This window comes from Delphinapterus leucas, chromosome 13 (assembly GCF_059928025.1).
Source record: "Delphinapterus leucas isolate spDelLeu-1000000601 "Yukka" chromosome 13, BTC_Dleu_Yukka2, whole genome shotgun sequence".
NCBI lineage: Eukaryota > Metazoa > Chordata > Mammalia > Artiodactyla > Monodontidae > Delphinapterus > Delphinapterus leucas.
This window is the reverse complement of record NC_143141.1, coordinates 28,899,208-28,971,296: the sequence shown is the minus strand read 5'-3', so window position 1 is coordinate 28,971,296 and position 72,089 is coordinate 28,899,208. Positions and strand designations below refer to the sequence as shown.

At 34.1% G+C, this 72,089-nt stretch overlaps 1 long non-coding RNA gene across 1 annotated transcript; it reads left to right on the top strand.

The window, feature by feature from the left end:
• Positions 1-19,993: 19,993 nt before the first annotated feature.
• On the top strand, positions 19,994-55,343 carry LOC149747714 (uncharacterized). The gene is made up of 2 exons (XR_016395387.1): positions 19,994-35,100; positions 35,524-55,343. It is a non-coding gene; the product is annotated as an uncharacterized LOC149747714 (long non-coding RNA).
• The last annotated feature ends 16,746 nt before the right edge of the window (positions 55,344-72,089 follow it).

Below are 72,089 nucleotides of genomic sequence, written 5' to 3'. Positions count from 1 at the left end.
ATATAAGATTTTTTGATAGTTGCTGATTTTAAGAATTTCTTTTTCTCTTTCATTTCATGTATACCTATTTCTTACATCTTATAGTTGCAGTTATTTTAACTTTCTCTTGAGATTAACTTAGAAATAAATAACTATATTTCAAATTTTTAAAAATCCTATAAGATTTTTTAAGATAAAATCATTAAAAAACATTTGTGTATGAGAGTCTCTTCCACTGAATATCAGAATGTATGAAAAACCCACTCTGGTACAATTATTTGGAAAAACAGAAAGTAACTTCTTAAAAATAAAATAAAGAGAAAAGGCATAAAAGGCAAAATTTTTCAGCCCCAAAGTAACATATTTGTTAACAAAATTATTGCACAAAACAAAAAAGTATAAGGAGAAATAATCACATGTAATAGCACTAGAAATAGTCAGTGTTAAGCTTTTGTTTGCCGTCAAATAGATGCATTAGTAAAGTTCTTAAATTGTGTGATAAATAGTAGGAACTATAGGAATGTTTGTCTTTGCTATTGTTTTTGTTATTATGTATTTTATCTAAATTATAAGGTTTTTTAGATTTATCTTGTGTTTAAGGCCCAAAGGTTTAGAATATATCATATAGTTATATAATTAGAGAGGTCTTACTAGTTTGTATGACATTTTTATTATTCACTATTATCCATTTTCAGAAGGTTTGTAAATTATTCAAATAGAAAACTAATTGGACAGTATACTTCTTGAAATATATTCTTGTTAAACTAAGTTACAGCAACTTAGTCATTTTAATGCAATACCCAATGTTTGTAATATTATGGATGAGCACTATGTGAGAAAAATACATTTTAAAATATTGTAAAACCACTAGTAAATACAGAGGAAAAGTACTACCTTTTCTTAAAGTTAAAATTAGAAAACAGAGCAAAGGCAAATGTTTATATAGATACCCACAAATAAAAGCATTTGGAAAATAATTGAATCTTAATTCTAACTATACATTACATAAGGTATTACATATACATATAAAGTATTAAGTTACATTGAATATTCTAAAGTCATTACTTTTATAACTTAAAAATTACCTATGAAATAACAAAGAAAAAGCTCAAGTTATACATGTGATGGAGAATGATTCAACTCAAAGCTCATAGATAAGTTATTTAAGATCTGGATGAGGATGAAAAAACGTCAAAGCAGAATACAATCTTTGCTACAACCGAGGTGATAATAATTATGGGACTTAAGGTGGAGAGATGATCATTTATATCAGGGGATTTAGTTGGGCTTTAGGATGAAGGAGGGAATGTCTGAAATGAAATTTGAGAGGACAATATCATCAGGGAGAAATTTCGGTAAAGTAGGTTAAACAACTATAGAATGTAGATCAATCAAGGGGGAAACACATACATACGGAAAGCATGTTGCGGAAGTGAAAATAATTGTGTTGAGAACTTTTTTGTTTTTATTGTGGTTTCTAGTTGTTATAAAATGCCCCTAGGAAATTAAATGTGAAATGAAAATTTTTATCACTGGATAGGAAAATAGACTAAATATAATCACTAACACACAGTACTTTAATGTAGATAAGGCTGCATTTGAAGTGTTTCTCGTGTATTTATTTATTCTTGACAACAGATATGAATATATTATCTCCATTTTACAGATGAAGAACAAAGACCCAGAGACATTAAATAGCTTGCTCAAGTAAACACAGCCAATAAAAGGCAGATGTATTTATTTTACCCAAATAGTCTGACCTCAAATCTGTGCTCTTAACAATTACACTAAATACTGTTTCTCAAATTTTTAAGAGTAATGTCCTTGAACAAATATAACAACACTTCAAATTCTCATTGTTCTTCCACTTATGAATTCAAGCTATGCCATTTGGTATAAAAATTTATTTTTCCAAGAGTATCAAACTTACTAGAAATCTTATAAATATTCTTAAATATTTATTCTCAGTACCCTCTCTGTTGTGTTCTTAAACCTGAATACGTAACATGAGTGGAAAAATGACAAACTCCTTTATTTGAAGAGTAGGGAACTTGCAGATAAATAAGATTATATTTAGAAATTCATCATTCCTTCTTCTATTGAATGGAAAATAATTATTGATAAAGAGCAGAGTGGTTGTTGCAAGAATTCAGTGAAATAAAATAAAACAAAATATATGAGTAAGAATAAACAATCTGAACTATATATACTATACATGCCAGGTACTAAAGAATATATGGATTTGATTCAAATCATGCTTTATTCTTTCTATTTTTATCTTGGACTATTTTTGTTCATTTACATTGAAAATAAATAATTTTCCAATTATTTATTGAAAAAGTACATGAGTGTACTCAGCAGACAAATTCAGAAAACTTGACAAAATCTGTAAACATTGATTTAAATAAAAATATCACCCAAGAGTTCTTTGAAGAGAGTCACAACAAATGTTTGGGCTCTGAGTCAGCCTTTGGTATTTGTTTTCTTTGACCACCCTGAGATCACTGATTTTAACTATCTTCTGAGGTCTGGAGAGTGAATATTTCTCAGCTGCCCAATTTGTTCTGAAAAAGTTAGCTCTCAGGAGAAAGCTTCATCTTTCAGACCTCTTTTTCACATTACCCTCTAGCTGCCAATGCCACGGTATATATACTCCTAAGAGATGACCCAAAGTTTCTAAGATGTCTTCTAAGTAGCTAGAAGGGAATATCAGAGATAGTCTCTCTCTCTCTCAATCACACACACACACACACACACACACACACACACACACACACACACACACACGCTTCCACAAACACAGAGCTTGTAGTCAGTAAATTGTAGATTGGTGTGGTATTTGCAACACTGCTTATCTGATTTCTTCCTAAAGATGTTAACTTTTACAGAGTATCAATCCTATGCAAAGTTGTGAAATAATCAAACCATGCCTTTAGTGCCTTTGGTCTGACACAGAGTATTGTTCCTTTTTGAAAGGCAGCTTATTCTAACTCTTCTGTTACTCCATGTCCTTCATGTGCTTCTCCTCCTACGAATCCCTCCAGCCTGCCGCATTGACACCTACATAAAGGTCTGAAAAGCTCACTCCCGAAAATGTATGTTAATATCTTACCAGCTTCAAAGTAGTTCCTATTTTATGTGTGTTTTGCATTTTCCTATCTTCCATCATCACATGTGCTAGAGCATCATCTTTTGCTCCCTGAACAATCTCAGCATTTTTGACCATATATGTATGAGTTTATATCTAGACTCCCTATTCTGTTTGTTTATCCTTATGCTAATACTACACTATTTTAATTATAGTAGCTTTATAATAAATCTTGAAATTATGTAGGGTATGTTCTTTTCCAAAATGGTTTTAGCTAACTTAGATCTTTTGTATTTATATATAAATTTTAGAATCAGTTTGATTATTTCTTTGTAAAAAGACTACATTAAGTCTATAGAGCAACTTGGAGATAACTTCATAATATTGTTTCTCCATTTATTTTAGTTTTCTCTAGTTTATCTCAGCAATGTTTTATAATTTCTAGTCCTCAGCACTTACATATATTTTATCAAATGTATCACAAAGTATTCATGTTTGTTGATGCTACTCTAAATGGTATTTTTAAAATGTTCAATCTCTAATTTTTCCTTGCTAGTATATAGAAAAACAATTGACTTTTGTATATTAATATTGTACTCTGTTTCCTTGCTAAACAAATTTGCAAGCTCTAGTAGCTTTTTAAATCGATTCCTTAAGGTATTCAATGTACACAAACAGGTCAGCTGTGAATGAAGAGTTGTATTTCTTTCTATCCAATCTACACAGTCTTTATTTCTTTCCCTTGCCTAATTCCACCAACTAGTATTTCTAGTTTATTTTTGAATAGAATTAGTGAGAGTGGAAAAACCTTCCTGTGCCCAAACATAAGAGTAAATTTTATAATTTCACCATTACATAAAATATTAGCAGTAGCTTATCCAGTTTAGAAAGTTACTTGTTATTCCTAGTGTTTACTGTTTAGGTCTATGATCCCTTCTGAACTAATTTTCTGTTTGATTAAGGTAAAAGTTGAGGTTATTTACCTATTGTTTCATATGGATATCTACTTGTTCCAAAAGGATTTGTTCTAAAAGCATCCCTTTCTCCACTGGCATTTTTGTTGAAATTAATTAACCATGTATGAGTGTATCTATTTCTTGATATTCTGTTACATTAATCTATGTTTCTATACTTACACCAATACCATACCAATGTGATAAAGTATGTTTAGAGTAAATCTCTGAATCAGGTAGTACATGTGTTCCAACTTTTTTTTTCTCTTTGAAAGTCATTTGGGCTTTTCCAGGTCCTCTGCATTTTCATAAAATATATAAAATCACTTGTCAATTGCTACAAAAATAATAAATATTTTTCTGCAGTATTAATTTAGATTGTGTTAAATCTAGATTGATTTATTAATGATGACATTTGGAAAAGTCCATTTAATAAAAAAATTATCATGCCTTCTTATAATCATTATCATACTTCACATAATGTATATAACAAATAAAACATATACAACAAAAGAGCCTATAGTCATTGGTATAAAATATTATGATCCATCAAATGACAGTGAGGTGTTTCTAGAATTTGGATCAGATGATGACTCAAGGGTTTGTTTGCTGGCCTTAGAAATTATGTGGATAATTGAGGACATACACACACACACACACACACACACACAATTTGGAAATGTAACATAAAATATCGTCTTTTAGAGCAATCTAATAAGGAAAGATACATTCATATCAAATTAAACAAACTAAAAGATTAGGCCAGCAGAAGAAGTCATCACTTTCATAGGGAAAAAATAAGCATGTATAGATGACAAGGGATAAGTAAGAGGAATATTGCAATTGTAGTTCTCATTATAATGTGGGAGCTGTAGGCAAGAAGTATTTCATAGAAACAATGAGCTTCCTGGATTACATACTATGAGTTAACTTTGTCATAGCACAATAGTTTAAAAATCCTAATTCAAACTCATAGTCTTTTGATAGTGTTGAAAATTCATTTGGTGGGAGTATGGATAAATTGACTTTCAATTAATGAAATTACTATAACAATTCCTTTATAAATACTTAAGAGATTTAAGTGTATCCTAGCATTTTTGCTTATTTGGTACTGCTTATAATTTTGCACTTATCCATTATTAATACATGGAACGCATGAGTCAGAAAACACCCATACTCATTAAAGTTAGAGGTAACGTACATAGGCAAGGTTCCAAATTTTATTCTACTGGTAAGTTTGAAACTTTGCTTTTGCCATTTTTCTTTTCTTTTGTAATTGTAATTGGACTTACCTCAGTAGGAAAATGTTTTAAACTTGACTGCAGTTTCCATATTCTCTTAATTTTTCTTTGCATTTTATTTGATATATTTTTCTCAAAAAACATAGTAATGGTTTAAATGTAAATAATTAAATATACCATTCATTCTTGTTAAACATGTTTGGGAATTAAAAATGACTGTGCCCATTGGCTCCTCTTTTCTGTTAGTGGCTGGTGTAGGAATCAGGCTCTGCATGACTATGCAGATTGAGACTGGGAAATGTGAAAGGCCAACAGAAGAAATAGGAGTTAGCAAAGAACATTAATTGTTTTTAATGACGTGCTCTGTTTAGGTTAGAGTGGGCCTAAATTACAGTTTGTCATTTTTATAAGAGTAAAGCAGTTCACTGATATCACATTAGATTATTTTATTTATATTACAGGGCTCCTTACTAGTTGGTAACCCCTGAATGTCATCTGGCTCATCTATTTCCGTATCACACTCTAACATGGCCAAGAGTTCAAACTGAGTTGCCCCTACCTACCTTTCCATCCAGAAAAGACTTAACACCACATATCTCATTGATTCCAGGTCTTTTACCCCAAAGTCTATAAGGCTATTTCTTAAAAATTCCCTGACTCATTGGTTAAAATATCTATGAATTGAGTCAACTATGCTAGAGACAGGACTGTGGGTTGGAACAAGGCTTTAATTCTGAAATTGGGGACTTCCCTGGTTGTCTAGTGGTTGAGACTCCACACTTCTACTACAGGGGGCACAAGTTTGATCCCTGGTTGGGGAAGATCCCATATGCTATGCGGTGTGGCAAAAAAAAAAAAAAAAAAAAAAAATTCTGAAGTTTAAGAGGCTGGGAGCAGAAAGGTATAAGCACCCTTTACATCGTTGCACAATTCCTTTACCTTCCAGAAGTAACTGGCTACTTGATCAAGAGCCTTGAACCTGGTGCGACATAAAGGAGGTTTAGTAGCTCAAACAGGTGGCTTTGGAGCCTCTAACCTTGTCAGAGAACTTGAGGGAAACATGTCTGGAGCTTTAGCATAGATATACAGGTATCCAGTTGCTGACTATGTGTAATGCAGGTATTCTCTTGAAAGAGAGATCATTTTGGTGATCCTCTGCTAAAGCATTAACAAGAAAGAGTCTCTGATATACATCTACTCTTTAATTTAGCATAAAAGAACCTCTTTTATTGCCCCTTTTCATTAGTACTGGTACATAAACTTCAATGTAATATAAGGTTGCCTTTAAGTAGGCATGAACTTTTCACTGTTTCATATATTTTTCATTTTAACACTGTCTTCTTCGCATTCATTCTAACAGTAGTACAGGCCTCTTGAACTTAGGTCTGCATGTTGCCGAACATTGTGTAAAAACCTAGTTTATATACAGACGAGAGCAGCAAGATTCTCACACACATGTTTCTTTTCTGGATGTGAAAAATAATTAATTGTCCATTAAACACTCTCAGTGTCCATTACTCCTGGCATGTGATTGTACTGAACAACTCTGTATTTTTCTGCTTATTGTTTTATCAATTCTCACGGGTGGGTAGGGTTGAAATACAATTTATGTGCAGCTATACTTTATCACTTTTTCACCATTATGAGATTAAAAGGTCAATACCATTCTAAAGGTCATAACTGACAGGTTATTTGCAATATTTTTATAGATTTACAAGAAGAAAAATTAATTTGTTGCATCTGTTCACACTAGAAAAACTGTTTTTGGAAAAGTCTTTCCTGTAGTAAAGATTCATAGTTCTGCTGTTTTAGGTATGGCCTATAGTTTCAATAATATTGTGGGGCTTGGAATGTAAGTGTAACTAAAGGCACAAATTCTGTGCCTCAGATAATCATAGGATTATAAAATAGTTTCTACTTTGCCCTCAATTTTATCTTACCTACCTGTCTGATAAGCATCATGTTTTAGCCTTGGTTTCCTAGAAATCAGGACATGAGGAAAATCTTACATATTCAATTATTGTTGGAGGAGTGGTGATCAACTGAAAGCAAAAGTGTAGAAAAAGAGGGATAGGGAATAAAATGTCATGTTTTATCAAACTGAACATAGTTTCAAAAAAAAGTACGATTGCTCAGTTATGGAACATCTCCATGAGATTACACAGCACCACATAGAGCAGTTCCTTGAAGGAAGAAAGGAAAGACATTTCTGTTAGTTGCTTTCCACCTCCTGTCTCTTGTAATCAAAATCTTTGTGAGGCATTAATTCACCTAAACTGGGCCACTAGGAAGGCAGGAATTTTCAGTTGGACATGAGTCCAGCTCAGGTGGACTGGATGCTGGAGCTGCTGGAGCTCATGCCTTGGAGGGCACACAGGTGGTCATGTCTAATATCCATCCCTGGTCCTTTGGCACCCTGGGACAACTTACGGTGTTCAGAGATGAGAGGCAGTCACTGGAGCCAGGATTTTAAAATCATTGCCTTCACTCTGGAAGTGAGGGAAATGAATGAGACCCAAGTAACTATGAGTGGTGTATTGACTCGGTCTCTAACAGTTTACCCTTCATGCCAATTAAATAGCATACACTCTTATGATATACAAATCTGTTACTAGTAAAAGAGGCCCTGAATTCTATCTCAAGAAAGAAGGAGCAACTACAATCCCTCAGAGTAGAGGTCAATGTCAATATCCTTCAATATAGTCCTTGATGTTACAGGTGATCCTAGAATCAAAGTTGATATTTATCTTATACTTCCTTTACCATTCATTCTAGATTTCAGTCACCTTTGGACAACATTTTTATTCTCACTCATTTGTCTGATGGAGTGATGAGAATTTCATCTCTTGAGGCATAAGACTGTTGATAAGAATTTTCCTACTTCTACCACTCAGTTTTCAAACCTTTAACTTTCACCAGACCCTGTTAAGTCTCTTGCTCTGTAGTTCACTAGGACCTAGACCATTTTGATGTTCCAGAAAACAACATGCTGATTCACTATATTAGTGATATACTCATTAGACCAGGGAAGCAGTAAGTAGCATGTGGTCTTATCTACTAAGACACAGGCAAACCAGAGGGTGAGAGATAAAGTTTCAAAGATTCATCCATCTGCAGTTATTTGTGACGTTTTTGTGAGTCTAGGGCTCTGTGACATTAGAGGAAATTCTCCTAATTTATAATACTTGTTACACTTTGAACTTCCAGCCTATAAAAAATGAGGTGTGGTTTTTAGTGGACCACTTGAATTTTAGAGGGCTTGTGGTTACTGTTCTGGTGTTTTTATGTGGTATTTTAGAAGATAACTTGATTTGAGTGAAGCATAGAGAGGGTGCTACATGATATTGCAGCCTACCACTTAGGTATATAATCCAGCAGATCTGATGGTAATAAATATATCTGAGGTAGGTAAGGATGCTAGGCAGAGTTTTAAGGGATTCTCTACAACCAGAAGTTGTATAGATAGAGGTGGAAAAGACAAAGGCCTGGTTGAAAGTTTGGCATGGTGTAGCGCCACTATGGAAAATTAACTACTATCTCATTGCAGTGCCCCCTCTCTCCCTGGGATGACCAGGGTTTTGGTGATGGGAAATATTCCGAATAGGCAAAGATACAAGCAATACACTTAGTTATCCAATATGTATGTCTGATGTGTGGAAATACTCTAAATTCTGTGCTGTGGTAGAGAACTCTGCCATGAGGTCGATGGCCTGAAAAGAATAATGCAAGAAGCTTAGGGCTAAGGAGTTCTAGGGAAAATACATATGGATTATTTAGAACACTTTAGTAAGGGCTGGGTTGGAGACTACAGAAAGAGTAAATCATGATTATTCTCCCTACCATGGGAAAGAGGAAGCCATGGAGATGGATGGTTATTCTTACTGATTCAAGCAGCCAGCATTATAGTAGAGAAAGATAGAATCTTCCATTCTAAGCAATTCTGAATATTAAATTTGCTCTGGATATAGATTTGGGCTCTCCTGTTCTCAATTCACACTTTTTTCCAAGAACTAAGTAAACTATACCACCTATACACTGAAGACCCCCAAATTCAGTATTTGGGATCATTGGAAAGGCGGCCATATTTTCATAGAAGATAGTGATGGAGCAGACAAGGATGTAGGAGGACTGTGAAAAAAATGTACAAACTTGGAGGCCAGTCAAGAAATGTGAGTATTTTAAAAAGGAAAAAGAGTTCAACTGTATTGAATGTTGTTGCTAGATCAAATAAATTTAGATATCAGATCTTAACAAAGCAAAGTCATTTGAAGTGTTAGGTGCAAAGCACACATAGAGGTTGGTTAAAAAGTGAGTAGGTATGTAGGTGAAGGCATCCTGAATCCACTAAGAATTTTACAAACAATTTTCCATTTTCTAGCAATTTTTTTTTTACATTTTACACATTGACATCAAGCATAATTTTGCCATATCTTAAATGATGACTGCTAATCTACTTCTTTTTTGTTTTACTAAAACCATTTACCCTTTTATCTCCTTCACTCCTTACTTCACTGACTTTTGATCTAAAAAAATAAAAGTGAATATATCATGAGGCTTGACCTATTGCCATTTTCCTACTCTATTAATCTCTCTACTTTCTTATCCTGTCACTATAGATCCACTGACTAACCAAAAAAAAAAAAAAAAAATGCAAGTAACTAATTAAGATAGTGTGTCTATCATTTTACCTCTTATTATTTCTTTGTATCTTCATAGTAATCCTATAGGAATATCATTTCTTTTACTCTCATTTTACAGATGAATAACCTGACACTCAAAGTCACAAAATACGGAAGTGGTAGAAGTGGGTTTGAAACCCATTCATTCTGATTCGATACTTGTTTTTTGATCACAGCTCTCTATTAAACCCTCACCAATCATTTGAACTACCCTTCTGTTCAAATTCCTCATACCTTAAAGCTTCCCATGAATTAGCTATTGAAAGATGTCATTAATATAGAGTAACCTCTATGTCACTTCTATCCTCTTTCTCAGCTCTTGACCTTGCCTTGTACTTCACTAGAATTATTAGGGTCAGAAGACACAAGATAGGTATTTTCTTTGTCAATCACATAGTATTTTTTATTCAGAAACTCAACTACATGCTTCCTTTTCCTCAGTTCCAAAGGCTGGGTGCTCATTTCTTTTGCAAGGTTATATCAACTGTCTCTGCATTGGATTCTATCTTCTTCCATCTGTTTCAGTACTGAAATATTGCCCTATATTTAGGACTTTCTCTCTTCTACATTTTTAGTTCTCTTATCAGTTGCTCTTTTCTCTGTATGTATAAAAATACTTAAGTATTTCCCATAGTGGTTAAAAAATAAATCAACAACAACAACAAAAATATTCTCAAACCTGTGTACTCCTGTAACTATTTATTGAAATAAAGAAATATCTAAAGCTGCCTAGTAAATGTAGTCATAATCAATGCCAAGATATATCCAAAGTGAAATTATTAGACCTTTTGAATAAAGAAAGAGTCTTAGCATACTCAAGACAAAATAATAATAATAATTTATTGAACTACTATGTGTGTGTACCCAGTTTATTCCTTATCATTCCATTGTGTGACTGTAGCAAAATCTGTATATTCATTCTATTACTGATGGACATTAGGGTTGTTTCCATTTTTTGGCTACATTATATGTAGTGTTGATACCAATAGTTTTGTTCAAAGTTTTAGGTAAATATGTATAGTAATTTCTATAAATAGGTTACTTATCTAACAGTGGAATTGTTGGGTAATATGGAATAATATTGTTCAGTTTTAGTACAATACTGACAGTTTTCCAAAATAGTTGGGTCAATGAACACTAGATGTTCAGTTGTTCCATAAAATTGCCAACACTTGATACTGTTTTTCTTTTCATTTTACCTGTTCTGTTGAGTGTGAAAGATTTCTTAAATTCAGAAACCAGTAAGCATAGAGGAAAAAAATATACAAGTTTACCTACATAAAATAAATATGTTCTACTTATCAAGAGACACCTTTAAGAGTCTAAAAAGGCAAGCTTCAGCATGGGAAAATATATTTGCAATTCATATATTTGTAAGATACACATAAATATTTACTAAGAAATTGAATAAATTTGAATTTATTCAAATAAATTTCTATGAATAAATCATAGAAAAAAATGAACAAAACACTTGAACAGGGCTTTTACAAACAAAGGTATCCAAATAACCAATACATATATGAAAAGGTGCTTAACTTCCCTAGATGTTGGGGAAAAGGCAAAATAACACTTTATACCAATCAGAATGGCTAATCTGGAATATATTTTCTTTTGTTTCTACTAAGTTTCTGGAGTGATACCAATTAGTCATATCTTTAACTTTTTGAGTTTGTATTTCCTTGACTCTATGAGTAACGTAAATTTAAAACCCAAATCCTACAAAAGAGCAGAATTACCGTATATGATTTTTCACGAGAGCTTGCCTTGCATTCTCCATCTAGCATTCAGGCCATTTTGGAAGATTTCTGTCATGTAAACACATGTACTTTTTATTTCCTGCTGATTTTTCCATAAAGGTATAACCCTTTCAAAGTCCCAGTTTCATCCAAAATATCGATTCCAGCTGACCATCTTGTGTCAGTACAAAATATTGTCTCCTATTCCCTCTAAGGCTATCCAACCTTGGGATCTGGGATAAATATACCATCATAGGCCTTCAGGGAAGCCTTGGTTTCAGGGGCAGTTTACTTGTCTGACTTTCCACTTATTTTCACTGTCAGCCTCCTACCTCCTGGTTTGGAACTAAAAATGTTAGCAGTTGGATTTGAGCCTGAGCTGAACGTTTCTGCATATCATACAGACTGAAAACATGTCTGAAGATCAAATTGCTGCATGAGAATATGTAGAATGAGGAGAGACTATAAGCTAGAAAAAAAAAATCTACTGGAATGTTCACATTTAAGAGGCAAATGGAGAAAAATTAACAAAGGTGAAAAAGAAAGAGTAGAAGAAATTTAAAGTAGGAAGTTTTCCCAAGATGTTTGTTAATGAAGAAAAGGAGAGAAACAGTATGATAATTCATGTGAGGTTTGCTAATAAGCAGGATTTTGGTTAATTTGATGAGACAAACATGAGCAACTGCTGACGAGGAGGATTCTTTTTGAAGGAGAAATATGGAGGAATTTCTGAAATATGGAGGAATAAATATTCCAAGATTGAGTCATTGTAAAATGTCTCTCTTTAAGGAATGATGTCGGATCTATATGATTGATATCTGACTGACATTTTACAACATTTCCATGTATGGAACAGTATGGATCATTGACCAAATAAGTTGTTCCAACTTTAAACAGAAAGTTTTCTTAGTCCTACCAGTTCATAGAGATCATATTACTCATCTCTACTCCACTGAAGAAAGCCATTGCCAATATTTGCATATCTAAAGGATTATTTGACCATATGCCTCTCTTATAACCCTAAGCTTGCTCTCCTCCAAAAAATGGCAAGATTATTTCTCCAATTAATTAATTGATAAATTTGTCAGCTTCTCTCTTTTTCTTCTCCTTTTGTTCTCTTCAATTCCCAAAACTGTGCCATCTGCTATGCACAAAAAATTGTGCTAATATTAGCTATCTACTACTGGTGGCTACTTATGCATAGCTACTCTCCAAAAATTTCATGCTAAGCCATGCCAAGGATACATTTATATATTTTTTTAATTTGCTTTGCAAGTGTATTCAATATGTCCTTATTGTTAAATAAAGTGGACATTTTTCAACCCTCATTTTCTTTGGACTCTGAAAATTTTTCATATCTATCGCATAACATTTTCATAGTTATATATGTACTTCCAATGCTGCCCATATTACTCAGTTTTGTGTTCTGGATTCTCCTTCCCTGACTGTATTCCAATGCTGAGGTTGCTCATCTAACCTTGAGACATCTCTTCTTAAGAAAGTCATACATTCCCAGATGTTTAAATGGTGATGATAGTGACGGCAATAATAGCTAACATTCGTGAATATGTATAAAACTCTAGACGTATGACAAGTGTCTTGCATATAATATCTCATTGAATTTCCACAATAATCCTCTAAGATCAATGTCAAGAGGTGCCACTGCAATCCCGCTTTTGCAGGTGAAGAAACTGAGGTATAATCCTTTGATTAGGAAAATTGTTTGTAAATGGTCAAGCTTTTAAACCCAATTTATCTAGTACCTCTGCTTGTCTATAAGCCCATTGTACTCAGATACTTTCTTTATAGCCCAGAAATCTTATTTTTTCTACTTGGTAATATCTTGCAGACAATTGGACAGCTCCACTCAAATCTTACTTGTCCCAAACTTAACTTGTGATATTATTCCATCAAAATCTCTCTTATTCCTGAATCTCTTTCTTAGTAAATGGATTGACATTCCATTAATACAGTTATCGCGCAAGACACCTTTGCCCACCTGTCACAAAGCACCAAAAATTCTTTATTCTCCCTCCTACATTATTTATTTTCTCCATTTCTACTGTCACCTCTTTCCAGCTGCCACTGTCTTTCTGTTAACTGCTGAAATGACCCTTAACTTGTTGATCTGAATTCCTTTTTTTTTTCTTGCTTTCCAATCCAGTATTCAGACTGCAAAGGAAACAGTTTACAGAAACACGAACTCATCCTACTGTTATCACATGTAAGGTATCTCCACAATTTCTCTTTTCTACTTAATAAAACTGCAAACTAAGAATAATTTCAGGTTTTTTTTTTTTCTTGATATGATCCCTTCCTACTCTTTTAAGCTCATTCCATAGCAGTCTCTTCCTCTCTTTATATTCATGTTGAACTTTCTTTTTCAGGAGGCCTGGGCTCTAGAAAGTTTTTCATCTGTTAGGAAAGTCTTTGCTTGCTTCCAAATGCACCTTACCCTGTGTTGTGTTATACCTCCATGTGGTATATTTTCTTGGCATATTTTGACTTTGCTTAGAAGAGAGTAGGAAATTTGCCACGTGTTCAAGACACAACTTGTTTCAGCCCAATCCTAGAAAATGTGCAATTTCCATGCGTATGTAAAGTAGGGAGGAAATACATGGCTAGCCTAAGGTAAATTGGACAAAACAATTACAAAGTAAACTGACAGAAAGAGGGCCGAACACTGATCTCCCCAGTTCTTTGTAGGGGGAGTGTATTTTTCTCTTGACCATATGTTTTCATAGATGTTAATGATGTGCTTTCCCTTGTTCTTCTTCTCTTCATCCTTCACCTCCTCTGTCTTCTCTTTCTTCTCCATTTCTTCTTATTTTCCATTTGAACTAATTTCTTTAAAAAATTCACGACATTTCTCTTCAATATATGTAGAGGAAATCTGAAATTCATTGAGAAAGAATTTAGGGACATTGAAATAGCTCCCACCACTCACACTGGAGGTCTCAATACAAAGAACTTATCTGATATCAATGGATTTTTAATGTTTTGTATGAAAATTAAAAACTTGATTCTCTCCATGCCCTTTTCCCTTTATCTGTCTTCAATTTCTACAGAAGAGTGAATCTATGAAGATTTCTCTTTAGTCTCTGATATTAGTTCCATTTCACTCACATTTGTGTTTGGCTATGCTCATCACTTTACAAATTATTGTCATTAATTAAATTTTATTTCATGTAAAATAATATACAATGATATTTTTATTTCTTTTACTTTAACTTTCCCACCTCCTCTTGCCGTACACTGTAAGATACTCTCTCATTCTACCCATTATGCCAACAATATATTCTTCCAAAGTCTTAATGGAAAAATGTATCATTAAAACACTTTATTACCGTTATGCAAAAAACATTGTAGGACCTTAAGCAACAAGCCACTATACATAGTCTTCATACTGAATTAAGCTGCATTTTGACAGGAAAAAATAAAAGAAAAAGAATTTCCTTAAGATAGCGAGAGATGTCGTTCCCTTCAGACCTGCTCTACAGTTTTCAGTGGGGAAGGATTTTATTCTCCAGCATGGACTTTGACATTCTTTCTACACCAGCTTTTCAGTTGAGATGATAGTACTAGATGTTTGGGGAAGTAAGTTTACTGATGGGAAATACATTTATATGCAAACCTATGCCTCCCCCCAGCCCCGCCTCATTACATTAAAGAAAATCTCACTAAAAGGGGCTTTTTGGCAAAGAGTGAGGAAAATTCTGGTTTTTGATCATCAAACTTGATATATTGATCAATATTTGAAAAGACAGCTTAAATGATTCAAAATTTGCATATGTTTATACAGGATACGTACCTCACCTTTGGCACTCAAAGTGACAGTTAAGGAGATTAGCAAAGAATAAGTGCTTGGAATGCAGTTAAATGCAGCATAAATGGATCCTTTTCTATAACAGTTTTAATGGTTACTTAACCTACATATGACTCCATTTCTCCTACAGAAAAATAGGGATAATATTGATCATTCATAAAACTTTTTAATATGTTACCCCATTAATCTCATATTGTTTTGTATAACCCTGAGAGAGAAAAGCTCTAGACAAAATACAGAGGCTGTGATGCTGGCACTCAATTTTAGATACAGAAACTGATATACCCAAAGGCTTGAGCTATTGCAATTTAAAGCTGTTACAGGAGTTGCAATCTTTCACAACAAGCTGAAACTAAATAACCTGGACTTTTGCCTCACTAAGTTACTTAAAAATATAATACATTAGTATATAAGGACACACCAAAGCAATCAATATTTTATGAAATTGCTGGACTGTAATATGGATTTTGAACAGTATTAATGTTAAATGCATTAACTTTAATGAGGAACTTAGAAATGGTCTCTTAATAACCTTATTGGGATATGACTACTTTTAAATGGCTTTTACTTTGTCCTTGGAATTCATATGATGCATGTGACAGTGGCTTGTTTAGTGTTAACAGAGGATTAGATGAAGGAAATTAATTAAAGCTTCCTAGCAACGTTTTCCCCTTGAGCTATTCAGTATGCTAAAGTGGTGTGACAGGGTACCATCCTTTCTCTAAATCTACTCATTAAATAACTCAATTGAGTTTAAACACACATCCTTTTTTTAAAAAATTAGACCGTAATTTTTCTCCTTGTCTTTCTAACCTGACCCCTTCGAGCCGCTGCCACCTCTGTGATTTGTAATTACCTTTTAGCTTCTAATAATAGGATGGTCACAAAGTGTGTCCATGTGTTTCAGAGTCCACCAATTCACTTCTTGAGACCTGTCTTCAATTGAGATGACAAATTTAAATAGGTTAGGGACATTTGTTTAACTAATCCCCTGGACAAATAAGTATCTAGAATGATTTCCTATATTAGATGAAATACAAGTCTATAAATCTTTTTAAACACTGCTCATGCCGCACTTGAATACTTGGAATAATAATCATTTTTCAATTTTATGTTTTAGAAATAAATAGATCTATTTCGGCTTTAAATTCTCACAAATTGTGATTTTCTCTGTTTTTAAGACATTGTTATAAATGTATTAATTCTTAGCTATTAAAAACTATTACTTATAATACAAAATAAAAATAATATTTACCAGTATTTATTGTTTGTGGATTTTTTTTGTGTGTGTGGATTTTTTGATGATAGCTATTTTGACTGGTGTGAGGTAATATCTCATTGTATCGATAGTTTTGATCTGCATTTCTCTAATAATTAGCAATGTTGAATATCTTTTCATGTGCCTCTTGGCCATCTGTATATCTTCTTTGGGGAAATATCTATTTAGGTCTTCTGTGCATTTTTTGTTTGGGTTGTTTGTTTTGATGATATTAAACCACATGAGTTGCTTGTAAATTTTGCAGACTAATCCCTTGTTGGTCACATCATTTGCAAATATTTTCTCCCATTCTGTGGGTTGTCTTTTCATTTTGTTTATGGTTTCCTTTGCTGTGCAAAAACTTTTGAATTTAATTAGGTCCCATTTCTTTATTTTTGTTTTTATTTCCATTACTCTGGGAGACGGATCGAAAAAGATATTGCTGCAATTTATGTCAGAGAGTGTTCTGCCTATGTTTTCCTTTAAGAGTTTTATAGTTTATGGTCTCACATTTAGGTCTTTAATCTATTTTTACCTTATTTTTGTGTATGGCATTAAAGAATGTTCTAATTTCATTTTTTTACATGTAGCTGTCCAGTTTTCCTAGCACCATTTATTGAAGACACTGTCTTTCCCCCATTGTATAGTCTTGCCTCCTTTGTCGTAGATTAATTGACCATAGGTGTGTGGGTTTATTTCTGGGCTTTCTATCCTATTCCATTGTCCTATATTTCTATTTTTGTGCCAGTACCATACTGTTTTGATGACTATAGATTTGTAGTATAATCTGAAGTCAGGGAGCCTGATTCCTCCAGCACCGTTTTTCTTTCTCTAGATTGCTTTGGCTATTCAGGGTCTTTTGTGTCTCCATACAAATTTTAAAATCCACAAACAATAAATGCTGGAGAGGGTGTGGAGAGAAGGGAACCCTCCTACACTTTTGGTGGGAATGTGAATTGGTACAGCCACTATGGAAAACAGTATGAAGTTTCCTTAAAAAACTAAAAATAGAGCTACCATATGATCTTGCAATCTCACTCCTGGGCATACATCCAGAGAAGAACATGGTCTGAAAGGATATATGCACCCTAATGTTCATTGCAGCACTGTTTGCAATAGCCAAGACATGGAAACAACCTAAATGTCCATCAACAGAGGAATGGATAAAGAAGATGTTGTACGTATATACAATGGAATATTACTCAGCCATTAAAAAGAATGAAATCATGCCATTTGCAACAACATGGATGGACCTAGAGATTGTCATACTGAGTGAAGTAAGTCAGACAGAGAAAGAGAAATATTGTATTATATACCTTATATGCGAAATCTAAAAACAAATGAGACAAATGAACTTATTTACAAAATAGAAACAGACTCACAGACTTAGAGAACAAACTTATGGCTACCAGGGGGAAGGGTGGGGGGAAGGAATGGTTAGGGAGTGTGGGATTGACATGTACACACTGCTGTATTTAAAATGGATAACCAACAAGGACCTACTGTATATCACAGGGAAATCTGCTCAATATTATGTAACAACCTAAAAGGGAAAAGAATTTGAAAAAGAATAGATACATGTATATGTATAACTGAACCACTTTGCTGTACACCTGAAACTAACACAACATTGTTAATCAACTATACTCCAGGGAATTCTCTCATGGCCCAGTGGTTAGGGCTCTGCACTTTCACTGACTAGGGCCTGGGTTCAATCCCTTGTCAGGGAACTAAAATCCCACAAGCCGCATGGTGTGGCAAAAAAACAAAACAAAACAAAAAACTATACTCCAATATTAAATGAAAAGTTAAAAAAATATATTCACAAAGGAAAACTTTATCTTCTTGGAAAAAAGGGAACATTTGACTATAACAATGACATATGAAAAGTAAAGTAGAATATAATATATCTTTTGAGTTGTATTAAATTTGATGTTTTCAGGTAAACAAGTACAAAATCCAGAGTTCCTTATTTTCTAATCTCGGTCAAATAAAAAGCTCAAGCTTTAAAATGTTATGATACCTCCTCTTTTGATGTCAGGGATGAAGATAAAAAGCTATCCCTCTAAAATTAGGGTTAGACTGTGCAGTCTTTCTTCTTTTTCTCATCAAGATATTATTCTTCTACACACAATTTCGATGAGGAAAACCAACCTGGATAAAGGAACATGACTTCTGTTTAAAATAATTATTTAGGAAATCAGAAATAGATGGTCAATAGCATGGTTGAATTAATAACACTCTGTTCAAAATAGAAATAAAATGTGTTCACACAGATAAATATAACTGTATTTTAAATATCAATATTATAATTAAACATGTACTCTATGTGCACACAGGCATATGTGCACTTTCATACACACACACACACACACACACACACACACAAGGACTGTTTATCCAAATTGTTAACGTACTTTGCTGATTGCATTGTGGTAATAACTCTGAGAAAGCCAGTGTTATTATTCCTCATTAAATTGGACTATATCATCTGAAAGTAAAAAACATAAAGCTGATCACATTGACAAATTTTACTAATTTAAAACACTGATACACCAATATAAAAAGCCACTGTTTATATGGTTAGCACATTTGTTAATCCATTATTTTAATCATTATAGGATTGACAGTTTCATTCTTCTGCAAGCCAGACACATTCGATTTTTGAATCAACCCTTCTAATTACTCAGATGTCTAAGATTAAACATTTAAAATAAGTTACAATGCAAATTTGACCAAGTGAAATGCATTTGGTGTGTTTCAGGATCATAACAATTAAGAGATGATAGCTATTGTTCTAAAATAAAATTCTATGAATGTAATATTTAATGAGATTCAGAAATATTATAACACATTCACGTAAAATTTTACTCCATCATTAGTGAGAAGCATAGTAATTCAACTGTCTTAAAGCATGTACATAACATTTTATTGCAGAAAGGATCAGAAACTTTTAAATTCTCACTGTGCATTGTAATGAAAGTTGTATTTACCTAACTAAAAATGTGAACTGCAAAATTGCAAGATTTCCTGTAGGAAAATATAATACCAGTTTCTTTGTGGAGTTTTTGATACATTGGTAAAGAGTATAATTACAATTGCAAACAATTATTTTGCTTGGACATTAAAAATAAAATAGTTTACCTAAATAGCAAATAATAGGAGTTTTGTCTTAATTAAATCACCTAGAAGTTCTGTCCTTGTAGTGTCTTTTTTTTTTTTTTTTTTTTGTGGTACACGGGCCTCTCACCGTTGTGGCCTCTCCCGTTGCGGAGCACAGGCTCCGGACGCGCAGGCTCAGCGGCCACGGCTCACGGGCCTAGCCGCCCCGCGGCATGTGAGATCTTCCCGCACCGGGGCACGAGCTCGTGTCCCCTGCATTGGCAAGCGGACTCTCAACCACTGCGCCACCAGGGAAGCCCTCCTTGTAGTGTCTTTTAAATAGAATGAATCTCAAAATAATTCCAATGAATAAAGATAATGTCTTATGACATTCAAGTGCACCATTTCTAGTAAAATTCAGGTAATACGTTGGCAGCTGGTAGGAAGCTCCAAACACAGAAGTATTTCCACAGGGTTTGTTTAGATTTAGGTGGATTTCCTACAGTCACTGCGATTTTAATTCATCAGTCCTCTACAGTGGGATTTCTGAATATATAATCTGTACAGCATTTTCATCAGAATCAGCAGGAGTGCTTATTTCAAATGTGAATTCCTAGGTCCCATCAGAGACCAAATGAATCAAAATCTAGGTGGCAGAGCATGCATTTGCATTTTAATGATTTGTCCAAGTGATCCTCATGCACATTAAGTTTGAGAACGCATGTGCACCCTTAAATCCAAGTAAAGAATGTATGAAATATATATCAAGTAGTTCACAGAGTTGTTAGGTGAGCAAATGCTGTAAAATAAAACAAATAGTTTATATAATCTGACAATTATAACCTATTTCACAAACTTTAAGTACAAATGAGGAAGATTAAAAGGCTCAGAGTGTGCCAAGGTCACAGACCTCTTAGCCTTGGTGATTTTCAAGCTTGCCTGAAGAGTCCCCAGGAGGACTACAGGTACACTATAGATAACAATGTCACAACACAATCTACTGAATGAGAATCTCTTGGGGCAGAGGTCTGATAATCATTACGTTTAGCTATCTAGTCTGGTGACATTTATCATTAAGGAAGTTTGGAATATACTTCCTTGAGCATTCCCAGGCTGACACTACAAAACACTCATAATAATCTGAATTGCTAGTGTGGCATTATAGCCTTAGTTAGCCCAATCACTTTAATTTATGTCTCTAATATCTATTAACACCCTATATGCCATTACTTTTTACTTCAGAGGATTGGCTTAATACCGACATCTTATTACTGTTTTTACCTAGGATTGTTTTTAATGAATTATCATTAATGTACTCAATATTTGTACAATCTAATCTGTGAGCTGTCTGATATAATTTTCCTACATGAATTTTCAAAAGTTTCACTGCAGGGCTCCCCTGGTGGCGCAGTGGTTGAGAGTCCGCCTGCCGGTGCAGGGGACACGGGTTCGTGCCCCGGTCCGGGAAGATCCCACATGCCGCGGAGCGGCTGGGCCCGTGAGCCATGGCCGCTGAGCCTGCGCGTCCGGAGCCTGTGCTCCGCAGCGGGAGAGGCCGCAACAGTGAGAGGCCCGTGTACCGCAAAAAAAAAAAAAAAAAAAAAGTTTCACTGCATGTACAAATGCATTAATAGCATTTGTATTGAGAGTAGTTAGGGGAAATTGTCATATCTTATAATTTGACGAGGTGTGATCAGTAGTGATTTTTTCTCTAAATATTCACTTCCATATATTTTTCTATATATTTTCTATAAATTCAATATCTTGAAATATGTGTATATATTATGGCATGAGACAAACAAGCTTAGAAATGACTACTCTTATCAACACTCACATAAGTATATTGATTCAAGGCTTATAATTTTAAAAACGTCATAATGAATACAAGTGAAAACAGAAAAAGTAAAATCAGTCATCTCTCAGTTAAGAAAACATTTATACAACTGTTTAAAAATAACTGTAAAATTCAGTTGTATATATTCATTACTATACATGTAAAACCAAAAACTCAGTTCCTTAAAAGATTCTCCTTCAAGAATAATCTGTAGTTTAGAGTGGCTTAAATGTCCAGCTTCCTTGCCTGTTCTTTGCCAGTGTTTTCTGTGCTGGGAAGCAGAGAATGCAAAGGGCAGCACCGTATTCTGGTCCTGCAAGAGAAACAGAATGGTAAGATTTGGGAGATACAAGCTGCACTAATTATGTCACAGAGACTAGAACAGCAGTGATTTTTCCCCCATTATTAGTATTTTATATCAGTAGAATCTATTTAATATATTCAATAATTCTATTATTTCTAAGACCTTCCACAAAAGGGCATTACAATCCTTTTAGTTTATTGCAAACATATATATTTTTTAAAGTGGATTCACTTTATTTATTTTTTGGCTGCACTGCAGGATTTGTCAGAAGACAAACAGTAAGTTGTGAGCTCCATTTTGCCCAACTACTTTTTTCTTCACACCCTGGAGAATCTGGTGTCTGGAACTGTAGAGACATCATCATGTTACCACCCCTTCTCCTCTCAGGTTGAATCCACTGTGACAGAACACTCATGTCCTTAAGAGGCAAGGCCTAGCAAATAGCCTCTCACAAATCCACTGAACATCACAATGTCCTGTTTGATAAATTCTGTTGCTGCTTCAATTATATTGCTGATTTCAGGTGCTGCTTTATTTGCTCATTTCTGAATCAGGTCTTCCTGCTTTCTTTATATCTTTTATCAACTCTGTCTCAGTTGATTTGCACATAGTTACTTTGACTGGTAAATCTGAAGAAGATGGCCAGCAGCCTACTGTTGCTGTAAGTTTTCCAACTTTCTGGAACAAAAATCCTGCACAATGGCCAGTGCAATCTGGATGGCTACTGAGTATTGTTCTACCGGAAGTGCCAAACTATGGCCAAACATAGATTCTACCAGCGGTGTCTTCATGTATACTGAGTTAGGTCCAATATGAATCATCATCACTTTCATATTCAGGTGAGAGAGATCCCATCTAGACTGGCCTGGCCTTGGAATCCAGAACCAAGTGAAGAGGACTCAGCTGTCAAAGGGGGGCAAAGAGGGCCTGGGGTTGGAAGAAAGGGTCATAGATGCAGAAGTAAGCACTTCATGAAAACTAAGCAAATGGTATTTCTAGGTAAATCAGTCTTTCTGTGCTGGACTAATTAAAAGAACTTCACAGCTCTCTATCCCCAAGCTTTCTCACCCTCTGGAATTGAGGGCTTTTACTGCTTCCCCCATTATTTTTTTAATTAAGTAATGAATAGTATTTTATTATTATTATTATTTTTGGCTGCATGGTATGGCATACGTGATCTTTCCTCCCTGACCAGGGATTGAACCTGTGCTCCCTGAAGTAGAAGCATGGAGTCTTCACCACTGGACCCCCAAGTAAGTCCCTGAAGAGTATTTTATAGATAAGAAAACTTTAGCCTCAGCAGGGTAAATTTGAGGACAGTTCCAATAGCTAGTTTCCCAGAGATGCCCTTGAAGTGGTCCTTACAGTTTTTGCAAACTAGAATACCTGATAGTGTTTATCAGCGCAACACGTCAGGTGCAGTGTAAAGGTATGGGTACTGAAAAAGTAATATTGACCCTAACTATGCATTCACGCACAGGCATTTACAGATTTTTACCCAGGCTTTGAATTAAAAGATAGATTCTCTGAGTCTGATCAATGTCAGCCTCTTGAGATGCACTAAAATGAAATTCAGAAAAAGTTGAATAACTTAAACTACTCTGGAGTTACAGACAACTGAAGTAGAAAGCCTCTTAAGCAATGTGAGAGAAGAAAAAAAGGGGCAAAAATCTACCTACTAGCTTGGGTTGTAGAACTCATGTTTTTAGGAGTTGGGAGAAAAGAAACTTTGGAGCAGGTGTTTCATGTGACAGATCATTAGATCTGTTATCTAGGTCTGTATTAGATCTGTATAGTATCTATTGAGATACTACAGATGAGGAAAGATGTTAAGTGTATTTGCTTTGTATCATCAATGGAGATTTTTTGCTGCCTCTGAAAGCTTGCTGTCAAGATTTAATTTAATATTTAATTAATTTCCTCTCTGCCGATCTGTGATTTCCCTTAATGCCATTTCCTTTTCTAGAGAGATCACAGATTACTGTAAATTATTTGTGTTCAGTGAGGATGGGCATAACGGTAGTAATAATGAGAACAAGAATAGTGACTGGCCATTTATACATAAAATGAATTCTGTTAGAAACACCTATAAATATTGTACCAGCGTTATTAATTGGCTTAATAAGATCAATTGGCATAATAAGATCTAAGTTGTTTATTATAAATAAAATGAATAAAAATTCACTAGTCAGCAATAGATATTAGTATTTTTCTTTTTTAAAAATCTCTTCTTTGCTAGCCCTAAATGCTTTATTTCTTAGGGGTCTAATGTTGACTTCACTAGTCTTAGTGGAGTTACCAGCTTGTGGCTGAATCACGCTCACTCTAGTATTCAGACATGGTTTGACACATCTAAATTAGGGTGAGGAAGATTATTCCAGAATATCGAGGCTCTCTTTTGTCAGGAATTGGGGGATGGGGACTTATTCTGAATAAAGAGGAAGTGAAGACTGGAAAGGTTACTTGGTCAACAGAGAGAAAAGATTAGCCTGAAAATAGAAACTGTCATTCCCAACGTTCTCAAGCTCAGACTGCATCAACATATGAATACTTGGCACTAAGTAAATGGTTATAAAAAAACACATCTAATTCCCAGTCTGTAATCTACCAGTGACATTAAAAAATAAGATACCACCACTGGTGATGATGTAAGTGTTGTTTTCGAGAAGGGCTGCTAGCACAGCTTATGATAGCATCTTAATAAACAAAATATTAGTTTTGAGTTGTAATGAGGATTAAAACTTAGATTGAGAATCAAGCTTCTCTGCATATATGTATGTATAAGGAAAATCTATTTTTCCTTAAAACACCTGCATTGTATCACTTTAGAGGTAAAGGATGGTTTTCTCCCTTCTTAAATCTCCTCTTGATAAATATATTTTCATTGGAAGATGTTTTAAGTAGTCCCTCATCTAAGTGGAAAGATTACAGGTACCATAACAGGGAATCTTCAAGAATATAAGGAAAATATTTTAGTCCGAATCAGTTCTTACATGAGATGATATCAAGTCACTAGTTAATTTCTAGAAAGAATAAATGCCATGGGCATAGAAAAATAGGAACTGATGAATAAGAAAGGCAATCTTCATCAAGGTTTGTTTCTTGGAATATGTATAGCTAGAGCCTGTATGACACTTTTCGTTTTATTTTAATTGCTAATACAATTTTTCTATATTTTAAAAATTGATATTGTTCATATTAAGAACATTTATTTGAAATGTCTTACAAAGCATTCTAACACATCCTGAAACAGTGTAGTTTTTCTTTAGCTGCTGTACTACCTCTCTACCCTCCCTCAATAAAACACACAAAACACCTTACTACAACCTTAATACTTTAAAATTTTTTTAAAAACTCTAAAATTACAGCTCAAATAATTATTTAACCAATAAAAATAACATTATTTTATGAGACTCATTTTAGGGAGTATTAGTTATTACCTTGTAATTCTACATTTTTTCTCATTCTTCCCTTCCATTTTATTTCCGCTCCTCTTTTAGCATACCTTCATACGTCTGTCATCGTTTTGCTCACGAGAAAAAAAGGTGGCATTTTTAAATATCAAGTAATATGTGTTATAGCTTTGCTAAACATTTCACCACCAGTTTGTTGCAAGAGATTTATAAATCAGATTTTCATTAAAAAGGAGAAAGAATCAACACCATATGTTGTGCTAAATCCTATGCAGCTGCTGCTACAGCAGCTTAATGTGTGAACTAGAAGGCATTCAGTACTCTGTGTGATATACAGGACTGTAACTTCTTTCAAATGTTGTGATTTTTTTTTAATATTAAGATTAAAATCTAAGAAAACATGGTAAAATGGAATAACTTAGAAGTGTTAACATTTATTTTATAGAAAAGAGAGTTGCTAAATGGGTATCTATAACTGAAATTAAAATACCCAAGTACTCTTGAAATTGAAATAGAAAAGCAGGCTCAAACAAAAATGTTGTATATTAATGCAGCTCCTCTTGTAATCTGACCTTCATTGCAATGTACTTTTGCCTAAATATCCATCTAGTTGGCATTTTTATTACAATTCTGCAAATGGAAAGAGAGCAAATGAACCATTTACTGCCTTTATTTTCTAAGTATAATCATGTTTCTGTTTTCCATTCAATGATAGCCAACTCTTTTCCACTCCAACATAAAACATTCTTGAGTGTTAATGATCAGTTATGGTAAGAGGTTGATATCGTACCCCATGCTCATTTATATTACAATGTACAGAATGTCAGAATCAGTTATTTATAAACTTTAGTTGAGAGGTCAGGAAATAATACCCTAATGTAAAACTGTGCATATTTTAAATAATATTTATGGGCCAACCACATATGAGATATAAACACTACCCTACATATACATCTTAAATTTATTAGATTTGAAGTAACAACACTGAAGGAGGAAAATCATTTTTAAAAGCACCATAAAGCAAGACAGTAATTTTCTTCTTAAGTGTGCTTTTTTTAGATTTGTTTTTTATTGAGGTAATGTCAGTTTATGACATTATGTAAGTTCCATGTGTACAACATGGTATTATCTACTTCTGCATACTTTTCAACATGTTCACCACCAAAAATGTAGTTTCTGTCCATCACCATACAGCTGATCCCATTAAATGTGCATCTGCACATGGAAATTACATGCTTCTCTTTCATTGAAAAGAAACACCTCATGATAATGATGATTAATTTTCCTATGTTAATATAAATTTGCATTATTTCTGCATGTATCATGATAGAACAGAATGAGTTCATGAATTAGTGTGAAAAAATGTTTCCTCGCTATAGAAATAAGACAGGTGGCTATTTTCCATCTAGTATAAGGACATTATAAGAGCAATCTATAGACCAATATTCTTAATGAATATAGACAAAGAATGTTCAAAAAATACTTGGAAAAAATGCATCCAACAATATATAAAAAATGAATATATATATTCATTTATATATATAAAATGAATCCAAAAAATGAATATATATATTCATTTATATATATAAAATGAATCCAAATATATAAAAAATGAATCCAACAATATATAAAAATAAGTATATACGGCTAAATGGGCTTCATCCAGAGAATGCATTGGCAGTTTTATACGTAAAAACTATCGATATAATATACTCTATTTAAATGACACACAGCACATGATCATCTCTGATACTGATATAGTCGGATATTCACAGTATATTCTCTATTTAATGCCTACTAGGATGACTAAAGTCAAAAGGACAGATCATAAAACTAGCTGGCCAGGATGTTGAGAAATTGGTGGTAGGAATGTAAAATGATACAGACTCCATGGGAAATAGTTCAGCTGTTTCTCAAAATGTTAAAAATAGAGTTACCATATAATCCAGAAATTCCCCTCCTCGGTATTTTCATATGTATATACCTATGAATAATAAAAACATATATCTACCATAACTTCTCTTCACTTTTTCACAGCAGCATGGTTTATTAATAGACAAAAAGTAGAAATAATCTAAATGTCCATCAACTGATAAATGAGCAAATAAAATGTGTTATATCCATACAATGAAATATTATTCATTGTAAGAATTAAGTAATGATACATGCTACAATATAGAAAAACCTTGTAAATTTTATTCCAGATATAAAAAGACACCCACAAATAGGACATATTGTATGAGTCCATTTATACAGCATAATTAAATTAGTAATTCACAAAAAGGGGCATATTAAAATATTCAAGTGAATTAGAAAATATTCAACTAAACAATTCACTTACAAATAACACTTGGGACAAAAAAATACTCAGGAAAATAGAAAATATTTTAATGAGTAAATATGGAAACACAGTAGATCAAAATTTGTTCAATAGAGCTAAAACAGTCTTGAGATATGTGTCTTTAAGTATTTATATTAGAAAAAAAAGAATTATGAATACAATGACTTAAATTATTCCCTTAAGATGCTGGAAAAAGAAAATCAAATTAAACCCAAAGAAAGTAGAAGAGAGAAAATTAGAAAGGTAAGAGTTGAAATTAATAAAATAAGATAATTGTACCTATAATAATTAACAATAATAATTAGATTAAAATTTTAAAGAGAAAATGCAATAAAATAAAAATCTATGAACTCAAAATAAATTTCATTAATTGATTTCTATGATAGACTATTGATGGAGTTCTCATCTTCATTTGTGTTCTTCCATCTCTGATGTTTCACCTTCTTTTAAAAGCTTACATAATTAGGTCAGCCACACAAGAATAATCTCCCTTCTGCATAACACACAGTTAGCTTATTAGTAAACTAATCACAGAAGTGATATCCCATTATATTCCAGACTACACCCACAGTCAAGAGAAGGAGATTATATAAGTCATTTACACTACAGTGCAGGGATCTTAGGGGAATATCTTAGAATCTTCTCTATCACATGATTAGAATATACAGACATGAGGGAATTCCCTGGTGGTCCAGTGGTTAGGACTCTGGGCTTCCACTGCAGGGGGCCTGGGTTCAATCCCTGGTCGGGGAACTAAAATCCTGACAGTCGCATGGCACAGCCAAAAAAAACAAAAACAACAACAACAAAAAAACAGGTATGAATTACCATGATTAGTTGTGTACTTATTTTGTGTGCTATTTCCATAGTTTACATTAATCATTAAAAAATTATTTTTAAGTATTCTTGAAGCATTAAAAATGAGCTACTGGGCTTCCCTGGTGGTGCAGTTGTTGAGAGTCCGCCTGCTGATGCAGGGGACGCGGGTTTGTGCCCCGGTCCGGGAAGATCCCACATGTCATGGAGCGGCTGGGCCCGTGAGCCATGGCCGCTGAGCCTGCGCGTCTGGAGCCTGTGCTCCACAACGGGAGAGGCCCCAGCAGTGAGAGGCCCGTGTACTGAAAAAAAAAAAAAAAAAAGAGCTACTGTTCTAGGGGGTACACTAATTTTGTTAAACATTTTAGTCTAGAAGCCTCCTTCATCTTTGCTTCTGGTAGCAACTCCCAAAGGAAATCACTATCCTGATTTCTGACAATATAGATTATTTCTCTCAGGCAATTTTGAAAATCAGTTCTGGAATTAGTCTTTCCAGTTTTTATCTTTACATCTTTCCTTCTTTTCCATTGCTTCAAAATTGACATCTCATCCTCCTCCCACAAACAATAACAACAACAACAAAATATATATATTTCCTTAGAGAAACCGAATGATTCTTAGAATTAGGAGGGGAGCAATGTTATTTACCAGCAGAGTGTTACAACGATCTGCCCCAGCGCCCTTCCTTACCCCAGCATGCATTTCATTAAGAGTTTGCTATGTCAAATAAGTACAAAAATATTGAGAGCGCAGATAGCATGTGGAAGGTCATCGTTGTTGCTTGTTTATTTTTCTGCACTTGTTGCCTTTTCTACTGATATAGAGAAACTGACAGAAAAATCTTGTCTCTAACACCATTTACATGTTTACAAATTTGATGATAAGCTTAATTTTATAATAAATACTATTTTTTCTTGAGTTTCCATCTACATGCCACTCAACAGCATTTGGCCTTTACTTCATATTTTCAGAGGAGTCATTAATACTAAATTTTGTGGGTTTTAATATGTTCCTTTGACATCCATAAATCTAGCTTCAGTAATAAACATTAGAAAGAGGCAGATGGAAAAAAACAAAAGAATAAATTTTAAAAATTGAAAAAGAGCAAAAAGTTGCAAAATAGGGAAAATAAGAAAGGTCTATACTGCCTGAAAAATATCAGTTGTATTTGAGTGTTATTAATGTCATAGTAGATATTTTACGTATTGATTAATTTAATTCATGACTAAAATTAATAATTTTTTATCTTCTCAAATATCCTGGTGTTCCACTGGGCTTATCAAAACCCAGTATTTATTTTACTATTCCTAAATCCAGGCATTAAAAATTACAAGTTAATTCTGTTAAAAATGTGTCCTTATATCTTGTTAATGGTTATTTAGGAGGCTTTACAACATGAAATTTTATGTTAATACTAAAATAGATTTCTACTATGTGAAGATACCCAAATTTAGTGCAGTGCACAAAGTTTTATGAGATATTTCCTGTTATGCTCTGCCAATATATACAGTTTATGATTTTTAATTTATTTTTCATGATATTTATGATTTTTTATTCATTCAAAACATTTTTCCTTTTCAATTTGATTAGTTTTACAGCTATTCACTAGTCTCTTCTCAATCTTTCTCCCTTTCATTCATTCTTTCTTTCTTTCCTCTTTTTAATTTCCTGACTATGTCATTATTGCAATTTTTCATTTTGATCTTGTAGTCTATTTGGCCATACAAACTCTAGAGCTTCTCATAGGAGTGAATGAAACCTCTATTTCAACTACATCAAGGTTCAAACTCTCATTGTTTCCTTTCCTTTATGGCAATTGTGACTAAGAGCACCGTCTGATACATCTCATGCAAATAAATGTCTCCAATTTGGTTTCCAGAGGACCTCAATCCAGCATCGTTTTTAATACATCAACTCCTTTCTTCCTATCTAACCTCTATCTTCCTATCTAACCTTCCTATCTAGCACAGATCATTGCTGTTCCTGACAACCAAACTTGCACTCTCTACTTCACGCTTCACCAGTTCTCACTGACAATCATTACGAAATTGAAAATGGGTACAAGGACATCATGTCTTTGCAGAAAGAATGCACATACCTCCAGCAGATGTTCCACTTGGAGCAGAGAGAAGGCAGGAGAGTCACTGTGAAACCATCCTCCCTAGTTCATTTTCTACAAATGAACACGTAAGAGGCTTCCAACTGTTAAATGCTTAAATCTAGTGGTATGAAGCCAAAATGGTGCAAGAAGTAATGCCTGCATCCCACCCACGTCTTTAAAAAACACTAAAAAGCTGGAATGGATAATAAATTCACAAATTTAAATGATAAAAAACTTAAAGAGGTTCACTTTATATCACGCTTGTGTCATTTGGAAGCAGAGTGAAAATCTACAATGACATATTTGAACTCAGAGAATTTCTACAGAATCTGCTTTCATATATCCTCTTCTGAATTACATTTTGCATTAGGTTCCCATAGAAATCCTGAAATTTATAGTTTTATTACAATTGGTTTTTATGACCTTTACTATTCTATCTAACTGATTTATAAATAAGGAAACATTTTTAAACAAGTGCTATTGTGTTAAAATAATGTCAATGTATTTAATTAAAATTTAAATGAAAGAAAACATCCACCCTCTAGAAAACCCTTCTAGAATTTTTCCTTAAATTCCAGGTCACCATGCATCACACAGTGGATGAGGTAGTAAAAAGAGAATATCAAGAATTGAAATATTTAAGCATAAGCAATTCAGAATTTGCAAGAAAATTCTTAAGCAACCTTTAGAGTAAAATATATGGTTTGAATTAGTTGAGCATATTAGAAACGGTTGCCCATGTGAGGCATAAAATGAGGAAAGGAATAGTTGCCGATATGAATAAAGTGTGTGTGTGTGTGTGTGTGTGTGTGTGTGTGTGTAGAAGGAGATACAAGGGGAGGAGTAGTATTGATAAAGATGACTTAACTAAAGGTGTTGGTTTGCATAGTTATAAGAAATAAGCATGACTCTGAAAAGAACTCATTCTGCTAGTTACAGAAAAGTCTTAGATGCCTAAGGGATTTAGTTTGATGACAGAGGTACTACAAAATAAAGGCATTTTGTGAAACAAATTAAAGCAGGAACACAAGCCCAGAGTAGAGCAATGGAAGGTACTGGATGTAAGTGGACACTGAAGTAGAAATTGAAGACTTCAAGTCTGGGCAGAGGGCAGACTGGGCATGATCTACAGATGCAAAAGAAAAGTCTAGGGTAAGAAGAGGCACAAGAGCAATAGAAAGACAGCTTTTTGTTTATGACTATTAAATTTGTGTGGTTGGGAGAAAATGAAAGTGGAGATACCTTGAAGGTAGCTTTGAATAGATAATTAGAGAAACAAAAAATTAGAGCACTGGTTGTTAATATGAGGTTTGTGGCCACAAACGTGATAGTTAAAGCATAAAAGTAGATGAGCAATTTGGGAGAAGTATTCATTGAGGAGGATGGAGCTGTGAGCTTAGACTATCCTTTGGACAATAAACTCAGAAAAAAATGTCATATACACTACTGAACAGAAACTTGCTTACTAGTGAAAAATCTGTGCCATAGCAAACCTCCCCAAGTCTGCACTAAAGAAAATAAATGGTTTAAACACTTTTACTACTTGCCTGCCGTATGTTATTAATTGCACTGACTGAGTGAGTGACTACTTGTGCAACTGCTATAAAGTGAACTAAATTTCAGGAATAAAAAATATATGGCATTCATTGAGTCAAAAGTAAAGTTGACTATTAAATGAAATATGTTGAAAAGCATTCATTTTAAAATGCACTTTAACTTCTGGGGTTGAAAGTATTTTTCATATTTACAGCAAAATTCATTCAACTATATTTATCTTACAAGAGAATAAAACGAGAGGGATATAATTCAAAACTTGCAGAGGCTGGAAACTTTCTATTTGATAAATTTCTAGAATTTATTGATTAAAGATATCTGTCATAGATGTGATAATATTTTTATTTTATTTTTGTTCTTATTTAACACATAGTTTTCACACCCTTTTAAGTGAAAACTTTAGAGGATTTACTAATTATTATAAAAACATTATAAAAAGTATTTAATGACCTCCAACTATTAAAACTATAATCATGGCTAATTCAGGTTATGAAATAAATCTATTAACAGACTTAGCTTTGCAGGATAAATCATATACAAGATAAATAAAGAAAATAAGAACACATTTGACCAATTTCTTATTTCTGATAGAAATACACCAGTAACTTATCTTAATATTAATGAAAAAATGAGTATTTTTGTATCATTGTAGAAAGACTTTGAAAACACTTTCATAAGTGCACATGGAAATTCACTCTGACGCTACTTCAAATAGGCAAATAGGAAAATAGTGAAGAATCATTTACATAATGGACAAATGTAAATTCATTCGAGTTGTAGAGAGAAGCTCCCTGCTGTCTTGATTATATTATGCTTTCCTGTCACTACATAAGCTCACACAAAACTGAAAAAAAATTAACATTGTGCAGTTATAAGTCTGAAGCAAAGGAACACCAGTGCAACTTTTCATTGGTTTCTTCACCCTTAAAATCTCAGCTCATGAATTATCCTTGCTACAGATATTTGACACACAAAATCATTTTCTTGGAAGATATGGAATGGCATATATGAGAATCCAGCTTTAACTGCTAACTTTAAAGAATTTAAGGTAAAGGAAATTACATTTTATTGTGGTTGCTCATGATTGTTTGTTCAATGAGTTGTCACAGAATCCAATTTCCACATTACCCATTTTCTGTGTAATAAATTGATTCTTTTGTTTCATTTATGGGGAAGTGATATTTCTACAGTCTTCTTAACTTATTACAAAATGTATTTCATAAATCACCAGTCTTATGGAGGATGAAACATCTGTTTACATAATAGTACTTGCTCAGTTTTAAACAGTTATAAGTACGTGGCTTGGCAACCAGTTGACAGTATGAGAAATATATTTCTAGTGATATTTATTTCATGACACAATTCTGTCGCACATAAATAAAATGAAAAATAATCTTAAAAGGTAGGAAATACATACAAAATAAACACAAATATAGCATTCATAACCCACAGAAGCTCAGTGTTCTAGAATTACTCTATCAATTAATATAAATCAAAGGCTAAATTCCCTCTCCCCTCATTTCTGTGAATGGAGAGTATACTAGTGTAGGGTGATTAGCTAAGTCTACCAACTCTGACTCTCTGCGACTTTCATTTGTAAGAAGTTTGATCTTTGGCAAGTTTCTTAAATTTTTGGTGATTCAAATTCTTCACTGAAAACAGAGGGAACAACAGTTTTACCTCATACATTATAGTGATAATTAAGTGATAATCCAGGTAAAGCACTTCAACAATACCTGAGTCAGATAGTGTGCATTAATGTTGGCAGTCATTATCATTGTTTATATTATTACAACTACCACTATTGTTGTTGGTTTTATTATTATAAATATACTTTAAAATTTTCCAAGGGAGCTCTATTCCAGCTCAATCTGAAATCACCAAAATTGAGGCTTATTTTTTGCAACTGCTGACATCCTACCACTAATGTGTCCTTTGCATTACTCTCCAAATTGTCAATAACAACTTTGATTGTATTCAGTAAACAAAATATGGGCATTAAGGAGGTGTTGGGTTGCACCCCACTGGCCTTCAAGGCCTGTAGTTGCCCAGCTTCAAGACAAAGAAAGAGCCCGGAGTCAGTGACAGAGACATCAATGGTTTAATGGATAGCGGGATCTTATACTTCTGAAGCAACACCCCACCATGTGCAGCAGATGGTGGGCAGCACATGGTGCCAGTCTTTGCTCCTGGGGGGAAGAGGAGATTGGCAGTTATAGGGGGAATTGAAGTCAGGTTAGCTCATTGGTTACCAGGGAAACTAGCAGCGGGCATGCCCCTCACCTCCTCTTTGATAAGAACAATCTCTAGCTGGGGCCTGGGGACAGTATGTAGGAAGGTCAGTCATGTGAGTAGGGTGTAGCTAGACCCCAGGCACTGGTCTAGCTGGGGATGTACAGAGAGCAAGAGAACAGCAACTTCCAGTGACCTGACCACACAGGAGAGAACTCATAAACAAACACAAAACAGCAAATGACTTAACTGTGGAATCTTTGGCATCCTTATCTTCCTCAGTTTATCCATAGAACCCAATCATCCCCTTGTAGTTCATTACAGCCTTTTGCGTTCAAATCTTTCTTTTTTTCTTATTCCAAGTTACCACACATTCTAGGCTTATCATAAACTAAAGAAAATGTAAAAATCCCTTTAGAAGAAAGCTAATTTAATATTTATTATTTCAATTCAGACTTGCAGGAGATAAAGTGGAGTGCGAGAAGATGGTCACGTCCCAGGTCTCAGGCGAGTCCCTGGGACGGCTGCCAAGTGTGGATTCTTGGCTTCGCACAGGAAAGAGTTCAAGAGAGAGCTATAGTAAAGTGAAAGAAGGTTTATTCAGGGAGATACATACTCCACAGAGTGTGGGCCATCTCTGAAGGTAAGAGGCCCCAGGGTACAGGGTTGTCAGTTTTTATAGGGGTGAGTAATTTCATAGACTAATGAGTCGGAGGATTATTCCAACTATTTGGGGGAAGGGATGGGGATTTCCAGGAATTGGGCCACCGCCCACTTTTTGGTCTTTTATAGTCAGCCTCGTAACTGTCATGGTGCTGGTGGGTGTGTCATTTAGCATGCTAATGTATTACAATGAGCATATAATGAAGCCCAAGGTCCACTGGGAGTCAAATCTTCCGCCATCTTGGACCAGGTTGGTTCTAAACAGTTTTTGTCATGTCCTATGGCTATATCATTCTTTTAAAGGTTGTGCCCTGCCCCCTTCCCTCCTTATTCAAGACCATTTGTCGTTTATTGATTTACTTAAACAAAACAAATAAACCAATTTTTTTTTTTTTCTGCACAGGGTCTGGTGCTGTCAGGCAGCAGGCTTTGTTGGGAAAGAACACAGCTCAGGAGCAGGGTATCTGGGAGGCAGAGCCTGCCTTGATTACAGCGGCTCTGAATTCTTTTTTTTTTTTTTTTTTTTCTGTACGCGGGCCTCTCACTGTTGTGGCCTCTCCCGTTGCGGAGCACAGGCTCCGGACGCGCAGGCTCAGCGGCCATGGCTCACGGGCCCCAGGCGCTCCGCGGCATGTGGGATCTTCCCGGACCAGGGCACGAACCCGCGTCCCCTGCATCGGCAGTTGGACTGTCAACCACTGCGCCACCAGGGAAGCCCCCAATTCTTTAATCTTTGCTTCTCCTCTTTGAGGTGCTTGTCTTGCTCCCAAAATCATTTTTACTCCAACAGTAAATTCTGTAAGTTGCTTAAGACTTATATGCATTTGAATATAAAAATTATTTTCCTTTAACCAAAAAAAAAATTAAAGTATTGCAAAAGTCAGCCTCCATCCTGTATAGAACTTTGTAAATTTGAAGTTTTGTATCCATGTACTTTCTTAGCAGCAATTGATTTCCTTGAGATAAACCCAGTTCATGATGGGCGTCTCAGGCTTTATGATAACTGGCTGCCCTGTGTTAAATAAAGCACTTCATCTTTGCTAAGGCAAGGTATCAAAAAGAAGTGATGTCTCAGAAGGAAAGTTATATGTAGGAACTATTATAGCTTTCTCCAAAATTCCAAAACTCCATTCTGTGAATCATTTATACCAGCCTGCAAAAGGTTCAATACATTTGTTTTCTGCCATAAACACTTAAAACAAAATTGGATCCGTTGAGTCATATGGTCCAAGCAGAACAGCTTTCTTGGCAGATGGACATGTTGCAGAAACTTAGTCTCACTCAAAACTGGCAGCTTTTCAGGATACTAAATAAATGAGTAAGAATAATACAGCAAAGTGAGATATATGTGGCATTCCAAATCTAAAGAGACCCATAGACTGTTAAAACTTTTCTCAATAGTAGAGGGACAAGATGCAGCAATTTATCTCTCATCTTGGAAGGGATATTTCAACATTCCTATGAGATGGAGCCCCTAGAAATGTCACCAAGGTGGCAAGTCCCTGAATTTTGTGGGATGCATTCCCAAATTCTAACATGCATGTCAAAGTCTCTAGAGTTGCTGATACTTCCTCTTCATCAGATGCAAAATCACCGCATCATAAATGTAATGTATAAACATGACATAAACATGAAGCAACACCCCACCATGTCATGCATGTCAAAGTCTCTAGAGTTGCTGATACTTCCTCTTCATCAGATGCAAAATCACCGCATCATAAATGTAATGTATAAACATGACATCCTTTTGAATTGAGAGGTGTTTCAGGTCATTACAGACTAACTTCTAACATGCATGTCAAAGTCTCTAACGTGCATGTCAAAGTCTCTAGAGTTGCTGATACTTCCTAACATTCTAACATGCATGTCAAAGTCTCTAGAGTTGCTGATACTTCCTCTTCATCAGATGCAAAATCACCGCATCATAAATGTAATGTATAAACATGACATCCTTTTGAATTGAGAGGTGTTTCAGGTCATTACAGACTAGACTATGACAGAACGCTTAACAGTTAATATACCCCTGAGCTAGAATAGTACAATTGTGTTTCTGGCTCTACCTGCTGAAAGCAAACTACCTCTTTGCTCAAAAGTTTAGAGAAGAAAAGCATTGTCCACATCTATCATTGCCTATCAGTTGACAGGAGATGTAATGATTTGCTCCAGCAATGAAACTACATCTAGATTAGCAGATGCAATTGGAATCACTGCATGATTATATTTTCAATAATCTCATTTCATAATGGTTATTTACATCTGTCCTCTGCACAAGCAAAATAGGTAAGTTGAATTAGCTGTGGTAGGAATAAACTCCAGCATTTTTAGGGGCTTGATAGTGACGTTAATCTCTGAAATCCCTCTTGGGATGTGATGTTGTTTCCGGTTTTATATTTTATGTGTAAAGGAAGATCTAGGGGTTTTCACTAGGCTTTCCCTACCATAACAAAGCCCTTTCCACGGGTTAAAGAACCAAGTCCGCTGATGAGCATGTGCTATCTGATTATGTATTTTGGAACTCAGAAGATAGTCACGGTGTGGGTTTAGGTGTCCACTGGGTCTACTATGAAATGGACACACTCCATTGATTATGTGACCTTCATAAGCCTCTCTTCTGACTAGTACATTACAGTTCTATTTTTATCTCCAGGCATCAGTGGGAGGTCAGAGTCAATGTCAAATGCCCTTGAAAAGTCTGATAATTTCACCTTCACCAGTTCATAGTAACCATGGTAAATATTTGCAGGTCTTTAGGGAAAAGCTAGGAGAAATATTAACAATATCCATTTTGGGCTATATAGCTAGGTCTTTCCTCAAGTGGACTCAGTCTTCTTTTCATTAAAATGACTCTGGTTACTGTAAACTGGTTGAGGGATGTCTGTGACTGTATTGTGTTCTAAAACAGATCACGGTTAACACATTTGGGAATTTTTACTTTTACAAATTTAACAGACTACTCATTTATTTTAGTTCTAGGTACATAATGATGAACTATTCGACACCAAAATCTTTGCAGCATAGACATTCTGATTCCTGCTTCAGCTCTGCTCTGCAGTGGAGTTACCATTACTATTTTATCTCTGGAGATTAAGTGCCTCTATTTGCCATCTGCCACCCTGGAATTCCATTATCCCCATTGATTTCTGGGAGCCCAGATCCATGACAGTAGTTTCTGCTTATATTTCTGAACAATAGAAAGTAATCACAGGGACTTCCCTGGTGGTCCAGTGGTTAAGAATGCAGGGGACGCGAGTTCCATCCCTGGTTGGAGAACTAAGATCCCACATGCCACAGGGCAGCTGAGCCGGTGTGTCGCAACTACTGAGCCCGTGCACTCCGGAGCCCGTGCACCACAACTAGATAGCCCACGTGCTGCAAACTACAGAGCCTGTGCACTGTGGAGCCCATGAGCCACAACTAGAGAGAAGCCTGCACATCGCATCTACTGAGCCTGTGTGCTCTGGAGCCTGTGCACCACAACTAGAGAGAAGCCTGCTCGTCGTAATGAGGAGCTCATGCACCACAATGAAAGATCCCTCAGGTTGCAGCGAAGGTCCCACTTGCCCCACCCAAGACCCGATGTAGTTAAATAAGTAAATATATATTTAAAAAGAAAAAAATATGTAATCACAAAGGAGCTCATTAAGGACACTGTGGACTCCCCATGAATATATTTCTTCCAGACTTAATGAAGAGAGTGTATTCTGATCCACCTGAGGGGTGCATTAGGAGATAAATAAACAAATATGACATCATAAATACATTCTACTGTTCCGATCTCACTAAGACTTTGGTTATATCCCTCAGTAATATGACAGGGAATTTCTAGCATTTAATTTAATTAAATGTAAGCACTTTTTGGTCCCAGATTTTAGTCATTTGCAAAGGAAAATGTTAAAGCTACTCCTATCTTCTTGATTTAACATATTGAATCCAGAATCTTGGCTAAGTGAGACCTTATTGCTCTCCTCAGCCTGAGCCAAATTTGTATTTCTTCTACCTTAATCTAAAAACCTTAGGATTAATTCTCACTTGTTTACCTAGGTTTTGGTAAATGTAGAATGTTAAAATCATATGTGAAAAATTTTTGGTATGTGTAATACTTTCCATGTCACACTTTGTACATTACCTTCTGGGCCCTGATGGAACTTGACTCTGGTTATAGATGTAGGAGCATTAAGAATTGTTGGAGATAGGATATGGAGAGGATTAGCAGTCTCTTCTTGCAAGAGAACTGTCTCAGTGGGGAGGAAATTATAGTTTCTTCAAACAAGAGGAAACTAACGTCTTTAAAACAAGAGGTTGAAGAGATAATTCTAAAAGAAAGGCAGTTTAGCAGAGTTTAAAAGTTCAACTTTCCAATCTTATTTGGAATTTTTCCATATGCCTCTATCCTAATATTTAGGACCCCAATCCTTCCCAATCAATACCCTAAATTTGTCATAAAAAGCCTTGCAAGCTTGAGAATCCAATTCTGTAATCTTATAATTTAGGTATGATTTTTTATAGATCTTTATTGGAGTATAATTGCTTCACAATACTGTGTTAGTTTCTGTTGTACAACAAAGTGAATCAGCCATATACATACATATATCCCCATATCTCCTCCCTCTTGAGCCTCCCTCCCATCCTCTCTATTCCACCCCTCTAGGTCATCACAAAGTACCGAGCTGATCTCCCTGTGCTATGCTGCTGCTTCCCACTAGCTAAATATTTACCATTTGGTAGTGTATATATGTCAATGCTACTCTTACTTCACCCCAGCTTGCCCCTCCACCCCGTGTCTTCAACTCCATTCCCTATATCTACATTCCTGCCCTGCCACTATGTTCATCAGTACCACATTCATATGGGAATACAAAAGACCCTGAATAGCCAAAATAATACTGCAAAGAAAAGTGGAGCTGGAGGAATCAGGCTCCACAACTTCAAACGATACTACAAAGCTACAGTAATCAAGACAATATGGTGCTGGCACAAAAACAGAAATATAGATCAATGGAACAAGATAGAAAGACCAGAGATAGACCCACACACATATGGTTGCCTAATTTATGACAAAGGAGGCAAGAACATACAATGGAGAAAAGACAGCCTCTTCAATAAGTGGTGCTGGGAAAACTGGACAGCTACATGTAAAAGAATGAAATGAGAACACTACCTAACACCATACACAAAAATACACTCCAAATGGATTAAAGACCTAAATGTAAGACCAGACACTATAAAACTCATAGTGGAAAACATAGGAAAAACACTCTTTGACACAGGTATGACTTTTATAAATATGAGCACTATGTCTATAGAAGATGAGGTTTTATTTTATGGTAGTCAGCTCCCTTATAAGAGATTGGGGCAGGAAAATTAGTGTTGTGAATTCATCATTTTTTTTGCTCCAAATTTCACAGCCCATTTGGAAGCCATAAAAGCAAAGAAACAGAAACAAACAAAAAACCTTCCTAATGTAAAATTAATGTGTCTGCTACATAGTTCTCCCTTCCAAATTTCTTGCAAAGTGCTTCATTTGGTCATGCTAACCTGTAATTATGTAGGAAAGAGAATTCTGTAAAAAGGCAGCATCAGCCTAGCTGTGTTGGCACAGTAGAAATCCTCTATGCAGTGGTCCATCTAGAAATATTATTTTGGGGGGGAGAATTTTTGTGGATGAGGATAGTGGCTTCAGTACTATTTAATTTGTTACTATGAGTAAAGGATTGTTTAAGTTTTCATTTTCTTCTTGTGTCAATTTTTGTAGGTTATGTATTTCCAGAAATTAAAAAACATTTTTTTTAACCTCAATTTTATTTACTGACCTAGAGCATTGGTTCTTAAATGAGGGCTAATTTGCCCTCAATGGGATTTTTTTTTTTTTTTTTTTGGTCACAACAGGATTTTTTCTATTGACATTTAGTAGGTAGAAACTAGGATGCTGTGAACTATCCTGCAATATAGAGGACAACCTTCCCATCAACCAAACCTTATTTGATCCAAAATGTTAATAGTGCCAAGGTTGAGGAACCTTGGTCTAAAGTGTTTTGTGATATGTCTCAATATAATTTTAAAACTCTACTGCATATTTTGTATGTTATCTTTTTGTATGTTACCTCTGTGGCTTTCTTATTTTACTCAAATCTTGACCTGACAATTTTTGCTATTTTGACAATTTTTCAAATGTATATAACATTTTTGTTCTTGTTAGCAGCAGAACCTATCCTAAAACCTATCCAGCATTTTCTTCTAAATTGTATCATTTCTTTGTAGTAGTATCTCCATAATATGTCATATCTGGTTAAGAGAGAAGGTGAATGATAAGTTAATGGTAAGCTGAGGAGGAATGTAATCAAAAGAACAGCAATCTTTATCAAAATGTGAGATTCATAGGTAACATCTTGATTTTGCTTAATTAATATGTCATTCTTATTTGGACAGTAGTCGTGGACAGGTAAAAAAGAGAAGGAAAAACATTGATATCTCCTTGTAAAATGTAAATTTCCCCACATGTCTATTAGGAGGAATTTGCAATTAATAAATCTTTATTTTTTCTCCCTAATGAGAAGACAAATCTTGTTCTTAAATAATCTTTAATTGTTAGTTGAAAGAAATGAAGATGACTCCAAGTGAAAAAACAGGATATGGAAGAGAAACTCTGACAAACAATTCTGAAAGATTCAAGTGATAAATGCGTTAATTTTAGATTCTAAAATTTTATATGTAGAATGCATAAATTTTGAAATTTATGTATAAAATTACATAAAATTATATATATTTGATAAATAGTTCTGAATAAAAAACACCTATACATTGCATATACATTTTAATTTTCTTTGCTTTTCATGGCAAGTAACTAAAATTATTTCTGACATATTGTATTTTTATGTTTATGAATGGTTAAAAGATTTAGGTATCATCGCATTTAACAACAGTTCTACAACTTCGGTGTGCATTATACTTATCTGAGTAAGGTTGATGAATATGCAAATATCTGGTCCCTCTTTCAGAGATTTTGATTCAATTTTCAAATTAGAGCTGCTCTATCTATCTATGCATCCACACACTCCTTAGGGATATAATAAGGTTTGAGAGATGTGAGTAACTGTGTTTTAACCTAAATACCAAAATAGAGAAAAACAATATATCTAAATATTCTATGGCAAGTTTATACTTAATACATGACAGCAAAATTCAGTCATAGGAAAAATAATTATTAAGCACCTAAAATTTGAAAAATAACATTGCTCTTTTTTGGAACAATATATATGCAAAACAAACAAATAAACAAAAAATTGTGTACTCACATTGGTCAGCCTTAGCTAAGTTATGCTTAAGTTATAAACCACAAAGTTTCAGGGACACATACAAAAAAGGAAATAAAAATGATGCATTTCCTATTATTGTGACATGTTCATGATGGTTTGTCTGTGGATGTGCTTCTCATTTTTATTAAAGGAACTGAGCTAGATGACCAGTCCCAGTTAAATATATTTCTGTTTTCATGGGAAATGGAAAAGATAAAATGATGGAACCATCAAAGGTTCTTAAAGATTTTCCTTGGAAGTGCCTCATCCCTCTTCTGTTCATATTTTATTGGTCAAATTCAGTGTAAGTACAATAGTCAAGCCTGGAGTTAATGAGATAGGAATGTAAGTCCTCTCATAGTGAAGAGACAACAAATATTTTGTAAACTAATACAATCCTAAAATTGTAGGATTTTACAATCATAAATTTGTACAATACTGACTTGAAGAAATTTTAAATATGATGTTTGTGAAATATGCTATCTAAAATTTATTTCCAAGTATTCTAGCAGAAATGCAATTAAAATTATAGATAAATCTCTTAGTGAATTTTAATCAACATGCAAGATGTATTACTTTTAAGTGTCCTATTCAAGAATGAAAGCTGGATGTGAGTGTGGGGTGAGGGGCAGAGAGGAAGAGAGGAAAAGTGTCAGTTGTATCTATGCTTTAGAAATTCTAGATTTCCTAGATGAATATTAGAGATTTATTAATCAGAATAAAATTTTACAAGAAATACTTTTTTTACTTGTTTTAATAAGTGATGTTCAAGATATATTGATTTCTTAGAAATATTATAACAACATCTCTGACTTTGAATTTACAGAAAAACCTAATATAATACACACTTTTGAGTGGTGTTATTGTCCTAGGGCTTAGATTCAGAGGATTTTTCCACTTGAAATTAATTTCATCTTACACTAAAATAATTTTACTTCTGTCAGAAACAAACCCTACATAAGTTGTATGAAGGTGGATAAAGGCTAGAAAGCTAGGAATTTACTGGATCTTTAAGAAAAGATTGTACAAGTTTTTGTGTCTTTTTACTCATAAATATAGGTGTGTGTGGTGGTGGATTTTTTTCTCGTACTTGCTTTAATTTTAGCATCCACCTGGTAATGTTTAGGGGAGAGAGGAAACCTACAGCTTTCATCCAACTATATCAGTGGTAACATCTACCACAAAGAACCTTGTTATTTGACCTGGTTCAGATCAGTGTGCACCAGGAAGGAAGGTGAGGTTTAGAAAAACATGCCAAAGATGATTACAGTATGAGGTAAAATGGCATAAATATATTTAAGGAAAGAGGGTATATTAATTTATAGTTGTCTACTATGAAAGCAATGGAACTAAATGATTACTACATGGGAGATGCATTTTAAACTGGCCCTCAAAAATTGTATCATGGTTGGAGACAGCCAGGTAGAACAGAACAGCGTGAAGGAGCAGATAATGAAAATTTATGAAAGCATCAGAGTATTCTCTTTGTGGGAGATTTCACAAACCCAAGCCTCCAATTATTTTTTTTTAGTAGAGTTATAGTCAGTTTAAAGCACACATATTCAGCAGTAAAACTTCAGATAGTGATATCATAGACAAATATCTACATTGTAACTTATGAGCTTACATCCTAATTTTAGTTAAAGTTCTGGTGAAACTCACTTTTACTCTATTTACTGTTGTTCTTTTTAATTAGCATGAATTGGCGTTAGTATTAGTATATGAATAGAAGTGAGGTGAAACCTTTCAAGAACTTACAGAAAAGTAAAAAATTCAAATATTTAGTCCAAAACCTTATACTTCCAGGTAATTGCACTGTTCTTATCTTAGGATAAATCTTAAATACATACTTTAAAATTTTCCTTTAATCAGGAAGACTAATTCTTGAAGAAAAATACTGTGCCCATTTTCTCTTTATTTAATTTTCTTTTTTTAACTTCCGCCTTCCCTTCCTTCCTTCCTTCCCTCCTTCCTCCTTCCCATCCCTTCCCATTCTTCCCCTTCCCCTTCCCCTTTCTTTCTTTCTTTCTTTCTTTCTTTCTCTCTCCCCTCTTCTCTCTCTCTCTTCACAATTTACTATGAACAGGAAGCACAAAACATGACAGAAGGAATGTACCCTTCTATCTTGGGAGCGATTTTCAAATCTCTTAGTTCAGCCTTGAGATTATTCTCCATCATTTGCATCTACAGCTCTACAGTTGGCTTCCAAAGTGTTATTCTGCTATTTAGCCCCTGACTCTCAACTCAAGTCGTTTCTCAAATTCTTTCTTCTATTTTCTTAGTTAGGTTTATGTCATTTCGAACAATTGACTATGTGCCATTTATCTCTGAGGGAATCTTAGAAAAAATTATATTAATGATTCATGGGTTTTTTTTAATGGCCTGGAAAGCAGCTCTGAACTCAGATATTTTTTGTTTTATCTAGAAACTTTCTTGGAGCTTGGGTTAGATGTGAGGAATTATTCACAATTACTTTGACAATAACTAAATGCCCTTAATAGAGTGACAGACTTTATTTAGGAATTCAATGTCACCATCCAGGAATAAGATGATCAACCAAGGACACCATCCAAGACAGAAAAGACATAATTAATTGAACCCCATTTATAGAGCATCCTTGAAAATTTCTGGCTGGTGAAATCTATAAAGACCCATGAAGTAATCAATCACATGTCCATGTACAACTTTTTTCCTCTAGAATTTTTCTTCATTTTTTTTGAGAATATTTTTGTAGTTTTAATATATGTATTAGGTAACATCATTCTCATTTTCAAACACTACAGTGAACTCCCATTGGAATTAGAACCCTATTAGAATTCTCGAAGAGATTAAATTTTAAACACGTCTTCCAAGGCCCAGTCCGACCTGGTTTACTTCTCTGTTCTCACTTTCATTTCCCCTTTTCCTATAGTCACTTGTCTTTTTATTATTCCACTTTAAAGGTATATTTTCCCTTTCCTTCTTATGGAATATTCTGCCACCAGATCTTCTGAAGGCTGACTCCCTCATTTATGTATCTGTTCCTTTTCACCTTTCCAACACATCTTTTCTTTTCTTTCTTTTTTTTTTTTTTTTGCGGTACGCGGGCCTCTCACTGTTGTGGCCTCTCCCGTTGCAGAGCACAGGCTCCAGACGCACAGGCTCAGCAGCCAGGGCTCACGGGCCCAGCCGCTTTGCGGCATGTGGGATCTTCCCGGACCGGGACACGAATCTGTGTCCCCTGCATCGGCAGGCGGACTCTCAACCACTGCGCCACCAGGGGAGCCCTTTTTTTTTTTTTTTTAAGTGTGGTAAGGACACTTAACGTGAGATCTACCCACTTAACAAATTTTTAAGTGCACAAGAGAGTATTGCGAACTATAGGCAACTTGTTGTACAACACATCTCTAGAACTTATTCATCTTGCATGAATCAAACTATTCAGGCTTAAAAAAGAAGGAAATTCTGCCATATGTGACAGCATGAATGAACCTGGAGGACATTATGGTAAGTGAGGTACGCTGGTCACAGAAGGACAAATACTGCATGATTCTACTTATATAAGGTACCTAAAATAGTCAAACTTATAAAAGTAGAGAGTAGAATTGTGGTTACCAAAGGCCAGGGGAAGGAGAAAATAGAGAATTGTTGTTCAGTTTTTCTTGACCATCGAACTCCTGATCCTTTATCACTCTCAGGAATATGTGCTATTTTGTTGCTTTCTTAGCATTTATGCCTTTCTAAAATAATTCTGTTCATTTTATTTTTTGCACATGTTTTTCATAGTCTGTTTCCATGAGCCACATACTACAAAATTTAAAAATGCTTTTGAATTCCAGATATTTGAGAATTAGTATTTTTATAATTGTTATTGTAAATAGAATTTGTACCAGATATTTTAAGTTATAAGGCCAAAATCAATTTATAATGAAAGCAATAATCCCCTACTTCACCATTCCCTGAAAGTAGCCCAATTTCCTAGAGACAAATACTTTTAATAGTTTCTATTTTTACTTCTTCCTTCTTTTGGTGATTACTTAAATAATGTTCTGTATTTTGAAAAGTGAAAACTTGATAGTACTAAATTGAACCATGTGATTTTTGAGAAACTTAGTGAGGAGGGTAATTAAATTTTTAAAATATGAAGGGAATGGAAAATATATTAGGTACTTACTATGTATCTTTTCCTTACTCACTCAGTATAAAATTTGTATATAATGTTTTTTTCCAAAGTAATAAAGGAAAATTTAATATCATGTAGCAAATATTTAAGCAAGTGATGAAATATTATTAGACTTTATCTCTAATATCCAGGTAAATCATGTTATGTGTCAAGAAAAGTAGCACTTAGATGGAGATAAATTGGATTTAAAGAGATAAATCCAGTCAACAAAGGATTCTTGTAATAGATTGAAATGTCAGAACCTAATATGATGCATTAAAGAGAATAGTTTTGCAACTATAACAAAATTATCTCCTTCTAAAGTGTTTAGGATTTTTTGACGTTTTACTCCAGCATCTAATTTAATACCTTATTGATGATTAAGAATAAGGAAATGAAAAAATGAAACCCTATATTTTAAGAATGTTGTAAAACAATGTCATTATAAATATAGCATATTAATGTCAAATGATATATACTATAGTATTGATAAAATAAAATGTAACTTAATAATACGTATATTCATAGCTACTATAGTATCTTTCCATTTTTTATTTTTAGGGAGGAGAACTTTTTTTGTTTATTTCTGTTACAGATTTGTGAATAAATTGTGGGAATTTATAGCTGGAATTAAGGTGTCCCAATTGGTAGTTTAATACTCCAGTCACTCTAATTTAGTATTAGAAGGAGCATAAAACATTGGGAATGCAGAAGTAAAACATTAATCCTTGTTATAAGTCTCAATTCAGTGAATTTTCAATCTAGATACTTTTCTATTCTTTGTCTAAGAAGAATGGAATTTTTATTGACATAATAAATTTGCATGTGATTTTACTCACAATTATTATTTACAAACATAAGTAATGAAACAATAGAAATTTAATTTAAATAATTTTATTTTAATAAAGATTATTGGTTATTTCCAGTAGCATGATTCATTTCAAATTAGAGCAAAACACAGAAAGCTCTTTAAATTAACTTCAGCAAGTTTAAGAATATGTAAATGATAGATCCATATTTATTTCAGAATATCAATTCAGATTTGTAATGACAAAAAAAAAAAAAGATAGGTCTTTCAAATTCTAAATTTTCAATGTTACTCAAGACAATTTTCAAAAGAGAGTTCCTTAGTTTCTATAGATTATATTTTAGTAGGAATTCCAGTTCTAATTTTAGGTTTATTTGTGTGTTTACTTATTATCCAACAAATAATTATTAGCTATTTCCTGTTATCTGGTCAATGATTTCCAAAGTGCCTACTATTTGTCAATCACTGTTCTAGATAATGGAATTATGGTGATTAAAAAGCCAAAAAAAAAATTCCTGCTCTCATTGAGCTCACAATTCTGGGAGAAAATAGGAAAAACAATATTAAAGGTAAGTAAATACAAATCATAATAAGTGCTTAGCAGAAGATTAAACAGCTATTACAAAGATCCAGTTATTAACAAAATAAGCAGATCCCTTTAGAGAAAGTTCTTATATTTTCCCATTTTTGAGTTCTTAAAATTCGTTTTACATTTAAAAATTTGCTTCATGAAAATTAAGGTTAAGCTTATGAAAGCACATGCCAATAAAATGATCTTATTAAGATTTTTTTTTTAATATACAAAAGGTACAACTAGGTTTGTTGATCAAATTTAGTTTATGTGTGAATGGAAGGGAAGATTAAGAATTTTATGTGTTATATGTGCAAAAGAGAATGAAAGAGAGAGAGTTGAGAGAGAGATTGATTTAGAAGGGCTGGGATATAAAAGCTCCCAGCAGTAGTGCAGGAATGATATCTATCACCCAAGTAAGTTGACAGATGTTTGTACCCTGTTCATGTCACTTTAATAGACTTTATTGCGTAGAATTAGTGAATAATGTATAAGGTTAAATATAAATGTGTAATGAAAAAGTATAAAGCATTTCCAGTTTTGACTTGTTCCCAATATTCTTCAAGATAAATGAGATAGATGTAAAACAATTGGAGAAAAAATTCAAGCACTGTGAAAATACGTTTTTAAAAATAAACCCCTTTAAGAAAATAATACAGCTAAATCCATGAAGTATAATTTTTTGCAAAAGCTCATTCAGACAGACATGAATATATATTTAAGTAATTTATGATGTTCCTAACTTTCAATTCAAGTTATAAATAATTCAATATATTCATATATATTTATGATTACATTCAATTAAAATATTTTCTTAATTTAATTTTTGGCTTTTTGGAAATAAAAAAATCATATAAATAAAGTCAAATCAATTAATGTCTTAATACTAAGTTCTAATAGTATACACGGTTTTAAATTTCCATGTCTTAGCTTTTGTTCCTTAAGTCCAAAATACCAATTTTTGTCTTGCGTTAAATATTAAATGTTTATTTCATGTTCAGGTAATAAGATATAGAAACATGGAGAATAGAACATACATTAGTAGTTGAGCATGATTTTAAATGAATAATATTGTGTTTTATTTGACATTGAAATAATATTAAGATCATTATTATTACTATTATTATTTTAGTATTTTGTCACTATCAATATCTTTGAAAATCTTTAATTTGGTGAAAGAAAACTTTGTTAATGTTGGTATTTAAGTACTTATCACAATTTCACTGTTATGGAACAGTAAAAAATCATTAATTCTTTCCATTTGATTTTTTCTTAACACCTCTATCACCTTACTAAAAATAACACTGTATTTCTTCTTTTTACATTCAGTATTTAATTGTCATCATTAGACTGTGATTTTTTTTTATTAATCGGTGTACTAGATAGTAAATTCTTTTTATTTCAGAATTAACCTCAATATAGTTAAGTCAAGTGCTCCAAAAAAAATGTGGATTGGTAAATTTCATTAGCCTCCCTCTGTGTGATTTATAGTCTTGTCTCTTAAATAATGTAATTTGAGACAATAAGTAAGATCCTTCACAGTGAAGGTGCCTTTCTTCTCTTGCTACATATCACTTATTCCTTCTATGAATATTAAAACACTGCTTAAATTATAACAGCACCTTTCAGGGGTTATCGTTAGTACTTCAAGAACAAATTTAATATCTTTCATGGTAGATGATCACAATAAATGAGACAGTAACTAAAGAACTCAAATGAAAAATATAGGTCACATCCAATCTGTGACTTTTGACCCTAAATCAATTCTTTTGCTCAGCATGGTGAGAACTGATTCATAGGCTTATGGTGGATAATTGATATATAAGACTGTCTTTTAACATTCCATAATGATTTGAGAAAATTTAGCAACAATATCTTCTCATTCCCATAAAACTTAGCTTCTGGAAACATAATCTAAACGATTTCAAGCCTTACTGCCACTTCCTATTAACTGTAATCCTGAACTTTTGACCTCTGTGACCCTCAGTTTCCCTATTTTAAAAAATTATAAGTAAAATAATTATCCTTTGGGTTTCTTTAATATTACATAAAGAATGAAACAATTAAATGTAGAGGACAATATATGTATTAATTATGAATTTCTAAAAGGATAGGGTAAATACTACTAATGTGCTGGCAGGTTCTCATTATGGGGAAGAGTTCCTTCCATAAAGTCTGAAACTTTGTAGAAAGACAGACCATTAGTGAGGAAATATTAGCCAAAACATCCCTAATGACTAATTAGAAGACACACTTTGGAACTATGTCTGCCATGTGCTTTTTTAATTTCCACATCAAAGTTTGTAATTATGATACTCTTTTTATCAGGAAAAGAATCTCACAATGGATTAAAGCTTTTTGAGAAGACTCTATTAATGACTGAAATTTTCAAAAGGTGAAACAGAAATGTGTGAAACTACATGCTATGTCTGAACAGACAGGCCGTTTTCTGATAATGAACTTGACTTGCTTAACTGTGTATTTCTCTTTGAACATAACTTTGAATTGGCATAACTACTTAAAGTTCTAGATCATCTGGCTACTCTTTAGTGTTCAAATATCGTTGTGGAAATACTCTTGATTATTTTCTTCATATTTTTAACATACTTAAGTCCACCCTTCTGCCAGCATTCATATAGCAAATTCTCTAGGAGACTATACACGATACCATTTCTATTATATAATATTATCTCCAAATTGATTATTAGCAACAAGATGAACAAATTTTATATCAATTGTTAGGGACAAGAATAAGGATTTATTGTTTTGATAATGAAGAAATCAGACTATTTCTTCGTTTTGAAAATTACATTTCTTCGGGGAAAAAATGAGTTTGTTTATAACAGTAGTTGCCTGAGATACATTTTCCACATATGTAAGTATTTACTTGTCTTATGAAAATCAAGGGGCAAAATACATATGGTAAAATGAATGAAGTGAACTAAATCTACAAATACAGCATGATGATGTTTACATGTGTATTCTCCCATGTAATCACAACCCAGAACAAGATACAGAACTGTTTCAGCACCCATGAAGGCACTTCCCTGCCCTTTCTCAGTCTAAACTAGCCCCTAGATTTAACTACTATTCTGAATTCTCTCCTCATCAATTAGATTTGATTATCCTAGAACTTGCCATAAATGGAATCATATAGCAGTTACTACTTTTGTCTTGAGTTGATTTCACTCAGTACTATGTCTGTTAGGTTTATTCATGTTGTATATATTCGAAGTGTATTCTTTTGTACTTCTCTGTAATATTCCTTCATAAGATTTACCACAATTTACCCATTCTCTATTGTTAAGCATATGGGTTTTTCCCAGATGCTTATTATTATGAATAAATATGTTATCAATATTTTTGTCTTTGTGTGGACTCACTTCTCTTGTGTATACATTTAGGAGTGGAAATAATGGAAATGGCCAGCTATCCTGAAGCAGTTTTATAATTTTACATCCCTACCAGCCATGTATTCAATTTTTCCACCTATTCCACACATTTGGTAGTTTCTTTCTTAGTTAATTATAGTTGTCCTAGTAGCTGTATTTATTTGTACTTTTAATTTGTATTTATGTAACAGTATTTCTTTGTATTTTTAATTTGTGTTTTCCTGATGAATAGTGATGTTGACTATATTTATTACGCTTATTAGCTATTTAAATATAATTTATATGAAAATTCTTTTCAAGGGACATTTCCCATTATTTTTATTTTTTTCCTTATTGATTTGGAGAAGTCTTTTCTATATTCTGAATATGAGTCCTACAGCACATACATATAACAAATATATATTTTCTTCTACTATTTCTTTGGTGTTTTCACTTTCTTCATGAGGTTTATTGGCAAAGGAAAAAATCTTTATTATAAAGCCAATTTTTAATTTTTTGTTTTAGGACTAGTTCTTCAGTGTTTTTGATTCCTATATTAGAGATCTTTACCTATTGCAGGGTCATATAGATATCCCTCTGCGTTTTCTTATAGAGACTTTAGATTTCTTTTCACAGTTATGCCTATGAACTAAGTTTTGTCAATTTCATTGAATGGTATAAGATAGTTGTCAAGTTTTATTTATTTTTTACCATTATAGAGATAAAATTACTTGATTCAATTATCTTTCATTAATTTATTGCTTCAACATAATTTCACCTCTTTAATCTTCGATATAAGTCAAGTGCCCAAATATATGGATGTATTTTAGTACTATTGATATTGTTTGTCTATTCTTATGCCAGTACACTATGATGCTAATAACTAGCTTTTTCAGTAATTTGTCAAATCTGGGATGTATGTCCTCCAATTTTATTCTTCCTCAAGAATATATTGACTACAGTAGGTTCTTTGCATTTCAAACTAAATCTTAGAATCACCTTCTCACTTTCTACAAAAGTTAAAAAAATCTTAGACATTTTCATTGAGATTTTAGTGACTATATAAGAATATGAGGAAAATTGATACTTTTACAATATTTTCACAAATTTGGTATCTGTTCAATTATTTAGAACTTCTTTAATGTTTTTACAACAATGTTTGTACCCTTTATTGTAGGTTTTAGAAATCTTCTGAAATGTATTCTGCTGATTTTATATTTTTGATGTTATTAATGGTATTTAAAATTTTACTTCTAAATTGTTTTATGCTACTATTCAGAAATATACTTTTTTTTTTTTTTTTTTTTTTTTTTTGCGGTACGCAGGCCTCTCACTGTTGCAGCCTCCCCCGTTGCGGAGCACAGGCTCCGGACACACAGGCTCAGCGGCCATGGCTAACGGGCCCAGCCGCTCCACGGCATGTGGGATCCTCCCAGACCAGGGCACGAACCCGTGTCCCCTGCATTGGCAGGCGGACCCTCAACCACTGCGCCACCAGGGAAGCCCAGAAATATACTTAATTTAATCATATTGACTGTGCATCTGGCAACTTTTAAAGTTTACTTATTACCTGAAATACTTTGTTTAGTATTCAAAACCATGATTAGGTATTAATAACTTGATATAATATTAAGCTAAATACAAACTTATGGAAATTAATTGAACAATGATTCTTTTAAATAAAAGGCTCAAGATGGGTTGACCCCCAGACATCGATAATTAAAACAAAAAAACAAAAAAACACATATCAGATAGTAAGAAAGTAACAGAAAAGAATAAGTTAGTGCAAGTAAGGTTATTCACTGTGTAAGTCCTCTAAAGTTTACAGAAATCTAGTGGAGGTTATTACATTCTGGAGTTTGATTTGGTATAGATATCATTGTACCTATATTTAATAGGCAGGTCCTGGCTGGAAAAAAACTCTCTGTCTATAAGTTCACCTGTTTATATGTCTGTATATATATATAATTAGCATTTAGCAGTGGTTTATAGTTTTGAATTCCAATAATTGCTCCTATTATAAGGAATTCAGAAGTAGAAATAAGGAGGCCAATGATAGAATGACAAGAAAAGCTAAAATTTAAGAGGAAAGAAGTAAAAAAACTAATTTTATGTCCATTGTTTCTTTGTTGGAAACCTACTCATTATTCATAATTCACTTTAAATGTGTCTTCTTTGTGAAACAGTTAAAAAATAAATTCCTATCTTCGCTAAAATATTACCATGCATTCTTCTATCATAACATATAAAACAATTTATCTATACATATAATTATCCCAAACTGGACTGTAAGTTTTTTGAGAGAAGGCAAAGAATTGTATTTGTCACTAAGTGCCTGGCAGAAAACAGAATTCATCTGGGGATGAACTGAAGAGCCTCCTGGAAGATGGAGATGAACAGAGGTACCACAGCCAACAGTCAGTCTCAACTGCCAGACCTGTGAATCAGGCCATCTGAGACACTCCAATCCTAGTGAAGTCATCATGCGACTATGGCCATATGAGCAACATCAGGCATGACCCACAGAAGACCTATCCATACTGACAACCCACAGCATTATGAGAAATAGTAAATTGTTGTTCTGAGTCACTTCAGGCTGTGGAGATTTGTGATGCAGTAATAGGTAAAGGAAGCAATTGTCATTTTGTGTAAACTATTTTTGATAATAGCAGATGGAAAATGATTTATTTTGTGAAGTAGTATTTATCATAAAAATAAAACCAAAAATTATAGAAATGAAAACACCTATAAATACAGATGATGACATGTTGAGTGAAATATTAAATGAAATTCAGTGAATAGTTAAATTTATATCTATAACTACTAAGAAAATAGGCAATCTAGAATAAAACCTCATATTACATGAATGAAAAGTCATTCGATAAAAATTCAGCTCTTGTTTCTGATTTTAAAAATAATGCAAAGGGGGCTTCCCTGGTGGCGCAGTGGTTGAGAGTCTGCCTGCCGAGGCAGGGGACACGGGTTCGTGCCCCGGTGCGGGAAGATCCCACATGCCGCGGAGCGGCTGGGCCCGTGAGCCATGGCTGCTGAGCCTGCACGTCTGGAGCCTGTGCTCCACAATGGGAGAGGCCACAACAGTGAGAGGCCCGCGTACCGCAAAAAAAAAAAAAAAAAAAAAAAAAAGCAAAGGACATGGACATGTATACACACACATACCCACCTTGGCAAAACAGAAAACATTATAACCAAACTGTGTAAAATAATATCATTCTTATATTCCTATACATCTTTCCCATTTTATATAGATTATCACTCCCTAACTTTCCGAGTTCATTACTGTCCTTCTTTGTCCATTTCTTTATAATGTATTGTTATGATCTGAATTATGTCCCCCCCCCCAAATTCATATGTTGAAACCCTAATCCCTAGTACCGTAGAATGTGAGACTATTTGGAATAGTGTCTTTAAAGAGGTAATTAAGGTTAAAAGAGATCATAAGGGTGGGGCCCTAATCTAATAAGACTATGTCCTTATTAGAAGAGGAAGAGACTCCAGGGGTACAGGCATACAAAGAAAAGGCTATGTGAGGACACAGCAAGGAGGTGGCTGTCTTCACGCCAAGGAGAGACACCAATGCTGTCAGCACCTTGACTGTGGTCTTTCAGCTTTCTGAACTCTGAGAAAATAAATTCCTGTTGTTTAAGCTACCATTCTGTGGTATTTTGTTATGGCAGCCCTAGCTGATGTAGGGGAGGAAAGACTTTCTTTCTACCCTCCTAGGTTCAACAGCTGTCTCTATGAAATAAACTGATAAGAGGCAGACTAACAGGAGAAAAGATACATAAGTTTATTAATTTTTAATATCACATGCACGAGGGCATTACAGAAGAAAAGTGAATACCCCAAAAAAGCAGAAACATGGGAGAGCTTACGTTCAAGAAGAAAACAAATATGTGGTATGTCGGTGGAATTATCTAAAGTTGACTCTGTCTTGAATAAAAGCAAGACTAGACTAGGAACAGTCTAAAATAGACATTGTGAAGAAAACAGGGAAAAGAATTATTTATTTTACATTCCTTTATTCTAATATTTTAATCTACTCTATACTATACTAAATTTTATAAGGTGTGAAAATAAATAAAAGACAACTTCATTTAAAACATTATCAGGAAGTTTAGAAGGGAAAGCTCTCATGCACATACCAGCCTGAATAATCAGAAGGAAGAAGGAAGAGAAGCAATTTTTAAAGGGTCTTTTTTTTTTTTTTTTTTTTTTTTTTTGCAGTACGCGGGCCTCTCACTGTTGTGGCCTCTCCCGCTGCGGAGCACAGGCTCCGGACGCGCAGGCTCAGCGGCCATGGCTCACGGGCCCAGCCACTCCGCAGCATGTGGGATCTTCCCGGACTGGGGCACGAACCCGTGTCCCCTGCATCGGCAGGCAGACTCTCAACCACTGCGCCACCAGGGAAGCCCTAAAGGGTCTTTTTGTATAGAATTCTTTGTGTAACATTCTCTGGGTTTCAACTTTTTATCCATGATGTTAAGAACGTTGTTTTTCTTCTGGTATGAGGGAGGACATTTTTTACATGGGAATTTCATCTCCTGCTTTTAAGAAAAGAAAGGAATGTCTATTTAGGTCTTCTGGCCATTTTTTAACTGGATTGATTGTTTTTATGATATTGAGCTCCATGAGCTGTTTGTATATATTGGAGATTAATCCTTTGTCCATTGTTTCATTTGCAAATATCTTCTCCCATCCTGAAGGTTGTCTTTTCATCTTGTTTATGGTTTCCTTTGCTGTGCAAAAGCTTTCAAGTTTCATTAAGTCCCATTTGTTTATTTTTATTTTCATTACTCTAGGAGGTGGGTCAAAAAAGATCTTGCTGTAGTTTATGTCAAAGAGTGTTTTTCCTGTGTTTTCCTCTAAGAGTTTTATAGTATCTGGTCTTACATTTAGGTCTTTAATCCATTTGGAGTTTATTTTTGTGTATGGTGTTAGGGAGTGTTCTCATTTCATTCTTTTACATGTAGCTGTCCAGTTTCCCCAGCACCACTTATTGAAGAGGCTATCTTTTCTCCACTGTATGTTCTTGCCTCCTTTGTCATAAATTATGTGACCATATGTGCATGGGTTGATCTCTGGGCTTTCTATCCTGTACCATTGATCTATATTTCTGTTTTTGTGCCAGTACCATACTGTCTTGATTATTGTAGATTTGTAGTAGAGTTTGAAGTTGGGAAGCCTTATTCCTCTGGCCTGCTTTTCTTTCTCAAGATTACTTTGACTATTCAGTGTCTTTTGTGTTTCCATACGAATTGTAAAATTTTTTGTTCTAATTCTGTGAAGAATGCCAGTGGTAGTTTGATAGGGATTGCATTGAATCTGTAGCTTGCTTTGGGTAATATAGTCATTTTCACAATATTGATTCTTCCAATCCAAGAACATGGTATATTTCTCCATCTGTTTATGTCATCTTTGATTTCTTTCATCAATGTTTTATTGTTTGAGTACAAGTCTTTTGCCTCCTTAGGTAGGTTTATTCCTAGGTATTTTATTCTTTTTGTTGTGATGGTAAATGGGATTGTTTCCTTAATTTCTCTTTCTGAGTTTTTGTTGTTAATGTATAGGAATGCCAGAGATTTCTGTGCATTAATTTTGTATCCTGCAAGCAGAAGACCTAAATAGATATTTCACAAAAGAAGACATACAAATGGCCAAGAGACACATGAAAAGATGCTAAAAATCACTAATTATTACAGAAATGCAAGTCAAAACTACAATGAGGTATTACCTCACACCAGTCAGAATGGCTATTATCAAAAACTCTAGAAACAATAAATGCTGGAAAGGGTGTGGTGAAAAGGGTACACTCCTGCATTGTTGGTGGGAATGGAAATTGATACAGCCACTATGGAGAACAGTATGGAGGTTCCTTAAAAAACTAAAAATAGAACTACCATATGACCAGCAATCCCACTACTGGGCATATACCCTGAGAAAACCATAATTCAAAAAGAGACATGTACCACAATGTTCATTGCAGCTCTATTTACAATAGCCAGGACATGGAAGCAACCTAAATGTCCACCAACAGATGAATGGATAAAGAAGATGTGGCACATATATACGAGGAATATTACTCAGCCATAAAAAGAAACGAAATTGAGTTATTTATAGTGAGGTGGATGGACCTAGAGTCTGTCATACAGAGTGAAGTAAGTCAGAAAGAGAAAAACAAACACCGTATGCTAACGCATATATATGGAATCTAAAAAAAAAAATGGTACTGATGAATCTAGTGGCAGGGCAGGAATAAAGATGTAGACATAAAGAATGGACTTGAGGACACAGGGTGAGTGGGGAAGCTGGGGCAAAGTGAGAGTAGCATTGATATATATACACTACCAAATGTAAAATAGCTAGTGGGAAGCAGCTGCATAGCACAGGGAGATTGTGCTTTGCGACCTAGAGGGGTGGGATAGGGAGGGTGGGAGGGAGGCTCAAGAGGGAGGGGATATGGGGATATATGTATGCATATGGCTGATTCACTTTGTTGTCCAACAGAAGCTAACACACTATTGTGAATCAATTATATTCTAATAAAGATCTATTAAAAAAAGAAGCAGAAAAGGAAGATCCCTCCCTGCCCCAGCAACAATGCGCTAACCACCAGTAAGAAACTGCCACAACCTCGAACTCCTGTTCTTCTCCAGTGAAATTTTATTCAAAACAACCTTCCCCAATTTCCTCCTAAAACCTAGTAGAAATTGACCTTCCTTTTATCTCTTCACACTTGCCAATGATTCACTATAGCTTGCCTGCCCCAGAACTGCAGTTCCCTGCTTTCCAGATTACACCCATTTTGCTTGTAAAGTAACTGGCTATGTTACTTTTTGAGGTTGACATTAGTCACTTTCAAAGCCCTGCTACTTTCTGTGAGAAATAAAAACTTTTCATTTTACTGGGAAGTTATCTTATAGTATAAGATTGCAAATGATGATAAAGAGTAAATAGATCCAATATTCTCTCAGATATATGTGAAATAAGCAAGAAATAAAACAGAAAGGTAGATATGTTTACTCCTTGATAGTTTATATCTTAAAAATCTATTACCATAAGGTAGATGGACATAGAATCTACGGTGATTAAAAACATATATGAATAAATTGCTTATCACAGCATTCTGATTTCAGATAAATAGAAATCAGGTGATAATTTCATATCAATCATTCTATTGTCTTTGATATTTTTAAAAAGAACAAATTGTTTGCCTTAATTTCACAGCATTTATGTTACCTATCATTTTAATTGGTTAGGTACTAGGTGATTTTTAAAGTTGTATATATGTGATATGTAGCACTAAAAATAAGTTTACTGTCCATCAGTAAGGGAATGCACTATTACATTTTGATGCAGTCATACGCTAGAGACAATGAGAGTTACTTAAATGAAAATGAACAAAAGTAAAAATGAATGTTGAGTTAACAAAGAAAAGATAAATATCAAAATTAGAACAATAGTTTTTCACTGGTTATATAAAGAAAGGAAGGGCTTGTCGTATGAGCCTGTTACACCTTCCACATTTATTTCTAAACTAAAACGACACTTGCAGCAACGATTGTGAAGTATTTATACCTGATAAATCTAGATAAATGGTGCTCTATATTTTATGTACTTTTATGCATGTTTGAAATATTATATGATTAAATTCTTTTAAAAATGACAATTTTGTATTTCAAAGTTTTCTTTGAAAAGTTCCCGCTCAAATTGAATTTTAAAGAATCTAGTAATGATTTTTCAGTGTGAAAATGATTTTATACCAACTCCATTAGTTAAACAATAGATATTCCTCGATACATCTGCACCAAGCCTTTCCTTTTATGTGTGCAGAGATTCTTGGCTAGCTTTATCTTTGTCTCTAGGGGATGTATAATATCATTCTAAATTAGAAAAAAATGTACCCATGTACAATGTATACGTCTTCCATATAGCACTATCTTAAAATGTGTTAATCGAAATACAATGTATATACAAAAATGGACAGAGTATAAGTATATAGTTCAATTAATTTGCACATAGTGAGAACACTTAAGTAACACCCACACGGGTCATAGAACAGCACTTCGAAAATGTTCTCCCGCCTCTCCTTCCAAATAACCATTACCTTTATTTCTAATAGCTTAGATAGTTTTGTCTGGTTGTGTGTGTGTGTATGCATTGTGCACGGTGGGGGTTGTTGTGTATGTTTGTGTGTGCGTGCAAGTATGTGAGGGTCTCCTTTAGCCCACTTATGGGTTGATGAGATTCATCAGGGATGTTGCTTATAGCAATAGTTCATTAATTTACTTTGATTTATAATTTCATGTTACAGGAATATATTACAATTGATTTATTCATTACATTGTTGATAGATATTTGATTTGCTTCCAGTTTAGAACAAGTACAGATAAAGCTCCCATGTGTATTTTTGTTTTGTCTCTTAATGAACATATTGATATTCTGCATTTCTATTTGGTACATATAATTGGATAAAATTGTTGGTGCATGGGTGTCAACAATAGATAGTGCCAGTTTTCCATTTTTACCTGCCACATTGTAGCTCCATCAGTGATATATTTTATTGTCAATCCTATTAATTGTAGCGACCTGGTGGGTGTGTAGTGTTATCTTGTTTATTTATTTTTCCTCATGGTAACTATGTCTTGTATTGCCCTTGTGATTAATGGGAATATTTTCATACAGTAATTGGCCATTCGGATGTCCTTTTTATTTAAGTGCCTCATCAACCATCCTGTCGATTGCTTATGAGATTCTCTGTATTTTCTTATTGATTTGTGGGACTTTATATATTTTTCTAGAAATGAGTTTTTGTCAGTTATATGTTTTGCAAATATTGTTTCTCAGCTTGTGACTTGAATATTTACTCTAATATATATAGTATTATATTAACTAGTACATTATTATATATGTGTGTGTGTGTATGTTTAACAAATTGACAAAACACTATTTATTGAACAGACCATCCTTTCCCTATTGTCATATATCAAGTATCCATATATGTGTGAGTGTGTTTCTGGACTCCCAAATCTGTACCATTGATTTTTTTGCTTATCCTTAATCCAAAACATAGCTTCCTAATTTATTTTCCAATAAATGTGATCGTCATTAGAATAATCACCAACTCTTTAATTCTTTTTAATTAAATTGCTTTTGCATTACTTATACTTCATATTTTAATATGTATTTTACAATATCCACAAAAAAACCCGATTGTAATTTTGTTTGTGATTGTGTTGCATGTTTAGAATGATCTGAGCAGATTAACATTTAACAATACTGAATCATTGATTGCAGGAATAGGATATCATCCTGCATTTATTTGGTTCTTTTCAAATGTACATAAATAAGTTTTAAAGTCTTTAATGCAAAGGACTTGTACATTTAATATGGATATATTTCATGCTTTTTGATTTTGCTGTCGATGCTACCATTTTCTTTCCATATGGCTTATATCTGGTATATAGATATTCAATCAATTGTTGCACATTTGTCTTATATTCAGAAAACTTGATACATTTATTTTATAAATATAATGGTGTATCAGCAACTTACTGAATTATTCATCAATATTATATTTCTCAATAATAATAGCTTTATGCTTTCTTCTAATGTTTGCCTTATTCCAAGAGTTCTAAAAAATAAGTCTACTAGAGATAACAACAGGCTTCCTTGCCTTCTTCCTTTGTTCAGAGAGAAAACTTTAAAAACTTTTTTTCAATTTTATTGTAATTTTTTTGCTGGAGTTCGTAAATATACTTTATCAGGTTATGGAAATTCTTTTCTATTACTAGTTTATTAAGATTGGTAACTAATTTTACCTGATGCTTTCATTGGTATTTAATGTTACAATCACGTATGTTTTCTCCTGATTCAGTCATAATGGAATTATACTAACAGAGTTTTGAATTGCAAAGGACTCCTCATTCTTGGACAAAACTCAATGTGTTCATGATGAATTGTTGTTCATGTATATTGTTCAAAATATTTTATTTAGGATTTAGGCATACTCATTTAAGTGAGAGATTGACCTGACTTTAGCAAGTATTTCTTCTTTTTCTGACCTTGGCAGAGTTTGTGTAAGATTTATGTTCTATTTTTCACTGTAAGTTTCAAAGAATTCATCAGAGAAATTCATTGGTCTTCCTGTGGAAATTTAATCAGATATTCAATTTATTCATTGGTTATAGGACTATATAAAACCTCTGTTCTTTTTTTTAATGACTTTTAATGAGTTGTATGTTGCTTTTTTTTAAGGCTTTTCAATTTACTGAGATACCCTACTCAAAAGCTGCTTATCTTCTTTAGATCTGAATGTGACAAAATTGAAAGAGCAATAAAGTAGAGCTATATCCAGCGTTAATCCTAAGAAATCCTTTTTTATCCAATTCCTTTAAAATTCTCCACAATTCGTTTTTTCTGTGTTGTTGTATTCATGCCTCATCATTTAAGTATGATTTAATGTGTGTAAAAATGCCTGTATAAATGATGATCATTATTTCTAGGTTATCAAGGCAAATTGCTAGTAATTTACAGGTATTGGACCTATGGTTTTGACTCCTGCTTTTACCTAAACTGATTAACACTTTGACAGAAAAAAAGTAAAATAATGATATATTTATTGCAAAAATAAGAAATAATATTTAAAATTAATTTTTCAATTAGTTGAAGTGATAATGCAGCTGTTTGCTTGCATATCACAGAAAACATGAGACGAAGGATGTCATCTGTACATTCTAGGTTAACATCAAAGAGGAATCCTATGAAATATTAACAGGAACAGAATTAAAGTATGTATAGGTAATTTTTAAAGATTGTAATGTTCCCTGTAAAACTAATAATTGGATAGACATCAGCATTATTACTTCCCCAACATTAAAAGTTTTTAAATGATTCAAAATTTAAATACAGTAACTTATGAAGTAACCAGGTCCCATTATGACTGACCACTGAAGGGTAGATGGCATGAGGCACAATTACATGAGCCCAAGTGCCAGCTTATCCCCACTACTTCCCTCAAAGCAATTTTTACAGGGAATACTAGTTACACGTATAAGCTATTGATACATATTTTTCTTTTGACCGATCATTTAATTGTAGAGAAGGACACCATTAATCATCATTCTGATTATAATACAAAATAAAAGCAGAGTGAAAATCTAATATCTTTATTCAGAATATGGAAACAGCAATATTCCTTGAAATATTAAGGAAAATATAAAGTACACCTAGGTTTCACCACAATTACAAGTTGCATCAGTAAATGTAATTGCTCTGTATTACAGCAATTACTTTAAACTGTTTAGCCTTCTGTCCATAGGAGGGTTTTGTTTTTCTAATAGTATCAGGCCATTAAATGTGCTGACCAGTGTTATCATTGAATTTTCCTTTCCTCCTAAATCTCATGACAATGAAAGCATTTCTGCAGAGTCTATACAAAGTCACTAGGCTGGAGCTTGTCACCCAGTAATAGACTCTGTCATTTATGAGTTCCCACTTTATGTCACTCCTGAATGCTTTCACCTGAACCATTACTGAGCAACCTGAAATGTGGGGATAAATCTGCCACTGTGTTCTGCGTACAATGACAGATCATCTGAGGGTGAAAGAGTCTCAGTGAGAAGAGAGCCATTTCTATCACACCTCCCCTCTGCCTATGTATATGCATGCCTGAGCAGGACGAAACTCTGCTTTCTTACAGTGTTATTTATTGGAAGCTGTTACTCCATTGCATTTTTCACTCACAATTTGACACTTCCTCCTACAATGTAGTTGCTGCAGCGAACACATCTTTTCTGTTGTAACTGCTGTCAGTAAAGGAGAGTTAATTTCCTTCTTGCTGATTCTCAATTTGAGCATCGATGTGCCAGGCATTCTGCCTGCAGTTTGCATTCATTTCATTTAGTGCTCATGGCAGCCCTATGGAATGGATATTATTGCCTCCCTTTTAAAAAATGTCCAGGTCACAAACATAGTAAGTGGTGCAATAACTATTCAACCTTGATTTCCTCTGATTCCGAACTCTCTGCCTTTTGAATGGGCTGCGTCTCTAGTGTTTGTGCACATAATGTATTATTAGCATTGCATTTAAAAAATGTTTTTAAGTCATTAAATATACATACAACTGCTGCATATAACTTAGATGTACAATTAAATCATCATGATAAACCAAACAATGTATTCAGAAGTCAGGGTAATACCTTAAAAGCCCCTGTTTGTTCCCTGTCAACTTCATTCCCTCGGGAGTAATAACCACTTATTCCAAGTTATGTGTTATTAAATCTCTCTTTTTCTTTAGAGTTTTACTATCCATGTAAGATATATAATACGTATGTATATATATTTAGTTAGTTCGTTCATTCATTTCTAGTGCATTTGTCAATTTATATAAATGAAATTAGTATATATTCTTTTGCAGCTTGCTATTCTCAGTTAATGTTATGCTTTTGAGATTCACCCAATTTGATTCATGCAGCTGCAGTCTATTCCATGGTTGATGGACACCTGGGTAGTTTTCAGTGTTTTACTCTTATGAACAGGGCTGCAAGGAAAATTCTGGTTTCATGTCTGCAGAAGCATATGTGTAGGATTGTCTCTAGGATGTATACCGAGTAGTGGGATTGCTGGGTCATAAAACATGCACTTGTCAACTGTATTAAATAACGCCAAATTATTTTCCAAAGTGGCTGCAGCAATTTGCTGTAAGACGAGCAGTTGCTAGGTAGTTAATGAATGTGCCCATTGCTCATATCTTTGCCAATAATTGGTTTTGTCTAACTTTGGAATGTTTTCCAAATTGGTCACTGTGGTTTTGATTCACATTTCTCTGCTCTCTAATGTCCCTTTATTATTCATGTTATATCTGTGAAATCTTTGTTCATATATTTTTACCATTTTAAAATTTTGTTAGTGGTCTTTCTCTTACACACACACACACACACACAATTTACTCACTCACTTATACATCATAAATATTCTCTTAGAACACTAATTCTTTGTGAGTTATATTTGTGGAAAGTATTTTCCACTTTGGCTTACCATTTCTTTTCTCTAGACCAACAGAAGTTCTTAAATTTATAATGTTCTTCTTTTTAATAACTTGTGAATATTAAGAAATTATTCCCTACCCAAAGCCATAAAGTTATTCTCTTATATCATCTTCAAAAACTATATATAAATTTCACTTATGCATTTAAGCCAATGACATATCTGGAATCAACTGTTGTTTGTGTTGTAAGATAAGCATTCATCTCCTTTTTACATAATGATAATTATTATTTTTTTTAATGATAATTATTTTTGTATACCCATTTATTTATTAGTCCCCCAAGAATGTATAAGCTCTGTGATAAATTTGATTACCACATATAAATGACCATATTTCTATTTGGGTTGAGATTTCAATTATATAAATACATAGATCAGTTTGGAAAGTATAATTGAAGAAACACACAAAAAATGTTAAGCTCCTAAAAATGAAAAGTAGTAAAGCAAAAATACAAAGACAGGGCTTCCCTGGTGGTGCAGTGGTTGGGTGTCTGCCTGTCGATGCGGGGGACGCGGGTTCGTTTCCCGGTCCGGGAGGATCCCGCGTGCCGCGGAGCGGCTGGGCCCGTGGGCCATAGCCGCTGGGCCTGCGCGTCCAGAGCCTGTGCTCCGCAACGGCAGAGGCCGCGGCGGTGAGAGGCCCGCTTACCGCAAAAATATATATATATATATATATATACAAAGACAATGCAAGAATATATATTAAAAGGTAATATATAATGAACCATTTGTTTTTTCCCCAGAAATTTGCAACCTTTAGCCAGTCTATAAAAATAATATTTCTATCAATTTTATAGGTCTTCTCTAAGGTTTAAAGTTTTATTTTTCCAGTAAAGACCATTTTGTTATATTTGATAAAATGTACTTTATATATTACTTCTGGTATATGTCATTAAATTTTTTTGCACAGTCTCAATATTAAGCTAAAAGTTTACTTTCCTAATTTACTAAGACTTTCTAATCATAAGATGATATATAATTGTATTGCCCCTTTTTCTGCAGGTATTGTCACAACCATATAGCTTCCTTTCTTTAATTTGTTAATGTTTAAAAGCATATTGATCAGTTTTCTGTTGTTAACTTAATCTAGGGGCTACCCTGGTGGCACAGAGGTTGAGAGCCCACCTGCCAATGCAGGGGATACTGGTTTGGGCCCTGCTCAGGGAAGATCCCACATGCCACAGAGCAGCTAAGCCCGTGCGCCACAACTGCTGAGTCTGTGCTCTGGAGCCCGGGAGCCACAACTGCTGAAGCCCACCAGCCACAACTACTGAAGCCCATGTGCCTAGAGCCCGTGCTCTGAAACAAGAGGCCACCCAGTTAGAAGCCCGGGCACCGCAACGGAGAGTAGCCCCTGCTCACTGTAACTAGAGAACGCCCGTGCGCAGCAACGAAGACTCAACACAGGCAAAAATAAATAAATAAATAAATAAACAAAAATAAATTAAAAAAAAAATTAATCTAGAATTTCTGGGAAACAAACAAATGGTTCATTATGTATTATCTTTTAAGATATATTATTTTATTGTCTTTATATTTTTGCTTTTACTACTTTTCATTTTTAGGAGCTTAACATTTTTTTTGTTTCTTCAACTCTCTGCAAGTATATGTGTGAGACACGACTTATCTCTAAATGAATGTTTAGGGAAAAAAATCTATTCTAGGGGCTTCCCTGGTGGCGCAGTGGTTGAGAGTCCACCTGCTGATGCAGGGGACACGGGTTCGTGCCCCGGTCTGGGAAGATCCCACATGCCGCGGAGCGGCTGGGCCCGTGAGCCATGGCCGCTGAGCCTGCGCGTCCAGAGCCTGGCTCCGGGAGAGGCCACAGCAGTGAGAGTCCCGCGTACCGCAAAAAAAAAAAAAAAAAAAAAAAAAAAAATCTATTCTAAAGCTATTTGACTATTGTGTGGAAAATTCAGTATTTATTACTGATTCAGATTCTCTGAATCTGTTAAATTTCCATTTAAATTTTCTATTTCTTTACATCTTAGTCAAATTAAATTATTCAGGGAATTTATCCACTTAATAAGTTTTCAAAACTACTAGCACACAAATATTCAATTTTGGCACCTAATATTGAAGTTTTAATATCCTACTTTTGTACTTTTATTTACATCTTTATTCCTGTTACAGTTCATTTGTATATTCTCTTTATCTTTATTTATCTTGCCAAAGTTTGTCTATTTGTCTCAAACATAACCCAAGCACTCCTAAGTCAATATATCATTTTAAAATAATTAAAAAGCCACAGGTATTTAAAATTACTCAAACCAATAGATATAAAAAGAAAAAAGGCTGGAAAATAAATATTTAAATGATCACAGTTTCACATTTAAACAAAATAAACCAAAAATATTAAGTAATTATAGACTATGTCTCCTGTTATGATGTAATTTCATAAACAAAAAGTTCATCCTTCTAAAAATTGAGATATAAATAGATAGTAAAAATTAAAGATTTAGTTTAAAACAGTGAACACTCTTTTGCTATGGAAGGTGAAATTATTTTTACACGGTTTTGTTTTAGAGTGGTACCTCCATCTCAAGACCTACCCTTATTTTTCTAAGATATTATGATAAAAGGGAAATATTTATTAATCAGTATTCTTTTAAGCAGTAGAATCTCATCATGGTGGTGGAAAGTGTAACGTTTACTAATGGAAAATGTTATGCTTATTATAAAGCAAGTCATTTCCTCTCAAATTTAAGAGTAATAAATATTATACCAGTACATATAACCTTTTTATAACAATGTTTTTATATTATGCACCTTGGAGTAAAATTTTCAATCCCTTTTGAAGAAGGAAGAGGCATATCATTTCCATTTCTCTGAATTAGGATTTTATAAGTATACTTGCAGGAAGTAGTTACTGAATGATAATAAGTAATATGCTGTGGTGTATTAATGAATTCAGGAAATCATTTACTTCTTCAGGAAAGTACGAATGTCTTGAAATTTTTAAAAATATTAGTAGAATAGTGATGAGAGAGTAAAGATTGAATTGCTTTGAAATGGTAGAGCTAGTTACTTGACATTCATATGCAATAGGGTGAATATTTTAGTGTATTAAATAAATATTTTATCATCTGCAATCCTTATTTTAAAAGTGTACATTGACCCCCAGTAAAAATTATACCATGGAGAAACTGAGATTATAGAGTTTTGTACATAAGGCAGAATTTTTCAATACCCCTTACATAATGTTTCCAATAACTCTTTAATATGTTTGCCACCTTAAGATGGAGGATATAGCAAGGAGAAAAGTGAGAAATTGAAGGAGAAAGAGAGTAAAGTATGAGAGCCCATTACTCATATTTCTGCTTCCTCACAATGAAACCATAAGGTGGGGTTTGGAGTTCTATGAGAGGCCTCAAACAAATGGAGAAACCTGAAGCTACACAATCAAGAGCCTGAAAAACAGTGTCCGGGAGGATAGATTCGGTGCAGAGAGATGTTAGGTTTGGCAAAGGGAAAGAATAGCCAGTTGACCTTGAAACAGCACTATTACATCCATGTGATCTGTACATTATTTAGTGGATCTAGCATTTTCTTTAATTCCTGTTTGTGGACAAAGTACCAGTGCACCATTGAAAGGCAAAGGCTAAAATCTCAGGACAAAACTGTCACTAGCAATGAAGTCTTTAATCTAACACAGTGAGCTAGATTAAAGTGGTTTTGGTGATAGCACGGCACAGTTTAAAAAGATGGGATTAATTATACCAGAAAGCTCTCCAATCAAGGGAAGACAAAGCACAGATTTGCATCAGAAAGCAGAGAGAATTTAGCGGGTACAGCTGGGATCTCAGGCGTCCTGCCCTCCACCCACAAAATGTAAATTTACATAAGCCACAGAGCCGCAATCCCACTTATATTGGAACATTGTTAGAAATGATATTTATCTAATCAGAAAGAAAAAATAATTTCATTGAGCTAGATTTATCAATGTCAAAAGCAAACTAATAGCCCCCCCAAAGATATCCATGTCCCAATTCCCAGTACAGGTGGAAATGTTACATTACATGGCAAAGAGGAATTTAATTTGTAGCTGGAATTAAGGAGAATGGCTTGAATGAGCCAGGTGTGCCTAATGTAATTACAAGTGTTTTAAAAGTGGATGTGGGCGGCAGAAGAAAGACCAGAGTGATGTGAGGCGGGGACTCCACCAACCCTAAAAGTTCTCTCCCCTAGAATCTCCAGAAAGGAACACAGTCCCGCTAGTACCTTGGATTTAGCCCAGGAAAAGTCCAAGCTACAGAAAGGTAAGAAAGTTTGTGTTCTTTTAATCCACTAAATATGTGGTAATTTGTTACAGCAGCCCTAGAAAACTAGAACAGTGAGATTAAACCAAAATTTTGCTTTATGCTTTTATTTCTTTGCTTCTTTTTCTCTGTATTCAGTGAGGGGGTGTTTATGGGGGAAAAAAATCAACTCAATTATAGAGTACTAGAAAGAAATGTGTGAGTATACTTGCAGCTCTGCCAAACAGTTCTCAAAGATGGAGAGATGACCAAATTTATGTTTCCTGATAAATCTTTTCAAGTGCCTAATGTAATTTCAGTTTTTTCTTATAACTTTAAAAAAATGATATATTTCATTTGTTCCCTTCAAAATCTACCCACTTTATAAGTTCTACTCCTGTTATCTTTTATCTCCAGGCTTTTTTTTAATTTTAAATCTGAAAAGCAATTTCTTACTGATCTTGGATATCTAACTGGTTTCTGAAACTAATTATCTCTGATACTGAGCAAATTGCATTCCCTTCCAACCTGTTTTGGCACCAATCCTTGTTAATAATGTCTTTGTTATTTACACAGCCGTTGAATTTAAAACTTTGAGGTTATCCTTTACTAATAACTTTCTTCTTCTATGTCCATCTGGTGTACAAGTCTCTTGAATCTGGCTTTATTCTTTCCTTTACCTTTGCCACAATCTTATTCTCATCATTTCTCACCTGGACTATTGCAGTAACATTATAGTTGCTCTCTCTGTAACCATTCTATTTCCCATCCAGACATCTTCATGCTCTTGTGAAGCTTCCCTTACAAAATCCTGTTTTTGATATTAATTTGTTGGCAGTCATCACTTTATTTCTGCTCCCTATTGACCCTAAGCCACAGCCACTCCTCCTCTACAAGTCACATAGTCGTGATCTACTCATGTTCTAGTCATGTTCTTACTGTAATGTCTAATAAAGAGCTTGGAAAACTTCATGTGTCAAATAATACGTGTAAATAAATAAAGGTCAAAATAGTTGAAGCCAGCCCATGCGATAGTAATGGATCAGAGAGATTATATCATCTTTGCTGGTAGTCCACTGACAGAGGAGGAAAAGGAATCTTTTCCTCCTGCAGCTGAAATTGCTTTAATCACCATCACCTGCTTGGTTACTACATCCAAGGCATTTTGACAAACTCAAGTTTGATCTATGTATTAAAAGACTGATAATTATTTTAAGAAGCTGTTGTTAATTAACCTAGGACAAAGGAGATTGAAATTAGTACATAAAAAATACACTTACTGTGCAACAACTTCCCTATATCTTTAGTCCAATAGATAATTTTTAGTATTTTTACTGAAAGCAATAGGTTCACCCAATCTATGAATGCAGATACTGATATGATCTACTAATCAGAACGTTATCAAAATTCTTAAGCTGACGTTAACTCACTTTTAAAAGAGTGTTCCCTGGGGTAAAAAAGTAGGAAAAGTACAACAAAGCAGTTCACCGTTTGTTTCTGTCCTTAAACATTGTTCCACACCTGATTATTCCAACAGGCCATTATTTTTTCTTGTCTAAGTTTAATTTTATTTTGTTTTCATTTGCATGGAACCTGGTCAAACTGGCACTCACCCGGACATTAAATGGATCCTTGTTTATTTTCCCTCAGCTCTTTGTGAGGGCTAGAAAAGCACAATGGTGTTATAAAATTGTTGCCTTGTTGTTATAAAACCTCTGCTTTTATAAATTATACTGTCCCAAGAAGTATTATACTATCTTTCATATTACTTTACTAAGCACCAACATTAATATAAAGTAGTATTAAAAAGGCACATGCTGATGGTAAAAAAGCTGAGGTTTATAATGGAAATGTAAGTTTTCTAAGCCACTCTGCGTATGCTCCCTTTAAAAAAAGGGAAAGAGAAAAAAAGTGTTTCTACTTAAGGAATTTGGAGATTCCATCCTCTGTGAGGTGGTTGTGAAGATGACAGAAGACATCTACATCTATACTGAGGTTGGGATGGTGTTACATATCAGTGAAATAAGCTAGTTTGGAGTGAAAATATATAGGCACTTTTAAGGTTCTGTACTTTGGGTAAAACTTAACACAATATGGTTTCCATGGAAAATGCTAATAAGTAGTAAATTCAGAAGTGAAGGGTTTGAAATTCCAGATTTTTCTCTCCTCGTAAGATAAACTGCTGCTGAGTGCTTAGTTCTGGTTGCATGTTTTTGTTTGTTTTTAAGAAACTTTTTGCTATTGCTATCTTAACTTTAGAAATTCTTTTGATTGAGAAATAAGGTTTTTTATTTTATTTTACTTCTCCCTAATATGAGCCAACCCCTCTCAAAATGTTAGATCATTCAGTTGCCTGTGAAGATGTGGAAACTTAGAAACTTTATTGATTTACCCCAGCCCCCAAACCTAGGAAGCAGCAGAGTTGGTCTCCAAGACTAGCTTTCTCGGCTACAAATCGGTAATCTTGTCACTGCATGATATGATGTATTAGTTTCCCAGGGCTGCCGAAACAATATACTACCAACTGTGTGGCTTAAGCAAAAGAAATGTTTTCTTTCACAGTTCTGGAGGCTAGAAGTCCAAGATCAAGCTATAAACAGGGTTGGTTCCTTCTGAAGGCTGTGAGGGGAAATCTATTCCATTCCTCTCTCATAACTTGGTATGAGTAGTATGCTGGGAATTCTTCACATTCCTTGGCTTCTGAATCATTCAGATCTCTACCTTCATCTTCATGTGACATTCTCTTGTGAGCATGTCTGCCTCCGTGCCCAACTTTCCCCCTTTTTAAAGATTCTAATTAAATTGGATTAGAGCTGTTAAATTAAAACTGCACCAGACAAGATGAACAGCCAAAGAAAATTTTATTCAAGGATATTGCAAGAGATGTCTAGACTATTATAATAAAGAGATTGAACTCAACTCTGCTGAGACAAATGACAAGAGAATTTTTAAGCTCTAGGGTGAGCTAGTGGAAAAGTACTGAAGGGGATGTTAGTGGAGTAGACCGGCTACCTGTGTTTGCTAATTGAGGCTTATTGAAGTCAGGTTCCTGCCCTCCCAACAGACTAGGAGATAGGGCCTCTGTCTTTCTTAATGATTACATTTCAAGGGGATGGCTCCCAGGTCTTTGAGAAAGACATTCTTGGTTATAAAGCAAGGTTATATCAAGGTTAAAAAGCCCGGCTAGTGGCTGAGAGAGGATTTACATCTTAATGAGGCAGAGAAAGAACTTACAATTGCAAGCTTTTTTAATGTCTAAAAAGAGAGAGGTCAGGGGCCAAATGTCAGGAAGAAACCTGTCTGAAGTTTAGTCAAGCTAAGCAGAACTGTTATGTCCCTCTTAAGTGAAAGCCCACCCTAGAGACAACATTTTAAATTTAGTCCTCACATTAAAGATCCTCTTTCCAAATACCCTCACATTCTGAGTTACTAAAGTTAGAACTTCCACATATTTGGGGGTAACACAGTTCAGCTCAAAACACA